This window comes from Medicago truncatula, chromosome 3 (assembly GCF_003473485.1).
Source record: "Medicago truncatula cultivar Jemalong A17 chromosome 3, MtrunA17r5.0-ANR, whole genome shotgun sequence".
Lineage (NCBI taxonomy): Eukaryota > Viridiplantae > Streptophyta > Magnoliopsida > Fabales > Fabaceae > Medicago > Medicago truncatula.
Window position 1 is genome coordinate 46,016,243 of NC_053044.1, and position 69,970 is coordinate 46,086,212.

The following is a 69,970-nucleotide window of genomic DNA, read 5'->3' on the forward strand; positions in this document are numbered from 1 at the left end:
ATATACTGGAGGTACTGATTGCCGGTGTTTATAGCTTGGGGGTAACCATTGGTCGACGGTTACGGATTTATGATGATTGGAGCGGTTATTATTCAGTGTTTGAATCGTTGCTCCGTACCACTGCGACCAAACCTCCTGCGCGATGAGAGGGTGTGAAGTGGGCCCTGGACTGCGAGCAAAGGCTTTTGAACCGTCCTAGGAGTCCTAAACATTGCAATTATTTAGAGGCTTCAGATTTCAGATTAGCTTTACTTACTTTTTAATATTCTTTGTTTGCAACATCCGAGGAAAAGATGATGGTGAAAAAGCTCCCAGTGTTTATATTTTGATCAATAGTGTCACTTTAAAGGGTCTAAGAGAATCAAACTTTAACAATAATAATAATGCTCTTTAGTAAAGGTAAGTAAAGCATGGATTGTAGGATTGACTGGTGAAGCTTATTGTCACAAATTTGTGGGCGGAAGATAATCAAATATCCCCTAACCTCTTTTACTTGAGAATGAATAGCCCGACATATTCAAACACCTGGCTTGCTTTATAACTTTATTATTATTTGTTTAATATTCCATTTGATGCTTATCTTCATGCTAGATATATTTAGGAGTTGATTTTCAATACAGTCATAAATTATCATATTATACAAAAACTAACAGATTTATGTTGGGCTATTCATTACAGTACTTGAATTGCAAAAAATTATTGGAAAAAACTCAAGTCTCACGTTTGGTAGATATGTGTCATACAAATTTTAAGTTTCACTTAAGTTGATTTTGTAAAGCTGGTGATTATATCCAAAATGGCACCAATGACTTGCAATTCTTAGAATTTTCTTGATCTTAAAAATGTTTGAGATTAGTAGTCATTGCTCTTAGCCAAGAGTCCGTTAAAATCGACAGTTAGACTAACCCACAATTTGATCAAAAAGTTTCAATTTCACAAGAAAATGAAACAAACTTTTGTAACTGTTGGCTTTATGTTAATTTTAATGACAGTCTAGTGCTGCGCAGGTATAGTTTTCGTTACTCCGAAGTATAGCTACATTAAGATTAACGAGAATACATGACAGTGTCAAGTACTTTTAACCTTAATGTGATAAATGTATAATATTTACCATGTTTAATTTATATTTCTTGTGATTTTTTTTATTTTTTTTTGAAGTTCTGTTTTCTGTTTTTGGACCTTAAGACAGAATATGATTTCATTGCATAACATAGCTATCACTTAGCATTATCTATGAGAAACTATTTAACTTTATACAATTTGAATTTGCATACTCTATCAAGAGCAAATATGTTACAAGATATACAATGTGTCTGAACACTGATCTATTCAAAGAAGCTCTATCTAGAGGTGCATCTTACCCTGCTACAAAAAGGATTGATGCCTAAGAAACCTATAACAACAAAACAACTATATATACAAATCTTTTCTTTTTTGAGCCAGAGTGTTGCTCATATGCCATCAACAACTTAATTCAGTGATCGCAGGGTGTTTAAAATCTCCCAAGAAAAGAACTCTTGTAGTGTATCTTTCCTGACTCATTCCACTGTTTCACCCTTTCATGTGATGTGATATCTATGTACACAAGTTATGATTCTAATTAACTCCTAAGCTAGAGCACCAAAAAGCATTGTGTCAGCAAATCATCTGGGAGCACGGCATTCTTATCGGTGAAAACACAACAGTAAGTCGAGCATGATCAGAAAGGGAGTAGTCTTCCGGCCATCTACCTTTCTCCACCTCAGGAGGGAACAAAACTGCATTTTTTACACTAAAACCAATTGTTTGTTCTTGAACATCATTTGAACCATCGTCCTGCTCCTTATTCTTGTTGTCGTCTCTTTGATCTAAACCACTTGAAATCCATATTTGCTGCTGCAACCACATAATTTCAAGACCATGATTTAACAAACAAGCTATGAATAATAGCAGACAAGCTTGTCTTGCAGGCCATTGCTCAGAAGAAACAAAAAATCCACTATATACAAATTTTACACCACTGAATGACAATTTTTAAGCCATGCATAGACATATTAAATTGTTCTTGTTAGACCACTCATGATTAAATGGCAAATGCCAGTAGCAAATTCTATAAATTAGAAATGATAGAATTTTTTTATTCACATGCAGTTTATGTCTAGTTAAATGGAAACTATAATAATGATGATCATGTAGACCAATTACATGTGACGTGTTTTGTTTAGTGCACTACATATGCCTTGTAGAGATAAGCACTACGATTTCATAGTTACACCAAGCCTCCAGTCATTGGTTGCATAATTTTTCCGAGGAAGTATATAATTCAAAATTCAGAGTCTTTTCTTGTATTATAGATTGTTGTTTATATAATTTCAAGTGAAATACTTTACCAGAAATTCTTTATAGTCAAGAACACCATTTCCATCTATGTCAGCTTGGACCCACAACTCCTTTATCTCTTCCTCATTCAACTCATGAGAATGACCAATTAAATTGAGCTGTAAAGAATTGAAAAAAAAAACCTTATAAACACGTGGATTTTTCAGATCAGCATGTGCGTTAAATGGTCTTTTAGCGTGCTAATCGCACAGTTAATACTGCAACAAACCTGTCGAAGTGCTTCACAGAAACCAGAATACGTAATACAATCTTCATTATCGGCCCTTAGAAATGCGAATGCATCACTTTCTGTCAGTGAAGCTCGCCTCAATAGATCCTGAAAAAATAGAGAAAATTTTGTCAACGTCGATTTAGTTCCACGAAACTAAAGATTGCACCATAGTGGATATCATTGTAGACGGTTCACATTAGTATAGGAAACACATGTGGCCTAACCTTATATACATGTAAAAGTCATAATGAAGATGGTATAAATGAGTCTTTGAACAAATGTTATATGATTTTACCTTGAACATGCCAAATACTGCTTCACTCCAACTGGCTTTTAGTAATTTTCGATATTTGTCAGGATTTAGAAGCCAAATAAAATCAACAGCACATATATTTCCCCGATGGTTGCGATGACTAACCCACTGCATCGACATTATATAGAATAAGTATAAATGATTGGATTGACTCATTGTCCAGATGAAAAATTCTAAAGACAATGCTAAATAATGACCTTGTCAGCATCTGCATCAGTGTATTGATGTGCAGTATCGTAAGACGATACAAAACCCTGGGACCTCAAGAACTTGTAAACATGTCCACGCTTGCTTCCATTCCAGTCACTGAGAAATAAACTGTTATAAATAAATCATTGTTCAATAGTTTTAAGAAAAAGAAGTACACGGGAGTCCATATCGAGTTGAATTACCCGCATAGCATGATTGGCATTGGCTTGAGTTGGAAATCATTTTGATAAGATTCTACATATTGAAGTATCTTATAGACCTGCAACAAAAGGAAAATTTTAAGGTAAGCCTAGTCATTGAAAAATGCTTGAATAACACATTTAAATGTTTTGATACCTGTTTCAATCGTACAAGAGATAGTGTTGCATCATGAGGAAATAGAAGGTGGGTGTTAACAATAAGAATTTCCTGCCTAATTTCACCGTTTCGCCATTTTGAAAATGGAAAGACTAGTTCAACATGTAACAGTTGAGCTACACGATCACCAATATCGTTGAAGTGCAACTCCTTATAATTGAAAATGTTAAAGTATTCCGTTTGCACTGCTATTAAAAGACCTGTTATATAACCCAAGGATAACACTATCAGAATTTGAATTTTATAGATACATAACTTTTCAACAAGCAATTCCTAAACAAAAGTATGCTTTTGGAAAATGTAATTCTGGTTGTTATATGTCAAGGGTTACATTGGCTACCTAAAGTCAAAAAAACATTTTTCCTCAGTAAAAACAATTCTAAATGGCTTCCCTCAGTAAATATTTTTTAAACATGTTATATGGTGTCCCCCTTTGCCCAAATCAATACATTGTTACAAATCCATAATGTCCGGCGGGGAAAAGGCAATATATGTTCTCCGAGTCTTGAGGTTTTCCCTGACCCTGCTAAGTCCCGAAACCCCAAAATGATGACAAAATATGATGAAATTGTGACAACCAAAAGGGATATTTTAGCAAAATTGAGGAAGAACGCGCATACCATCTCCACGGTTGTTAGTCCTTCCAAGTTTGAAACTGACATAACCGGCATCTCCAAGTCTCTTTTCATACAAATTAACAAGCTCTTCGTTTCCTACCCAAAACTCCTTCAAAAATTCAACACATTAGCCTTCACCCTTGGCCAATAATAGAAATGTATAACACAACATGAAAAACCTTAATCAAAACAAATAGGCAGACACAAACCTGAAGACAAATAATAGAAGACTTTTCATTCAAAAGCCAATCCAATATCCTATGATTCCTTGCCAACCAATATGCTCTATAGTCACTCTCTCGACAAGTTGGGTCCTGTTTTCAATCATCAACACATATTTGAGGTTACCTTTAAAAAAAAAAAAAAAAACAACGAAACAAAGGAAAGAAGAAAAACCTCATCATTGATTCGTTTGTAAATAGGAGCAAGAATGTTAAAAGTGGTGCAAGTAATGCAAGGTTGTGGCGGATTAGTATCGTTTAAGGAAGAAGCAATTGCAAAACTTCCAATCCTTGAAATCCTTCCCATGCTTTTTGCCCACTTACCCGTTCTCATTCTACGTATAAAACCCACCAATGATAACGTCCCTCTATATATGATACAACAATAATCAATGATGATCATAAACATAAACAATATTGTTATTATATATTTGCGTAATTCCTCCAAAAGCGAAAACCCTCTTGAAAAACGTGTCCCTTTTTTATAGTGGTGCTTATAATTATTATTTCATCATGTTTGTATTAATTTAATCTTGCTTTATGCAAAGTAGGAGAAAGAAATTCAACAGGGTTCTGGTGATGAATTAAGAAAAGAAGAAGAGATGGAGGGAGGAGTTGAACGTTGCCTCCCTCGGTGATTGTTGATTATTGATTGGAGAGACAAAAAGAACGATAATAGGAAACGTTGTCCCCTTTCAGAATTGGAATTGGAAACACGTCATTGCTTTTTTCGATTTTATAAATAGCTTTTCATCGCCGCACTTAACTGCTCAACGGATTCTTCATGCGATTATTTCGCATAACTAACATATTTGACTCTTTACTCCTTCAATTTAATTTTATCCTATGTGTAAATTTGATAAAACTTTTTTTAAAAAGTGATGTAATCAAGTCTACTCTTAGAATTCGTAAAAAAAAATGTCTACTCTTAGAGTTAGATTTTTTTTAAGGGAACAATCTTGCATTTCATTAGACCATGTACAATGTTTCCACAAATTCAACAACCTTCAACACCCACTTTTTCAATTCCCAACATTCCACATCATTTTCTCTCTCTTAATTCAACACCCTTTCAATTTTTAACTCTCCAATAGTTTTTTCATTCAACACCCTACCCCACCACCTTTTATTTCTTATTCTTATTTAATTTTATATTTTTGTTTTTATAATTACATAAAATTACAATTAACGATTATAATTAAATTAAAATAAAGAAACACTTAACAATTTTTTTTTGTAAAAACAAAATTTATTTAAATAATTTATTTTTATTTTCTTAACTTAAATAAAATGCAATAGAACAAACTAAGTACGGGTTACACAAATAGCTTAAAATGCAAGACAACAAACAAGCACACAACACAGAAGTAATTTATTTAGTACGATACAAATCATCTTCAATCACGAAACATTTCAAACTTTGTCCATATGTGCTTCACTAGATCTGCTTGCAATTCGTGATGAACATTTGGATCACGCAACTCGGATATAGCACACACATGATTTGCAAAAGTGGGTAACACCTCAGTCGAGTATGGTTGCGGTGTACTAGATCCACTTCCATCAGATTGCTCAAAATCGGTCCAACGTTGAGCATATGTATCTCGTTCATCCTCAACAATCATATTATGTAATATGATGCATGACCTCATGATGATACCTAAATCAGCTATGTCCCACAAGCGAGCTGGTTCACGAATGATTTTAAATCGAGCTTGAAGCACTCCAAAAGCACGTTCGATGTCCTTCCGACAGCTCTCCTGATGTTTTGCGAATAACTTATCAGGTTCACTTTGAGGAAGTCTAATTGATTTGACGAAAGTTGGATAAGAAGGGTAGATACCATCAGCTAGATAGTATGTCATATTATAGGGACGTTGATTCACAAAGTAATTCACCCTTGAAGCCTTTCCCTGTTCCACATCATCAAACACCGGTGATCGGACTAGAACGTTTATATCGTTCAACGTTCCCGGACATCCAAAAAAGGCATGTCAGATCCATAGATCATAAGATGCAACTGCTTCAAGAATAACTGTGGTGGTTCCCTTATCCCCCCTGGTGAATTGACCTTCCCATGCTTTAGGACAATTTTTCCACTCCCAGTGCATGCAGTCAATGCTCCCGATCATCCCTGGGAACCCCCGCATTTCACTAACATGTAGTATTCTTTGAAGGTCATCTTGGTTTGGTGCTCTCAGGTACACTTCCTCATACAATCGTATGATTCCTTTACAGAATCTACGTAAGCACTCCAATGTTGTCGTACCTCCTATTTTGATGTATTCATCGACCGCATCTGCTGCCACACCATATGCTAACATTCGCATTGTTGTGGTACATTTTGCTAACGGTGATATACCTTCTTTGTTGGCGGCATCAACTCGTTGGGTGAAGTAGTTATCAGTAATTGAAAGGTCTCCAACGATTCGAAGGAAAAGATGCTTTTACATCCGGTACCGACGACGAAACATTGCATCGTCGTATGTAGGCTCATTGGCAAAGTAGTCATCAACGAGTCTTTGGTTTGCCGCTGCATGATCTCTATTTAAATATTTTCTACTATGAGATCCACTACCTTCCTCTAATTTTTTTCGACGCTGAATAAATCGGTTGACGATATAAGTGTCTTCAATATCACGTTTTTGTTTGTAGGCTTCGATATCAAAAGGATCCATTGATAGTCTTTGGTGATATTGGAAGTAGATAGGAATGAGATTTGTGATATTGGAAATAGATAGGAATGAAATTTGTGATATTGGAAGTAGATATGAGGCCCTATATATAAGTACATTGTGTGGTGGACACTAACGGATTCGAAATAAGTTATTGTATTGTATTAAAGCAAACACTGATAATTATTAAAGCAAACAGTGTGGACTAGACAACACTGATAATTATTAAAGCAAACAGTGAGGACTAGACAACACTGATAATTATTAAAGCAAACAATGAGGGCTAGACAAATGGAGGAACAGTCGGGATAATTATTAAAGTCACGGATAGTATCATTTTATTAAATAGTAGGCACACATTCCAACAAATGCAGGAACACTTTCAAATAGTGTTTGAAATAAAAGTCACGGATAATTGGTAAAGCAAACACTAGGGACCAGACAACACTGACAAATATTAAAGCAAACAGACGGGACTAGACAACACTAATAATGTTGACTGAATACAAACAAATATTTGATTAAAATTAATTTTCAAACAGCTCACGCTCCAACTTCCCCAACAGCTCCTTCTTCCGGTCATCGAGATGCTCTTCGAAACTTAACTTTAGATACATTTTCATTTTCTTAGCTTGAGTCTTTTCTTGCAGCAACTTGTTTTTCTGTTGTTTCACCAAAGTTAACTCTTTCAATTGTTCAATCTCTTGCTCCTTTAATTCTTTGAATTGAACCCATTCCTTTTCCACATTCTCCAATGTCTCGTCCTTGCTTTTCTTTTTACCTTTTTTTTTAGCTGACTCCCTACCCATTGGACGAGCACTAGATCCTACAGAGTCCTCGTAAGATCTCTTAGATCCACTACTTCCTGAGTCAACATTTCCTCCCATTTGACTACCATACCGTGGTTGATCTCGAAGAGCGCGTCATTCTTTCATTAAAGTAAATTAAACATTCTTCCCACATCCATATAATTCTTGAGCTTTTTTCAAAACATCATCTTCCGACCAACCGCTTCCTTGCATACGCTTAGCGCTATCATAAGCACCAACCCATTTATTTATTAATTTGTTCATATAATTAAAACGGTTTCGGCATGCAACTACATCGCGCGGAGAATCGAATGAGCAATGCTCGTTACAATACTCAGCAATTTTACCCCAATATGCTTCACTTGTCTGGTTTCTCCCGACAACACTGCATGTTCCATATTTTATCCACCCACTAATTAACACCAAATTTTGTTCAGTGTTCCATGATGGTTGCTGGTTTCTCTTGCTCTTAGGAGTTGTATCCTCTGGAGTTGGAGCAACTTCATTATCTCGTGTCATTCCACCACGATTTATTTGTGATGAAAATTCAGGATATTCACCAACACTCTGAAAATTTTCATTCACCATTGGCATATAACCATTAAATGGGGGTGTTTGATATGGATATCCCATCATAGATCTAAAATATAGATTAAAGTTGTTTGGAACAGAGGATGGGTGATTGAAATTTGAGGAAAAACAAAAATTAGACATGTTTTGAGGATTTTGGTTGGGGAATTGATTTGGGTTTTGAGGATGTTGGTTGGGAAATTGATTTGGGTGTTGATAATTGTTGGGATTTTGGTAGCTAAAATGGTAATCAGAAGAATTTTGGGTGTTGAATTGATTGTTAGTGGGATCCATTTCACTAAATAAACACTAAAACTTCAAAAGAAAGGCTAATACAAAGCTAATAATAAGATTAAGAGAGTGAAAAACTTGATTTTTTTTCTGTGTCCAAATCAAATGATCTAAGTCTCTATTTATAGAGAAAAAAAAATTAAGAATTTTGATAAAAAAATAAAAAATAAAAAATTATTTGCAATGAAATAATTGGGTCCAAATTATTAAGAAGATAAAAATCCAAGCAGCCAATCAAAACATGCCATGTGTCCACTACATTATCCATTGCTGTTTTCTCTCTCCGCGGACCAAACCCACACGCGCCCTGTCGGCGCTTGTAACGCACGTGCCATTTTTGGCCAAATCCGAGCGCGCCACGTGTCTTCTGGGCCAGGCTTTCAACTAGTTGAATCCATTCAACACTTCCCTCCTCCAACTCAGATTTTTCCTTCTTTCAACACCCCTCATTGCATGGCTTCAACATGTTGAATGTAGGATTCAATAACCCATTGTACATGGTCTTAGAAATCAAGGACAAATACACAATGGTACATCAATAAATAGGTGAGAGCTAACATAAAACAAGGCCACCTTCGCTAAAACGTGAGCGACACTATTGACTTACCTCTAGTTAGATTTGACATGCGAGTTTTAAAAGTTAGATTGAAACAATTGTTACAAGCATTCATAATATAGTCAAATCCATCGATGTCATTGTTGCATATCCTAAAATAGTCAACACCTTCTTGAAATCAAGAACAAAATCAATATTCTCAAGATAAAAATCTTTGAGCTAATGTAATGCATTATGTAATCACATGGCTTCCCCCACCTCCATAAAGCAACAAGAAGAGAACCGGTTAGTCTTTGTAAGCACAGAGCATCCTCCATCATCTCTTGTGTGCATACAAATCTCTTCCTTGTTAATATATGAAGAAAAAGGCTCGTTAATATTACACTTGTACCTGTCTAGCATCAGTCTCGACCACCTTTGACCCCTAACACTGCTCAGCTTTGGCTGATCATCTGTAGCCACACATGTGCCACTTGATTGTAACACTTGAGCTAACTTCCATTCTTCGAGAAGAGTTAGGATTCTAAAATGTGGCGAATCATTGTTCAAATAGAGATGTAAGAGATATCTATTTTTTTTATAAAGTTAGAAGGTATATCAACATTTACTATTTTATGTGTGACATGTCTTGAATAAAATTAATGACATGTCTGTTTCTGCAGCACATCACCACATAGAAGCACACTTGACTAAAGCCACTATTTGGAGCTTCTTAAAAATCAAGACGATATTGAGCTCCCACCATCAAACCAAACAACTATTACCTCTGTAAGAAGTTTAACACCTCCTCTAGTAAGGATTCAAATCTTGATTCGTCACATTGTAAAAATTTAGTTCTTCCGCTATAGTCAATTTCGTTGGTACCATGATCCTAAATAAATAGATTACATTATCAGTCAATTTTTTTCCTCCATCTCCAGCAATATATAAAGGGGATATCTCCTTTTTGAGTTGACTTTTTTTTAATTCCAAATTTACCTTTCACTGAACTATTTTGTATACTATCTAACTTTTATAATTGGAACCACAACATTACATCAAGAATAACATTAAACACTATTAAAAGAGCTTATTTTCATATTATTTGCAAAAAGTATTTGATCATAGCATATGTCAAATTTGATCTTCACAACTGGTGTCATGACATGTACTAACGTGTTAGACTTTTCATTTCTTTTCTAACACGTTAATATTTTTTTCACTTTTCACTTCACTTTTTATTGTACTTTCTATGTTTATTTTATCGTATTTTGTTGTAATTTTTTCCTTCGGAATATACCACTATTAAACAAAGATTTAACTTATATATTACTACATATAAATTTAAAAATTATATTTCAAAAGAAAAATATCACTTGGTTTTCAGACCAAATGAAGGTAGCTCAAAACCAAGATACTTATAAGGCCAAAGTAAATTGCCAAAACTACTCGAAAGAATTCAAAAATACTAGTATAACTTTAGAAAATTGACAGAAGAAGGAGCGTGTCAAAGAAGCCTAAAGTCATAAGTTATTCCTTCAAGAACGTTACAGATTCCAATTTAAAAGAATAAACTTACAAAAGAAGTTTATATAAGTTTTTTTTTTTATACTGATCGTGTATATAAATTAAACTCAAAAACACCATCAATATACAAAACTTGTACACATGCATCCACTGATGTGTCATGCCTTATTAATTGATGTGACAACATATATTAAATGCATGTGTAAAAAATTTATACAATGATCATATAAATTAAACTCAAAAGGGAAATGGGCACTATAGATAGCAATTAATTATAAATATATAATTCATAAGGAAAAGGCAGAAAACTGATTATTGGGCCAAACCTACTACAACATTTGAAGCCCAAAACCCGAACAAGACCTACTGAACAAAACGACACTATATATTCATCTAGGGTTTTGGCATTTCATTCCGGAGAGTGCTGCAAACACAGAAACGCCGTAGAGTGTGTGAGATTTCCACAGTATCAAAAAATGAAGACCATCCTCTCCTCCGAAACCATGAACATCCCTGACGGCGTTAGCATCAAGGTTAACGCTAAGGTCATCGAAGTCGAAGGACCTCGCGGGAAACTTGTTCGTGATTTCAAGCATCTCAATCTCGATTTTGATCTCATCACCGATGAAGAAGGGAAGAAGAAGCTGAAGATCGATGCCTGGTTTGGTTCCAGGAAAACCTCCGCCGCCATCAGGACAGCTCTCAGCCACGTTGAGAATCTCATCACTGGTGTCACCAAGGGATTCCGCTACAAGATGAGGTTTGTGTATGCTCATTTCCCCATCAACGCTAGCATCACCAATGACAGCAAGTCGATTGAGATCCGTAACTTTCTTGGCGAGAAGAAGGTATTAAATTTTATTTTTCGTAATCATATTTTTATATCTTAAATCTTCAATTTTTGGTTAGATAACCCTAGTTTCACTCTAATTTGTGATCTGTTGGTTTCTGCAATTTTAGGTTTGATAACCCTAGTTTTAATCTAATTTATAATCTGTAATTCGATCATTTCGATATAATTTTCGTTTATTATTCATAAAACATTAATGTTATTAGTTAAACTGTTTTTTTTTTGGTTAATACACAACATTAATGTTTTTTATTGATGTTTATTTTTACTTTTATTTTGTTGATTAAAAATGAGTTAATTCTTTTATTTTGGTGATTAAAAATGAGTTAATTTCTTTTACTTTGGTAATTAAAAATGAGATAATGTCGTATTTATTTGGTTATCTGGTTTAGTTATGTGTGATTTACTGGTTTGAAAATGTGTGGTATTGAATTGAATTATGTTTTATAATTAGGTGAGGAAAGTGGATTTGCTTGATGGAGTTTCAATTGTTCGATCTGAGAAGGTGAAGGATGAGGTTGTTTTGGATGGAAATGACATTGAACTTGTTTCTCGGTCTTGTGCCCTTATTAATCAGGTACACCCCTTAACATGGTCCATGAACATGCTTTATTGTTGTACATTTTGCTCTTTTTTAAAGGTTTCTGAATGTTATTGTTGTGTTTTTGGAACAGAAATGCCATGTTAAGAAGAAGGATATCAGGAAGTTTCTTGATGGTATTTATGTTAGTGAGAAGGGGTCGGTGGTAACTGAAGAATAGATGGTGATGCTCAAATTAAGCATATCGTTTTGTAGTTTAATTCAAGTTTCTGTTTATCTTGGACTGGTTACTGTTTTGTGGCGATTACTTAGACATCTTTTACATTTGTTTGTTGAGTTTGGAATTTTTGGTTATCTTGGTTTTCTCCATTGGAATATCTTGCTTAAAATTATTTAAGGTTCTTAGTTAAATTACTGCTTGTATGTGTTTTATGCTCGTTAAAATTATTGGTTGATGTGCTTTATGCTTCTTGGTTACTCTGTATTTCACTTCTTATTACCCATCTTAATCTGATTGTTTAACACGAGGAACATGTTTATGATTGAATTGAATTATTCAGGGGTTAAACAATGTACTGAATGTGATGAAAAATTTCCAGGGAGATTTTGGAATTTGAATATAAATATTCTGTATGTTTGAAATGATAGGAAATCTCAAATTCTGCGACAATGTGTCTGATTATTTATTTTGGAGGTATTCAATCGGCAATTTATTTTGTGTGACACCACCTTGGTATTTCAACTATGTTTCCTGAAATGCCTGAAATTAGGAGGCTTTCAAATGACGGTTGTTGGCGAATTTAGAGATTTGCCCATTTAGCCATCTATTTGGAGATCTGTCTCTATTCTTGACTTAGGTTGCTACACTGAAGCTCAACTATGTAATCTCTAATATAGCCCTCAAATATCCTAATGTTACCTTTGATAATCAAATTCTTCCGGAGTAACCAAAAACCTCAGTGTACGCATGAACAAGGTAGAAATTTGAAAGCAACATTTGAATCCTCCAATCATGCAATGAAAGTTTTGCAATTGAATCCCCCAATTATGCAATGAAACGGATTGATTACGAAGAACCCACGATAAGCTTTCATGCTATAAGCTTGTATTGTTCATTTGTTCGTAATCTAGGATCATCTAGAAATTGATGTTGGAAATCATTATTCGTATTATGGTCCAACAACGACGTCTTTGGTGTGACATATTGGAATGTGCGCTTTGTATATGTCTACGTAGAGGCTAAGATGGTTGCGGATTGGACGGTTAATGTTGCTCATTCTTAACCTCTTGGAGTTCGTTCCATTACATTCCTTCGGAGAGAGCTCAACTGTTGCATGATGCTACGGGGCCTCATACCCTGCGTAGTGTTATAGCTTAGTTTCTTGCTTTAGGTTTAAATATAAAAAAATGTATAAATTTTTACATAAATTTGTAAAATAGAGCGACATGAAATGGTTAATTTACGTCTCTATAAAACACATTCTTTGAAGGAATGTTGTGACATTAGCACCCAAGTAAATATTGGTTTCACATGCGTTCGAAGTATTTATTTATTTGTACGAATACTCTGTAGAGCTATTGAACTGTCAATATTTATTTATTTATTTATTTTTTTTATAAATTAAAAGTTAATGTGAGTTTGGTCTTAGGAGCTCACTAATATTATGGCATGCATAAGGCTCAGAGAGGTACTTACAAATTGTTGACCAACAAGATTTTTACGCCAGCAACTTGCGTTGAACTCGTGTTCTTACGACGGATGAGTCAAATTCTTAACAATCGAACCTATGTATATTGGTAGGGTCAAAGTACTTATTTACGGTGGTCTCATGAAAGAACATATGATAAATTTATCAATTTGGGTGGCCTAATTTAACTTCTTAAAAAAACATGATAAATGTAGAGAGTAAGATTGGTCAAAATCTACTACTAAAACAAAAAAAAAAAAAAAATCAAAATCCAAAATATATGATGAATAAAAAATTGATGGTCTCAAAAAAAATATATAAAAGAAAAAAATTGATGGAAGAGGTTTTAGCAGGGCTTTAGAAAAAGCAACCGAGAATTGAGAACAAAAAACTTGAACACGAAAGAAGATAAAGAAAAAAGGGTTTCCGTTGTAGAGAAGGTCTCAGAATACCAAATCACTACGAAAATGACGAACATTTGGAAATGTAATTCAGCGAGAACCGCACTTCATTCTATGCATCAACTACAACTGCTATCCACACTTTTTCCGTTCCCTCTCGACTCTCCTCGGTCCGTCATCTTCGCAGTTACCGAGATCATATCTCCAGGTTAGTTAACTTTCTTCTCATTAAAGATACATGTTTTGGTCCCTTAACTTATTTTTGAATTTCAATTTGGTCCCCTAACTTTAAACTGTCTCAATTGGTCGAGACCAAAGCATGTATTAAGCCTAATAATAATCATAAAACAATTATTTAAATTTTCTTGATTGAATTTTTTATCAGGGAATATGAAGAATCTCCGATGAACTTTGGAATTCACTTTGTGCCGGATCAGACAGTATATATCATCGAGAGATATGGAAAATACTTTAAATCTCTTCCTACCGGCATCCATTTTTTGAACCCTTTTGTTGATAAAATTGCTCGCGTCCATGATCTATAGAAAAAAACCCTCTATCTTGATCGCCTGCCTGCTTTCACCAAGGATAACATCAGCATGTTCGTGGGTGGTTGCATTGATGTTAAGGTGTATCGAATTTTTTATCTCTAATTCCAGTTAATACTTTTTAGGTGCTTGTTGATTTGTTTTGTAACTGTTTTTGTTGGAGTGCAGATTGTGGATCCTAGGCTTGCTTCTTATGGAACTGAGGATAATCCCATTTATGCTGCCCATGAGCTGGCTCTATCCACAATCCGAAGTGAAATCCGTAAAATTACTTTAGATGATTTCAACAAGGAAAAGAACGATACACTGCCTAAGAAAATTATGGTGAGTTTAGTACCTTTAACTGGTTGTTTATGCTATGTTACTCATTTAGCATTGGTTCATTATTTTAATAGGAGCATTTCGATAGTTCTGTTTTAGGCATGCATTAAAATCTTGGATAAGTAGCACAAAACTAAGTTCTGAAAAGAATGTGCCTGTTTCAAGGAAGATAACCGGTGCAACTTATAATTTGATAGTTCTGTTTGAGTCCAATTATAAGAAAGGAAAGAGATGAGCTAAAGATGCAAAGGTCGCCTTAAATAATCCATGATCCAGTTGGTGCTTTGGATAGGATCAAGCTAACTTTGTTCATCAACTTGACTTTAGTACATTTTTTAAGGATGTCAGATCACTGATAGAAAAAGAGGCACAAATGGCAAGAAACCGCTAGGTATTATTAGTCTCAACTAGATATCAACAAGTCTGCTGAATTATGCAGCAGTGGCTAGCTAAAATTAAACTAGAGAAGAGATGACGACGCATGATAGTTGTCGGAACTGCAACCGCCCTCACAACACTAACCCCTTACAAAGTGCATTTTCTTGGGTTATTCTTCCTCCCGTAAGTACTCCTCTTAGGAAAACTGCTCCTGCTACTCATATATCAGATACTCTGAATGAAGAGAACACTATTTATTAATCAAAAGCATCTCAAATATTACAAAGCCAAACACCCAACCAACCTATCATTGCTCCAATAACTCCTGAAATAGCAAATAACAATACTAGATAATGTCATAACCCTATTGATGACATTGTAAACCTAAATAACTTACACATAAACTCAACGTCCTTAGATGTTACTCCCTCCGTTTCAAAATGAGTGCCGTTTTAGGTCTTTACACACATATTAAGAAATGCAATGATTAAAAGATAGAGAATGGTTATTTTATCAAATTATCCTTATTAGCTATTGGTTAGTTTTAAAAGTAATACTTTGGAAGTAGTGTGCAGAGTATTAATTGGAGGGTACAATTGAAAAGAAAAAGTTATTATTGCATTGGAAACTGCAAGTGACATTCATTTTGAAACAATTTTTTTTGGCTAAAGCGACACTCATTTTGAAACGGAGCGAGTTGAACATAGCAATAATAGTAGATAACAAACATGATCCAAAAGCTATGAGCTTGCTCTTCCAAAGGAGTCAACCTTGTATTTTTGTTTTAATCTACCAAATGTAAATATGAAGTTGAGAGTTTTAAAATTTTCCATGAAGTATATAAAGAACAACTCTGTCATCATCTGCAGTCATATTTCATAATGGTTAATTTAATTGTTACATAATTGTTGCAGGAGTCCATTAATGCGGCTGCAAAAAGATGGGGTCTAGAGTGCCTTAAATGCTGGATACATGACTCTGGCGCAAGATTGATGTCAAGAATAGAAAAAATGATGAGTAATATCTTGTCTTTTCCTACCTCCTGTATTAAAGCGAACAAGTGCAACATGAGATTTGTTTATGCTTGCTGTATAAATATTTGCTTTATTCATATGTCTATTACAGCTGAATATTACAGTTTAAATAGAAGTAATGCAGGGACACAAATTTCTTAACTAATGGAATCATAATCCTAATAAATAAATAAATAAGGGGAGAAGCAAAATCCCTTGATTAAGTATTTGACTAATCCTTACATTAATTATAGCTTCTTTTGTTCATGGATTGCTTACTGTTTCCTTCCTGGCAAGTACTTGGACACAGACACAGTTTACGTTGCTTGAGTATGGATTTTTTGTCATTTGGAAATTATTTAAAAATATTGCTCGTTGATTCCTCATAGCCACTCAGTATGGATTTTTTGTCATTTGGAAATTATTTAAAAATTATATGTAACATCACGGTTTAATTTTCAATTAATTTCTGATCAGGTATCATGACATTGAACCTCCGATGAACTTTGGAATACACTTTGTGCCGAAGAATACAGCATATATCATTGAGCGATATGGAAAATACTTTAAAACTCTTCCCGCCAGCTCTCTTTTTTTGAATCCTTTTCTCGATAAAATTGCTTACGTGCATAAGATACGGACAGAATTACTCCTTAACATCCCTAGCCATCCTATTAGGACCAAGGATAACGTCATTATGTTCATCAAGGGTTGGGTTAATTTTGAGGTAAGTAAGGCGTATCGATTTTTCTGTCTCCAATCCCGATTATTTTTTTTCTTCCGTACTTGTTGGTTTGTTTAGTAACTGTTTTTACTGGAGTGCAGATTGTGGATCCTAAGCTTGCTTCTTATGGAGTTGAAGGGAGTCCCCTTTATGCTGTCAGTCAGGTGGCTAAAACCACAATCCGTAGTGAACTCCGCGAGATTACTTTGAAGGATATTTGGAACACTAAGATATCGTGGGAATTGAATAATAAGATTATGGTGAGTTTAGTTCCTTGAACTGGTTGTTTGTGCTATGCTACTCATTTTAGCATTGATTTATTCTTTTTCTAAAGATGCAATGTGGTCTTGAGTCCTTAAACAATACATGATCCAGTTGGTGCTTTGGATATGTTCAAGCTAATTCTTGTCATAAACTTAAATACATTAAATACATAGAAAAGAGGCACAAATGGAAGGAAACTAAAAGAGAATCACATCATTTTAGCAGATTCTGATTTAGTATGTTTAAGAGATAGAAGATCAGAGTTTGACTTCATATTATTAGTGAAGTCGGGCTACTTGGAGCAAAGCCTATGCCGACTCCACTCGAGCAGAACCATAATCTCAGTCTTGCTCAAGGGGAGTTTCTTGAAAATCCTGAAAGGTACCGTAGGCTTGTTGGACGCCTTATCTATCTTTGTTTTACTCGACCCGAGTTGTCGTATAGTGTCCATATTCTCTCTCAGTTTATGCAGCAACCACGAGAAGACCATTGGACTGCTGCGCTAAGGGTGGTGCGGTATCTTAAAGGGAATCCAGGCCAAGGTATATTTCTTGACAGTACAAGTGATATGAAGCTGCACGGGTGGTGTGATGCTGACTGGGCAGCTTGCCCTATCACTCGCAGATCACTCACAGGTTGGGTCATCTTGGGGAACTCACCTATCTCTTGGAAGACCAAGAAGCAGCAAGTTGTGTCTCGGTCATCTGCTGAATCCGAATACCGTTCGATGGCTAATACAACTTGCGAGTTAAAGTGGGTGAAGAGTATTCTTTGCAGTCTAGGTATCTCTCATTCCATGCCTATGCAACTCTATTGTGATAGTCAGTCTGCGCTTCACATTGCAAAGAATCCCGTCTTCCATGAACGTACCAAACACATTGAATTGGACTGTCATTTCGTTCGTAATGAAATACTTCACGGTCAGCTTCAACCTTCTTATGTTTCCACTCATGCTCAACTCGCAGACATACTTACTAAAGCATTGGGTCGTGCTCCATTTCAATTCCTACTTGGCAAGTTGGGCATTCGAAATCTTCATGCTCCTACTTGAGGGGGGGTAAAAGAGAATCACATCATTTTAGCAGATTCTGATTTAGTATGTTTAAGAGATAGAAGATCAGAGTTTGACTTCATATAACCCTCTTTCTGTACATATTGCCTTATATAGTTTATTGTATTTAAGTCCTAGTTTATTGTCATTAATTCTCCTTTGTTGTTTGGGATCAGCTAGGCTTGACTTTAGGGATTTTGATAGGAAAACTCTGTATATATGTAACACTGATTTACAATGAAAGATATGACAGTGAAACACTTTGGTTCCTGTTTTTGTAGAAACCACTAGGTATTATTAATACCAACAATTTCTACCGCATAATGATTATGTAGCAGCAAGATGACGATGAAGGCAGGATAGTCCTCCCCCCCCCCCCCCCCCCCCACATTACAAAGAGACATGACCTCTCAACTTCTGCAAAACAACTTCCAACATAATATCTTTTTCCCCTCTAATCCAGTAGCCCTTCTCCTGCAACAACCTTAATTCCACTCTTGTAAATTTCAAAACTATTGGGCAGTTCACTGATTCAGAGTTCAGACCAATATCCAATTTCACATGTTGGGACCATTGCTTTCTCAAAGCTTTTCTCATAATTACAGAATGCAACCCACTGTTTTGCAGCTTAACTCATCCTACTTTAAACCATTTAGTCAACTTCCTGACTTTAAGTTCCTCAAAATATTTGAGTTTGCATGCTATCCCTTTTTGCAGCTTAAGACTGTCTTGTGTTTCCAAGAACTAGAAGTGCATTTTCTTGGGTTGTTCATCCTCCCATAAGTACTCCTCTTGGGAAAATTGCTCCTGCTACTCATATATCAGATACTCTATGAAAGAAGAAAACACTATTTATTAATCAAAAGCATCTCAAATAAGTTTTGAGTTGGAGTATGATAATATAAGCATAAAATACTAGATAATATCAAAAGCCAATAATCTAGTTTTTATGACATCAAATTCAATTGTAATCCTAAATAACTTAAACAGAAGCTCAACCTGCTTAGATGTTAGAATATAGCAATAACAATTGATAACAAACATGAACCAAAAGATACGAGCTTGCTCTTCCATATGTGTCAACCTTGTATTTTGGTTTTAACCTATGAGATATAAATATGCTGTTAAGAATTTTTTTTCTTTTCTTGAAGGATATAAAGAACAACTCTTTCATCATCTGCAGCCATATTTCATACTGGTTATTTAATTGTGACAAAATTGTTGCAGGAGTCCATTAATGTGGCTGGAAAAAGTTGGGGTCTAGAGTGCATTTCGTGTCGAGTAAAAGAGGATGTCTCAATAACATGGAAGGATAGTTTGCCTCGTCTCAATAACATAGAGCATAGTTTCATTAGTTTGCCTTGGCGAAGTTGGTTCTTGGTATAGCAACTGAAGAATAGAAGGTGATATTTAAAAAGGGTTAAACATGTTCCTTATAAATATGTCAACTTTTCTTTTTAGTCTCTCTAAAAAATTTCTTCAACTTTTAGTCTCCCAAAAATTTTCATTTTCACTTTTGATCCTTCCTTTAAATTAAGTATATATTTTGTAATTTAATCTGAGCTTCTCTTGTTCTTGGATAGTTTACTGTTTTGTGGCAATTACATGGACATTTTTACGTTTGGAATTTTTTTTCCCTTTCTTTTTGACGGAAGTTCGGATTTTTTTGTTATCTTGGCTTTTTTTTTTTTTCTTTCTCTTTTGAATGGCTAACATTATATATATAAACAAAACAGGTACAAAGTCAGAATCTCAAACCAAAAACAAGACCACCCAACACCAGAATACACGACACAAGAAAAACAAAACACCTAACCAATCTAACACAGACAAAAAACCACCCAAGGAACTAGAGACACTCCAACGAAAAGCTGCAACTCCACCCTGCAATAAAGAAAGAAAAGTAGAACCCATAGGATGGGCAAGATGGACAACCGCCCCACACCCCCCACCGAATAGCAACAGAACTCACACCACCACAAGACTTTAGGAATTACTTTCAGGCTAAAAACTTCACCCTGTTCACTAAATGCAAGACGAGGCCGCGTCCCAAGAAAAGATCGAACTTGAAAATAAATGAGTACAATGATGCATTTGATAACATATTCATATATTGGGAAAAACTTGATATGCATTTTGCAATTTAATAGATCCATTTTAAAATACTGATAATGCAAGGACTAACTAATGCAACCTGTTATTGGCCAACACTTGGTGGGATTTAGTCCCACATCGGATTGATAAGATTCTCAAGAAGAGTTTATAAAGAGATTTATAAACTAATGCAACCTCGAGCGTTACAGATTTATCATTTATTTTAGGGGCTCACCAAGATTATGGCAGTGCATAAGGCTCAAAGAGGTACTTCTACCAACAAGATTTTAACGCTAACAATGAAAGTTAAACTCACGTTCTTACAACGTAGCATTCAAATCCTTAACAATCAAATTAATATGTATTTTTATTGAAAGAAACAAAGTTAATATGTATTGGTACTTAATTACGTGGTTTCCTAAAAAATAGTACATATGATAAATTTAGGGAGTAAAACTGGGTTTGGTTAAGTCATGTATAAAATAAATTTGTTTTTCGTTTACTTAATTATTTGTGTCTAGAAAATGTCAATTTATTTTTTTGATAATACAAATGTCAAAAAAGTCAAAATCTAAACAAAATGATAGAAGATGTTTTAGTAGGGGTTTAGAAAAAGCAACCGGGAATTGAGAACAAAAAAACTTGTTTAACACGAAAGAAGATGAAGAAAAAGGGGTTTCCGTTGCAGAGAAGGTCTCAGAATGCCAAATCACGAAAATGGCAAGCATTTGGAAATCTAATTCAGCGAGAGTTGCACTTCGTTCTATTACCCGGTCCTTGGCGGCGGCGGAATCAGCTACATCTGCTAACCACCTCACTTCTTCCATTCCCTCTCGACTCTCTTCCATCTGTCATCTCCGCAGTTGCCGAGATCTTATTTCCAGGTTAATTACTTATTAGTTTCATTCTCACTACTAATCACGTTTCTCTTCCATTAAACCATTATTTAACAGTTATTATTCTGCTATAATTACATTGCTCTGTTTCAGCCACTCCTTAGCGTCTGCGTTAACTTCAACTACTAACCACACCTCATATCGATTCTCCTCCGTTCGTTATGTTCACTTTCGTCGCCGTTACTATGATCATATCTCCAAGTTAGTTAAATTTATTATCCTTAATGTGGTTTCGCAATAATAATAATACTGTTATTTAAATTTATTGAAATTGAATTTCTGATCAGGCAATATGCAGAACCTCCGATGAACTTTGGAATTAACTTTGTGCCGGAGCAGACAGTGTATATCATTGAGCGATATGGAAAGTACTTTAAAACTCTTCCTACCGGCGTCCATTTTTTGATCCCTTTTGTTGATAAAATTGCTTGCGTCCATAAGCTATGGATAGAAACTCTTAAACTTAATAGCCAGAGTGCTTTCACCAACGATAACATTGGCATGTTCGTAGATGGTCGGATTGATGTTAAGGTCTATCGATTTTTGTCTCTGATTTCGGTTAATACTTTTTAGGTGCTTCTTGATTTGTTTTGTAACTGTTTTTGTTGGAGTGCAGATTGTGGATCCTAAGCTTGCTTCCTATGGAACTGAGGATAATCCCCTTTATGCTATCCATGAGCTGGCTCAAGCCACAATCCGTGTTGAAATCCGTAAAATTACTTTAGATGATTTCAACAAGGAAAAGAACGATACACTGCCTAAAAAGATTATGGTGAGTTTAGTTCATTTAACTGGTTGTTTATGTTATGCTACTCATTTTAGCATTTGTTCATTATTTTTACCGGAGCATTTCGATAGTTCTTTTTGATGCATGCATTAAAATCTTGTGGTGCAAATAGTGGATAAGCAGCACTAAACTAAGTTATGAAAAGAATGTGCCTGTTTAGTTGGAGCTTAGAGACTTGTTAGAAGGATAATTGGTCCAGCTTATAAGTTGATAGTTCTGTTTGAGTCCAATTATATTAAGATTAGGGAGAAATAAAGAAAGGAAAGAGATGAGCTTAATATACAATGTGATAGGATAAGCAGATTTTCTTCATCAACTCGACTTTAATACATTTATCAAGACTGTTAGGTTACCAATAGAAAAAGATGGAAGGAACCACCAGGTATTATTAGTCTCAACTAGATATCATCAAGTCTGCTGAGCTTGTCCTCGGAACTAGTCATCGGAACTACAACTACCCTCACAACACTAACCCCTTACAACTACCCTCACAACACTAACCCCTTTCTCAAACAGAATTCAACCCACTCTTTTGCAGCTTAATTCATCCCACTCTAAACCATATAGTAACTTCCTGACTTTAATTTCCTCAAAATATCTGGGTTTGCATGCTATCCCTTTCTTACACCCTATAAATCCATAAGATTGTTTCACGACTCTTAGAAGTTCATTTTCTTGGGTTATTCAAATAAGTACTCCTCTTAGAAAAATTGCTCCTGTTACTCCTATATCAGATACTTTATGAATGAAGAAAACACTATTTATTAATCAACAAAAGCATCTCAAATTTGTTCAAAAAAAAACAAAAGCATCTCAAATAGTAAAAAGCCAAACACCCAAACAGTCTGTTATTATTCCGAGTTGGAGTATGATAATATAAAATAGAATAAAATCCTGAATTAGCAAATAACAATACTAGATAATGTCAACGACCAATAACCCTATTTATGACATTGTAAACCCAAATGACTTACACAGAAACTAAACCTGCTTAGATGTTAGAGCATAGAAATGATAGTAGTTAACGAACATGAACCAAAAGCTATGAGCTTGCTCTTTCAAAGGAGTCAACCTTGTATTTTTGTTTTAATCTACCAGACGTAAACATGAAGGTAAAAGCTTTAAAATTTTCCACGAAGAAGTATATAAAGAACAACTCTTTCATCATTTGCAGCTATATTTCATAATGGTTATAATTGTTACAAATTTGTTGCAGGAGTCCATTAATGTGGCTGCAAAAAGGTGGGGTCTAGAGTGCCTTGGATGTCGGATAAATGACTCTGGCACGAGATTGATGCCACAGAATGGTGCAGACGACGAGTAATATTTTGTCTTTCCTTACCTACTGTATTTAAGAGAACAAGTGCAAAATGAGATTTCTTTATGCTCGTTGTAGAAATATTTGCTTTATTCATGTGTTTATTACAGCTGAATAGTACAGTTTAAATAGACGTTTACATAGGGATACAAGTTCCTTAATTAACGGAATCATAACCCTACGAAATGAATAAGGATGGTTAATGATTTTACTAATCCTTACGATAATTCTGGACATAGACACAATTTACATTTTCTTGAGTATGGGATTTTTTGTCATTTGGGAATATCATATTCTGGCTCCAATATTTAGCCCTTAAACTTTTTTTTAGTGTTAACAATATATAAAAGCTTTGGAATTGTGGTGAAGCCTCACGAACAAGGATACCATTTATCTTTACTCTTGACCTAGGTTGCTTCTTCTAAGCTCATTCGCATAGTCCCAAATATGGCCATTTTGCAACACATGATTCTTTTCCACCATTTCCATTGTTTCCTTTATAGCCATGAATATTGAGTAAATACTCAAATAGGTCTTTAAAATCGTAGGATTGTATTTGTATCAATATAGTCATTCACATTGCAATATGGTAATGAATTTGAAACTAAAATAGTAATGTCAAGGATGCATTTGATAATAGATTCAGATAGAAGGAAAAATTGATTTGCATTTGCAATTTGAGAGACCATTTAAAAATATTATGAGGACAAATTGATGCAACCTTAAAATTTTAAGGATTAACTTGAGTACTCCCTGAATATCTCTTAAAATTGATGTAACTAACAGCGATCACTTCCTTAATGTTTGCAATCTTTGAACACACTACTGTGCAAATTAAAGTATTGATTTGGAAGCTTATGCACAATAATTCACTCAAACCACACTACTGATCATTTTTTCTTTCTCAAGTCTCCATTACGTTGGACTTCTAGGATCGGGAAAAAATAAATCCTTAGCACAAGTATTCTTTATCCTTTACTTCTTCTCTGTTGTGTATGTATGTGTACAAGTACAATCTCTTAAAATAACAAAATAAAGACTTAACAACGTGTTTTGGATGGCTCAGTATGTAATGGCAATGGCATAGAACTTAGCTTATTACTGGAGAGAGTTCAACTTCGTATAACCTATAATATGATCATAATTGGAATAGCATCATCTACATGTCACATTACTAGATAGCTAGTCTTGCACTTCATCACATGAAATGAAATCAGGTTGTAAGGGAATGCATACAATATTGGATTAACCAAAGGTTCAATTCATTACTTTTCAAGTAATAATTATTACAATGAGAAGTTAAAGTCTCAATGCTTTGCTTAACAAATTAAGCAACACGAGTCCGTCACCATCAAAACCTAGATGATCCATCCTTTATCCTTTATTATAAACGCTCAACTTGATGAGCTGGCACCTTTGCCCTAATCTCTCCCTAATTTCCCTCCTAATCCCATATTAATTGCTAGCCTAAACTGCCAACCACCCAAGTAAATCTCAACCGTTGTTTGTAGACGTTTCATGTACCTCCATCATCCAATCAGATGCTTTTCTTTTACTCTTCTCCCTCTATATAAACTCCTGCATGCCAATCAATTCCGACCTTAACACTCTTCTTCTTTTTCAAATTGTTATGTTCTGATTCAGATATGTTATTCATGGTGCAGCTTTGTTTACACACATAATCATGCATCAATCTTCACATATCCCTCTATAAAAACCATGCTGTTCATGCACTCATTCCACATTTCAGAATTCTGTACTTAAAGAAAAATTATACTTAAACCAATGAACGTCATTCTCTAAAGTATGACAGAACTCACCCTTTACATGCAGAGGTAAATTTTTCTGAAGATGGGGAGTTTAATTTCGTTTTCAGGGAAGATGATTTTCACTTCTTTTGTTTATGCTGCCACATTATATCAAAATCATGTGGTTTGAATGATTTGATCAAATTGTTTATATTTTGATGCTCACTGTCATCATTGTTCATATCTTTGATTTATTCAGTAACCTTCTTTTCATTTTGGAGTAACATTTATTTACACAAATTCATAATTTGGTTGCTCATTTGAAATCAGAACATGTTTTAGAGCAAGCTACACAAATTTAAAACAAAACTAGAATGAATATGTTATAAGGAAATAGCATAACAGAATGCTTTTTGAAGCAAAGTACTGTTGATTCCGTAGCAGTCAATTTCATGACCAAACATGTAAATAAATTTAAAAGGTCAAAATAAAAAAAATCTTAACATCAAACAACAATAACCATGACTAATCCCATGTGATCAAAATAAACCAACATTTATGAGCTTAAAAGTAAAAGTAATGTCTTAGCAATACCTGCACACTGCATCAATATTATACAAGTGAAAATATCACCGACACAACCGATGGCTCTCTAATATACACATAACTCATGGAGATAGAATATGCTGCTGTTTGATGTAATTTGAACTTGGTATATCGATTTCAAGGTATTCTAGCATATGGGATCAGCCAAAAAACGCACCAAAGTTTCCAGCACATCAATTGATCAAAGTCACAAACGCTTAAATGCAAATACAAGAAATCCCTTAGCTGACATCACAATTGGTATGTCGAACTATGCTTTTGCTCCACCGTATGTTTACATAATTCATTGTTTGTATAGTGTTCTTATCATAATTTATATGCTATGTAGTTGCGATTCCTTTAATTGATAGTCATGGTACCAACAACAAGTCTACCCATCTTGGTCCTGGAAGGCAAGTCATTAAGAACGCTATATTGCAACAGAATAATAAGTGCGGCAAAAGACGGATTGAAGATACTAATAACTTATGAAGATGGCGACAATACAACTATGACCTCAAATGTTGTTTATCATGAAGTAGTAATGTATGATTATTAACGTTAAAATATGTTTCATTTGTTGTTCCATATGATAAAATATGAAGTATTTCATATGTTTATCATTGTTGTGTACTATTCATGTTTAAATTTTATCAGACTTCTTCCATTGGATATTATATATTCATTATGCTGTGACTTTTTCGTGTATATTTTGCTCCGTAGGACCCGTGCCATAATGTTCTATTCAACCTTGACATCAATCGTCACACCTTGCAGAACAACGTTGAGCATATCCTCTTCATTATTCATTTTAGGCACAACAACCTCGAGCATACTGTTTTCCATCTTAGCTGTAATCGGATGTTTGCAATATTGCTCAGTTAACTCAAGTGTGTAAGTGAATCGACTACCATCGCCAAATATGCCAAAGATACTACCACCATGAGCATCTTTAATGGTAATAGTCTTGTGATCCACATAGATCTTCACATCTTCCCTATCGAGTTGTAACAAATGCAGACGGAGAAGCAGATTATCCTCCGTCACTCTCATATCAATGTGTTGGAATAGTTGCTGGAAAAAAAGACGTTCCTTTGTCTGGAATACTCTATATAACATTTGCCAAGGAAATAACACACCTAAAAGCAACAGAATAAAGAAAAAGTTAAGTGTGAATCAATTAATCAAATCAACATAACAGGAAAATTGAAGATATGGTACTGAATTGGGGGTGATCGTTCTTGAGCACACGGTGACGTAGGTGTTGTTCTTGACACAGAGGTAAGCAGTGGAAGAGACCGCGAGAGCAGCAAGAGACTTTGGGAGGAGACGGGATGAGAGGAAGCGGGAAGCCATTGGCATATAGATTGAAAAGGTAGGGATTGCTTGTTGGAGAAGAAGAGATATTGGAGGTGAAAAAGTAGAGTTTACATGAGGAAGAAAGATTATTGGTTGTTTTGGAGCAGAGAAATTTGAGGGAGTGAATGAGAGAGACTTGGTAGCAACTAGCAAGCAAATTAGTTGCCTTTTTTCTCGAATTAATGGTTGAGGTGTTAGAATTTAGGAGAAAAACACGTCCACCACATATACCATACTCTGCATACATTTGATAACTAAGGTTTGTTTGGGAGTTTAGAGGGGAAGGGAAGGGAGGGGAGGGCTTCGGAGGTTGAAAACATATGGACAAAAAATTCATATTTTTTGAAAGAACAGTTTTTTTTAGAGAATGATAAACTAGTACTTATGATTAATATACTTTTAACTTTAAGAATATTATAACACATAGATTGAATTTGAAAAATTCATATAAACTATCCATAACCCCCAATACAATTTTTGAGTTCCCCCAAATGAGGGGATGTAAAAAATTAACCTCCAAAACCCTCTCATTTCAATGTCTTCTATTTCTTCCACTTGCTCATTCCTTTTTTCCAAAACCCTCCCCTCCCCTCCAAACTCCCAAACAAAGCCTAAGAGGTCGTTTGTTACACATTAAAATAAAAGTGATTTTGATATGAAATAGTTTAGAGGTTTAGAGATTTTATAAAAAATCAGAATCTATTTACTGGGATAAAAATCACCTTTTTTTTAACAAATAATTTAGTTTGTTTGAATACAACTATATAAAAGAGATTTTTTGTTATAAAAATTAGTTCAATCTTTTAAATCATGTTTTTTCTCTCCTCTAAAAAAAAATCTATTTTTCTGATTTCTTTAAAAAGTTGTAATAAACAGATACAACACTCTAAACAGTGATTATTTTTTATAAAAAAAAATATTTTTTTTCTTAAAAAGCTATAACAAACGGCTCTAAATCGCACAAAATCTATACTATATATAAACAAACAAAACAACTCTTTCAACTCTTTTGTACCGATTTTTTCATTTTTAAGTTACAGACATTATAAAATATTTTATATCATCTTTAACTTCAAAATAAAAAGTAAGTTCTCCCCTCTCTTCTTCCCCTGCTAAATTATTCTCAATTCAAACACACATGTGTAGCAATTATGACTTAGAAGTTCTACATTGCTTATAAAATTGGTTTAACTTATATATGAGAAGACCTATAAAATCATTGTTTTAAGGTTTTGGGTTAAAGTGTGGTGCTAAACCACTTGTTTAGTTACCTTTGACACAATATGATGGACAATCTCCCAAGCTTCCATCGTAATCCAACAATAACTTACATAGAAGTCAAATATTATATATAGGTTTAATCTCAATAAAACTAGGCTGACCAAGAAGTCAAATATATTCATAATTGAATATCTGCTAAATAGACTAACAATTTCTTTTTTAAGATAGACAAATAGGCTATTTGCATTTGACTATCGATAATTTTTATTGCTAAAAATGCTTTATCTATGGTTTTTGTGAAGATCGAATTGTCAAAATAAGACAAATAAGTTTATTAATCAAGTAATAATTTTTATCCTTTTATGATAATTTTTTACAAATGAGTTTGTTAGAGGTAGCTAAAAATATATTATTGGGGTAGTTAGCTATATTAATTTAATCAGCAGTTCAACAGAAATAAAAATTTTGGGTAACTTGACCAAAAAAAAATCGGTCAAAAGGATTCAACCCTGCATAGAAACTAAACCTTCTAAGAATTAATTAAAAATAGCAATGACAGTAGATAACAAATATGAACCAAAAGATATGAGCTTCCTCTTACATTAACGTGCGTGCAAAATGATGGGGAGTAGAGTGTGTTGGATGTTGGATAGATAACTCCTACAAAATGGTTGCAAAATTCCTTTAATGTATGTGCAAAAAAGTGGGGTGTAGAGTGTTGGGTCATTGAGGAGAGTCGGGGGAGCCGTCCACATTGAAACTAGAACAACCGCATAAGTAAGAGACACCACACTCTTTCTCAAAATCTTAAGACAATTGGTTTATGGATCCTCTTACTTATAAGGTGTTCAATCTTTACTCTTCTATCCGATGTGGGACATATAACTTGTGAAGATGTAAAGTCACCTTTAAGTTATTGAAATTGTCAACACCATAAAAGCTTTTTACTAAATAAATGGTGATAGAGTTTTTACCGTAAGAATTGTATGGAAGAGAATAAGTTTCTCTTTGAAGTTATAAATAGAATAGCAATCACTGCTATATAAACAGAGTCTATACTATGTATTTATTATGCAATCTGCATAGAGAGAAATATAAACAATAATACATTAAACAGTTTCAACTTTATTTTAGTTGCGATTATTATTATTCTGATACCCAACAGTGGTATCAGAGCACTTGGTTCGTTATCACTAATCCGCTGCGATTATTGTTCACGGTTACTATTCTCACGTGTGGTTGTATACTTTTGTAATGATTGTTAACGTGTACTAAATTTGTTCAAGTATACGATAATACATACAATATTGCTTACGTATATTGTACTATTCACGGTGAAATAGTGTTTTCTTGTTCAAAACCATGGCAACAAAATTTAAGATTGAGAAGTTTAATGGGAGTAATTTCTCACTGTGGAAATTAAAGATAAGGGCAGTTCTAAGAAAAGACAATTGCCTAGATGCAATTGATGGCAGACCTGCAGATATCACTGATCAAAAGTGGAAAGAGATGGATGACAACGTTGTTGCCAATTTGCACTTAGCAATGGCAGATTCGGTATTATCAAGTATTGCAGAGAAAAAGTCTGCAAAGGAGATCTGGGATGCTCTTATTAAATTGTACGAGGTCAAGTCACTTCACACAAGAATTTTCTTAAAAAGGAGGCTCTACACTCTCCGAATGAATGAATCCATATCAATAACAAATCACATAAATACCATGAATACACTATTTGCTCAGCTCACAGCCTCAGATTTCACAATAGCTGAAAATGAACGTGCAGAACTTCTACTTCAGAGTTTACCTGATTCATATGATCAACTCATCATCAATATTACAAATAACAATATTGTTGACTCTCTTCATTTTGATGATGTTGCTGGTGCAATTATTGAAGAAGAATCTAGACGCAAGAATAAGGAAGAAAGGTTAGAAAAGCAAGCAGAGGCTTTAGTGATGGCGAGAGGCAGATCAACAGAGCGAGGATCTAGTGGGAGTCAAGATCGTGGTAGATCAAAACCTCAGAGAAGGAAGAATTTCAAATGCTACGGTTGTCGTATGAGCGGGCATTTGAAAAGGGAGTGTTGGAACAACAAAAGGAATGAAGAGAAGACATCAGAAGCGTCAACCTCTCAAGGTTGTGTAGCAAGTACCTGAGATGATGGAGAAATCTTGTATAGCGGAGCAGCAATTAGTTCTAAAGGTGGAAATGCGCTCAATGATGGCTGGATAGTGGACTCAGGTGCCACATGGCATATGACTCCACGCAAGGATTGGTTTTGCACCTATGAACCTATCTCGGAAGAATCTGTATTCATGGGCAATGATCACACTTTAGAAGTTGTTGGGATTGGTACTGTCAAAATAAAGACACATGATGATACTATTCGCAAAATACAAGGGGTACGTCACGTAAAGGACTTGAAGAATAATTTATTGTCTATTGGGCAATTGGATGACCTCGGGTGCAAGATCCACACTGAAGGTGGAAACTTAAAAGTAGTAAAGGGAAACCTCGTGGTGATGAAAGCAGAAAAGCTCACTAACAATCTATACATGCTTGTGGGGGATACATTGCAAGACGCTAATGCATTGACTGCTGTAGCGAGCCAAGAAGAAACGACAATGGTGTGGCATCATAAACTAGGCCATATGTCGGAACGTGGTTTGAAAGCTCTTGCGGAACAAAATCTTCTACCTGGGCTCAAGACAATGAATTTGTCTTTCTGTGAGCACTGTGTGACAAGCAAGCAACATAGATTGAAGTTTTCCAGAGTAACTACTAGAAGCAAATACATACTTGACTTGATACATTCTGATGTGTGGGAGTCACCACAAATATCCATGGGAGGAGCAAAATATTTTGTGTCATTTATTGATGATCACTCTAGGAGATTATGGGTGTACCCAATCAAGAAGAAGTCAAATGTGTTTACCGTATTCAAGGAATTCAAACCACAAGTGGAACTTGAAACTGGTAAAAGAATAAAGTGCTTAAGAACAGACAATGGAGGAGAATATGTAGATGGTGATTTTTTGACATTCTGCAAACATGAGGGTATTACAAGACAATTCACAGTTCCACATACGCCTCAACAGAATGGTGTAGCAGAGCGGATGAATAGAACTCTCTTAGATAAAACAAGAGCCATGTTGAGAACAGCAGTAGTGGCTAAGTCTTTCTGGGCAGAAGCTGTGAAAACCGCCTGTTACGTGATCAATCGATCTCCATCAACCGCAATTGGTTTGTAAACACCAATGGAGATTTGGAACGGAAAGCCACCTGATTATTCTTCCTTACATGTGTTCGGATGTACTGTGTACGCAATGTACAACTCCCAAGAAAGAACAAAGCTAGATCCAAAGTCTAGAAAATGTATATTCTTGGGTTATGCTGACAACGTGAAAGGGTATCGCTTGTGGGATCCCACTGCTCACAAGCTTGTTGTTAGCAGAGATGTAGTCTTTGCAGAAAATGAACTGCAAAGTGAGCAGAAACATGACAACACTGCCAAAGAAACTACTGCAGTGGAGATAGAAATGAAGTCTAAAGAAGATGATTCTTCTGAAGTAGAACCAGATGAACAAGTACCGGATGAGTCCAATAATACAAACGTTCGACGATCATCACGTCAGATTATAACACCAACCTGGCATTCAGACTATGTAATGACAACTCATGATGCATATTGTCTTTTAACAGAAGATGGGGAGCCATCAACCTTTCAGGAGGCTGAAAGAAGCTAAGATGTTTCTCTGTGGATGGCAGCAATGCATGAAGAAATGGAAGCCTTACATAGAAACAAAACTTGGGAACTTGTTCAACTTCCCAAGGGTCGGAAAGCCATCGGGAACAAATAGGTATACAAGATCAAACGAGATAGTAATGATCAAGTAGAACGATATCGTGCAAGACTGGTGGTTAAAGGGTATGCTCAAAAAGAAGGTATAGATTTCAATAAAATATTCTCCCCAGTTGTTAGACTCACAACTATCAGAATAGTTTTAGCTATGTGTGTTGCGTTTGATTTACATCTTGAACAATTAGATGTAAAAACTTCTTTTCTTCATGGAGAGCTTGAAGAAGAAATATATATGCTCCAACCAGAAGGTTTTGAAGAACAAGGAAAGGAAAACTTGGTTTGCAGGTTGACCAAATCTCTATACGGTCTAAAACAGGCGCCTAGATGTTGGTACAAGAGATTTGATTCTTTCATAGTTAGCCTTGGATACAACAGACTTAATTCAGACCATTGTACATACTACAATAGGTTTGGTAATAATGATTTTATCATTTTGTTGTTGTATGTGGATGACATGTTGGTGGTAGGACCCAACAAAGATCAAGTCCAAGAATTAAATGCACAATTGGCTAGGGAGTTCGATATGAAGGACTTGGGGCCAGCAAACAAGATTTTAGGGATGCAAATTCATCGAGATAGAAAAGATAGGAATATTTGGCTTTCTCAAAGAAATTATTTACGAAAAGTTTTGCGGCGCTTCAACATGCAAGATTGTAAGCCAATATCTACCCCACTTCCTATCAATTATAAATTATCCTCCAGTATGAATCCTAGCAATGAATCAGAGAGGATAGAAATGTCTCGAGTACCCTATGCATCAGTGGTGGGAAGCCTTATGTATGCCATGATATGTACAAGGCCAGACATTGCACAAGCAGTGGGAGCGGTTAGTCGATTTATGGCGGATCCTGGTAAAGAACATTGGGATGCTGTTAAGAGAATCCTGAGATATATAAAAGGAACCTTAGATGTTGCATTATGTGTCAGAGGATTGGAATTTATTGTCAAAGGTTATGTTGATTCAGATTTTGCAGGTGATCTTGATAAAAGAAGATCTACTGCTGGTTATGTGTTCACACTTGCAGGAGGAGCGGTAAGTTGGTTGTCAAAATTACAATCTGTCGTAGCTCTATCTACTACAGAAGCTGAATATATGGCAGCTACGCAAGCTTGCAAGGAAGCTATTTGGATACAAAGACTAATGGAAGAACTCGGGCACAGTCAACAACAAATTGTTGTGTATTGTGACAGTCATAGTGCATTGCACATTGCAAGGAATCCAGTCTTTCATTCGAGAACAAAACACATAGGTGTTCAATACCATTTTGTTCGAGAAGTGGTAGAGAAAGGGAGTGTTGATATGCAGAAAATTCACACCAAAGACAATTTAGCAGATATTATGACAAAGTCAATCAATGCTGACAAATTTACATGGTGTAGATCCTCCTACGGCATGATCGAAAGTTCACAAAAGTGACTTTAAGTGGGAGATTGTGAAGATGTAAAGTTACCTTTAAGTTATTGAAATTGTCAACACCATAAAAGCTTTTTACTAAATAAATGGTGATAGAGTTTTTACCGTAAGAATTGTATGGAAGAGAATAAGTTTCTCTTTGAAATTATAAATAAAATAGCAATCACTGCTATATAAACAGAGTCTATACTATGTATTTATTATGCAATCTGCATAGAGAGAAATATAAACAATAATACATTAAACAGTTTCAACTTTATTTTGGTTGCGATTATTATTATTCTGATACCCAACATAACTCACACTTGTACACAAGAGTGTCTTTAATGTTGCATAGATAACTCTTGCAAATAAACGTTAGACACTACAAAAAAATGTGCTTGATTGCGGCGTTTTTTTTAGGAGGTTTTAAACAACTCCCACAATTTAGTATAAAAGTGACGCCTGTGTAACAAATGCTTATTATTTGGTTTTTTCTAAATTACCTTTGAAGAATGGTGGGTAATTTACCCACCAACCAATGAAAATGAGCAATTTATTTGTGGGGTCAAGATAGTTCATGAATATGTGCTTATGTGGCTAATGTGTATTGGTTGGGGTAAATTACCCATCATTCTTTCATGGGTAGCCTAGTTGCCACCTTATTATTTTGTGGTGGTTTAAAACTTCCATAAAATTGAAGAGATTTTTTCCCTTAATTTTTTATTCAGGAAACGACGAAACCCTTTTGTGTCTCTTCAGCGCAATAGTAATGTGCACGTGGAGTCCACACATGCGGAGACATGCTCCCTTTCACCACACGCGAACCACATTTGCTTCCATCTGCCTAAAGTCGGACCCACGTTACGAACTCATAGCTCACGTAACGTACTAGCGACCCAAATCTCACAAGATGGTGTGAAGGCTTGAGAATTAGAACTATGTTGAACCCCTTTAATAGGTTGGGCCTCGTACTCTTAAAACTACAAGGGCAAGCCATCACTTGGTTCTCTCGATTAATAGGCTTGGAGGATAACTGTTTTAGTCTGAACTAAGTCCCAATCTGTGACGGATCTGGATATCCTCTCTTACGGGTCGAGAATGACCGTCGTCATATAGACACCCCTCTAAACCACACTAGAATAATGACCTCTTGGGTCAAACTGGGAATACATACAATAGTGGATTAACAAAAAACTCAATTCATTACTTTTCAAGTAATAATTATTACCATGAGAAGTTAATGTCTCAATACTTGCTTAACAAAGAAGTTAGTCACCATCAAAACCTAGATGATCCATTTGCACTAGAGAGAGAAGAACTTTTATTTTGCATCAAAGACCTTATTGTTCTATTCAACCTTGACATTAAGCGTCATACCTTCGTGCAGAAAAACCTTGAGCATACCCTTTTCCATCTTAGCTGTAATTGGATGTTTGCTATCAGTGGCGGATCTTTTCTATGACCGGCGGGGGCCACGGCATCCCCCATATTTCCCTTATATAAAATATTAGTAGTATATTATTGTTAGATTTCCACTGTTGCAGTGGTAAGGGGGTTGCCATAGAATTCTTAAGGTCGCAGGTTCGAACCTATCCCTACCTTGTTTTTTTACATTTTATCTTCTAATTTTAAATATTGTGTTAAAAAAATTGCAATTGTGGGTAGAGGTGTCAAAAATGGGCCGGCCCATTGGCCCATATTGTTGGGTCGGGCCGGACCTAAAAAAACTAACCAAAACGCACTCGGGCTTTTTCGGCCCGAGCCCATTTGGGCCATACAAAAGTTGGGCCGGGCTCTAGAATTCACGAACCAGTCATAAACGGACCGGGTTGGCCTATTTCTATAGTCAGACCCGGGCCGGCCCTTTTGACACCTCTAATTGTGGGGATTCAAACCCCAATCTTAGATACTTTCAAAGATTATATACCACTAAGCTGGTTATTAAACACTATTAATATCTGATATCATTTAATATATATTCCATAGAAGTTTAACATCCCAACAAATTAACTCAAGATCCGCCACTGTTTGCTATATTGCTCAGTTAACTGTCATTTTAACCTATATTGGAATCTAGGGTAATTCATAATTTGTTCATATGTGAATTGTGGTGATTGTTCGTTACATGAGTTATGTGAGTTATTAATTGTTGATGTTTTTTTTTTTTGAAAGATTTAATTGTTGATGTTATTAATTATATGATGCCATCTTTTCTTCAATTGTAATTGCAATTGTATGATGCTATCTGATGTTAAACCTTGTTCGAATGTATTTGTGGTATGGAGAATATATATATATATATATATATAAACACACACACTAGCGGAAAGATGGGCACTATCGTGCTCTACTGCGCTAATGCATGTGATTATTTTATTATGTTTGTTGGTATAATTTTGATTAAATTTTAAAATATTAATGGAAATTATTGATATATTGATGGCTAAATTACCTTTTTGGTCCTCTAACTATTTAATCGGTATCGGATTTGTCCTCTAACTAAAAATTGATTTATTTCGGTCTTCTAAGTTTCTCACTGTTACTACATTTAGTCCTTTCTGTTAGTTTTATTCAAATAAACGTTAGGGTTTGTGTTATGTGGGTCCTCTAACTTTATTTATTAGTATCATTTTGGTCATATTCCTTGTTAAGGTATTATGATTAAATAGTGACTGATATTATTGGTAACTGTTATGGTTCATATGTATGTGTGAAAGAGGAGGTCAGATATCCACATAAAACAAACCCTAACGTTTATTTGAATAAAACTAACAGAAAGGACTAAATGTAGTAACGGTGAGAAACTTAGAGGATCGAAATAAATCAATTTTTAGTTAGAGGACCAATTTGATACCAACTAAATAGTTAGAGGACCAAAAATGTAATTAAGCCTATATTGATTTATAACAAAATATTGTCAAGACATGTAACAAAGTTATTTATGAACTCAACATATTTTAGTTTGTCTGCATATAAAATAATGATTTTTCCTTGTTTATTCTAATAGTAATTAGTAACATTATAACAAAACAAAAAAAAACATAAATGTATAAATGAGGCTTAATTACTCATTTGGTCCCTTAACTTATTTTTTGGTTTCATTTTGGTCCCTTAACTATTAAAAGTTTCGTTTCGGTCTCTTAACTTATTTTTGGGTTTCATTTTGGTCCCTTAACTATTAAAAGTTTCGTTTTGGTTCCTTAACTTATTTTTTTGTTTCGTTTTGGTCCCTTAACTTATTTTTTGGTTTCGTTTTGGTCCCTTAACTTATTTTTTGGTTTCGTTTTGGTCCCTTAACTCTAATACATTCATCCTAGCATAAAGGACCAAAGTGGTTGACGGAGGAAGAGTTAAAAGTGGTCTATTCTAGACCTTATTAATTTTGTTAATTTTAACCATTCGATCTATTTATCATAAAATGGACCATTAGATCTTCACCTTCTTATTCATGATCTTCATAAAATAATGGTAAATAAGTGAAATACCTAAAATACCCATAATGCCAAATTAAAAATTCCAATTTCTTTTCCTGTTCTTCTCCAACGAGCAACAACAAAGAAAAATTTGGGCAAAGAATAGCAACAACAATCAACACAGGTTCAACAACAAACAACAAGAAATCCAAACAAATTCAGGTTAATCTCTTCTCATATCAAATAATTCATACAACATCAACAAACACAAAATCAAACCAAAATCTATCCATTCTCATCATCATCTCCATCTGTTCTCAAACTAAAAAAACGTAATCCAAGAACCACATGAAAAGCATGTGATTCATGAAGCAGGAAGGGGAAAAAGTGTCACCGCGGCTAAAAAACCATCACCGCCGTTCATGTCACCGCCGTTAAACCCATCGCCGCCGTTAAACCCATTGTTCCCACCGCGTGCGACCTTGAACCACCACAGATCCATCACTGTCAGCTGCCAGTTCCTTCTGCACAGATCTGTGTTTATGGGTTTGGGAAGAGAAGGAAAGAGGAAAATAGATGTTGATCTTGTTCTGTTGATGCAAAGAGGAAAATAGAGAATTAGATTTGTTTTTAAACATTGTTGTTGTTGATGTTGTTCTGGGCAACTTTTTTTTTTTTTTTAGAGAGAAAGGATGATTATAGTGTTGATGATGATATTTTTCTTTTTTCTGGTTTCTTGTTTTAATTTATTTTTCTGGGTTATTTTTTACACATTATTTTTCTGAGTTGGTAATCCTCGTGAACTTAGCTCAATTGGTAGGGACAATGCATAAAATATAAAATATGCAAGGTTCGAACCCCGGCCAAAAAAAAAAAAACGTTGGTAAATAACCAAAAATAAAGGGAAGAGGTTTTAGTAGGGTGTTTAGTAAAAGCAACCGGGAAGTGAGAACAACAAAACTTGATAAACACGAAAGAAGGGATAGAAATAGGGTTTCGCTTGCACAGAATTCCCAGGTCACGAAAATGGCTAACATTTTGAAACCTAATTCAGCTAGAATCGCACTGCGTGCTATCCCCCGCCCGTTCGCGGCAGCGGCGGCATCAGCTACACCAGCATCCATCCCCTCCCGATTCTCCTCAGTTCGCTGTATTTGTTGTTTTAACAGCCGACACCGCTATGATCATAAGCCTGTGTTAGTTAAATTTATTCTCCTTAAAGAGGTTTTGCAATAATAATAGTAATATCATTATTTAAATCTATTGTTTGATTTTTTGATCAGGTATTATTGGCAACCACCGATAAACTTCGGAATTCACTTTGTGCCGGAGCAGACAGTATATATTGTTGAGAGATTCGGAAAATACTTCAAGACTCTACCTACAGGCGTCCATTTTTTGAATCCTTTTGTCGATGAAGTTGTTCGCGTCCATAAGATATGGATAGAAACCCTCAAATTTCATCACGATTTTCTTTTGACCAAGGATCAACACACCTTGTCCATAGATGCTTGGGTTGATTTTAAGGTCTATCAATTTTCCCCGATTATTACTTTTTTTGGTTCTTGTTGATTTGTTTAGCAACCTTTTTATTATCATTATTCTTTTGCGTGCAGATTGTGGATCCTAAGCTTGCTTCTTATGTAGCTCAGAAAGTCCCCTTAGTGCTGTCCATGAACTGGCTGAAATCAGTATCTGTAGTGAAATCCGCAAAATTACTTTGGAAAACTTCAATAATGAAAAGGAGAATATTCTGCCTAAAAACGTTGTGGTGAGTTTAGTTCCTTGAATTGGTTGTTTATACTATGCTAGTCATTGTTCATTCTTTTTATGGAAGCATTTAGATACTTCTGTTTTAAGGCGTACATTAAAATACTTTTTAAAAAGAATATACCTGTTTAGATGGAACTTAGACTTAATTTGTATAGAGAATATGAATTACCAGTTCAACTTATAATTTGATATTTATCTGAGTCTGAGGAGAGATCTATGTGAATGATATCAACGAATCTATATCTGAAATAGCAAGCAATTGCTTAAACTTGCTTCCATTTCTGACAGTGTACGGTTTAGGATTTTAGTTAGATGCTATTGTAATTTGTAACTATCTATGTGAGTTCAAATTTGAAAAGTTATATTTGGTATTAGTTCATAATGCCTAGATTTCCGTAAACGGTGATGCTGTTATGTTATGAAATTGAACACATCTATGTTGGATAGTTAGTGCTGAAGCTTATACTGAATAATAGTAAACCCAAGTATGTGTAATGTTAAGTAAATTTGTTGGACTATCAAAGTTGAATCGTTGTGGTATCATGTACTTTTTTCCTAAGAATCAATGGCTTATTTTGGAATTGAAGTATAATGTAGTAAGCATTTGTGGATGCTCCATCAAACACTACTGCTATATATGTAATGAATCTATAAAACTTGTGTTTGTTTGTGCATTCCTACATTATTTTGGTTTGCTGGTTTGACATTGCTTTCATTAATGTTTTTCGTAGAGGTTTTTTGTAGTCTAAAGTATTGTATTCAAGTTTCAGTAAAGTTTTGTTAAACAGTCTAAAACTAAATTATCTGCAAAGCAGTGGTTATGTTCAAACTTAATTGCAACATATTATTGTAACTTATTGTTGTTTGTTATATATTCGGCCATGGTATTTTTATTTATTTTTTTAATTTAATTTTTGTGTGAATTATGGGTTACTTTATTTATTCATATTGTATACATGGTTATGATAACTTTTTTTTTCTTTTTAGGAAATCATGATAACTTTTTTTTTATTTTTTATTTTATGTTTTTTTAGAGGAAAATACTTGTAGCATTTCGTTACTTAAAATGTCTTCAATACATTCCGGTATTTTAACAAAAATCTGAAAACTAACTGATAATGTGGCCGCCTTAGTTAATTTATGAGGAGCTTCATTTGCTTGTCTCCTCACAAACTCTACACTTGAGTTTCCATAGTACTCCCTCCGTTTTAAAATATAAACAAATTTTACTTTTTAGGTTCATTCAATTAATTATATTAATGATGTATGTGGTTTATAATATGGACCACATACATCATTAATTGAATGAATCTAAAAAGTAAAATTTGCTTATATTTTAAAACGGAGGAGTAAGACCTAAACAAAGTTCTACAAGCCTGAATCATAACCAAATTAAATAGCATCATGTTTAGTGGATAAAAAGCTATCGACTACCCTTTTTTCATCAAGCTCAAAATTAATTGTACCAAGATTAAGAACGTGGACCCATTCCAAAGCAGATAAAAAACCAAAAGCTTCTCCTAACTTTTTTTTTATGTTGTATGGTAGTAATGTGTTTAATGTGTTGGGAGTATGAAATCAAAACCTTTTTTTTTAATGATTGGCATTATTTTGTTTGAGTTGAACAAATTGTTATCAATTTTGTTTGAATTGTGGTTTATCTTTATACTCTTTTGCTTATTTTTTGTTAGTTATGTTAAAAAAAATATTTGATTGGTGTAATGTATTTAATTTTCTGAGTTTGGGTTAAAATTAAGGACATGAAAATGTGATTTGTTTTTTCTGACCCTCTTGTAAAAAGAAATTCCATGTCTAACCCCCTATAAATATTATTCATCAAAATGATCCACTTTTTTTTTTTTTTTATCCATTTTTTTTGTCCTTTTCCCATTCCCGTCATTTGAAACGGAGGGAATGAGCCGCTCTCTAACACATGTCAAATCTTGACTGGCCATGTAGGTTTGACTGTTTTTTTTTCTTTCTACCGCCATTTGAAATGGCGGGACAGAATTTTAATTTATTTTTTTTCGTTTTTTGTTTTTTTGGGCAACATTTGTTTATTTAAAACACAAATAATAATGATAAAAAAAACAAATGTTGCCCAAAAAACAAAAAACATAATTATTATTTAAAACACAAATAATAATGATAAACAAAAAACAAAAAACATAATTATTATTTGTGTTTTAAATAAACAAATGTTGCCCAAAATAACAAAAAACGAAAAAAAAAAATTAAAATTCAGTCCCGCCATTTCAAATGGCGGTAATGGAAAAAAAAACAGTCAAACCTGTATGGCCAGTCAGGATTTGACATGTGTCAGAGAGCGGCTCATTCCCGCCGTTTCAAATGGCGGGAATAGGGAAAAGGACAAAAAATGAAAGTGGATTATTTTGGTGAATAATATTCATAGGGGGTCAAACATGGATTTTTTTTTTTTGACAAGAGGGTCAGAAAAAAAAAAATTCTGAAAATGTTGATGGTGCGTGGGTTTTAGACTAGTATAATATCTACGACCAATAATCCTATTCTACAACGCTAAATAATTTTCGTGTAGCAAGTTGAATACTTTATAAGGGAGAAGACCCATAAAATCTACAAGTAGTGTTTAAATTCACTTGCGTAATTGTCTTAGATCCAATATAGTGGACAATCCAGCGAACTTCTATTGTGACCCAACAATAACTTACACAGAAACTAAACCTTAACAAATATGAACCAAAAGCTATGAGTTTGTTCTTCCATAGGAGTCAACTCTTGAATCATCTGCATTGGTATTTTATAATGGTGAACTTAATCATCACAAAATTGTTGCAGGATTCCATTAATGTGCGTGCAAAAAGGTGGGGAATAGAGTGTGTTGGATGTTGGATAGATAACTCCTGCAAAATTGTTGCAGGATTCCGTTAATGTGCGTGCAAAAAGGTGAGGTGTAGAGTGTCTTGAATAAGGAAGGTAAATCCCTCGGTTAAGGATTTGACTAATCCTTACATGAATTCTAGCTTCTCTTTTTCATGGATTGCTTAATGTTTCCTGCCAAATACTTGGACACAACACAATCTACATTTGCTTGAGTATGGAATTTTTTGTCATTTGAATATTATTTAAAAATAATGTTTTTTTTATGCTTTTTGCCTCTCAGTCACTCAATTTTTCACTCTTAGACCATCTCCAATGGCCAATTTAATGAGACATTCAACACCAATTTCCCCTCCAATGGTGTGTTTAAAGTGTGTTGAATGGTGGAAGAGAAGAGAGAGAAGGTGAACCGATTCAACACAATTGAACCCTGCCAGGCCGGACACGTGGCGACGCGGAATTGGCCCAAAACGGGCGCGTGCGTTACACGCGCAGACAAGGCGCGTGACGCGTCAGACGTGCGGAGAGAGAATGACTTTTTTGGATAGATAATGACACGTGGCGCGTTTTAATTGGCTGTCCGGATTCTTATCATTTTAATAATTTGACCTCAATTATTTCGTTGTAAATTAATTTTAAAAAAAAAAAAATTACCAAAATTCATGATTTTTTTTCCTCTATAAATAGAGACTTGGATCATTTGATTTGGACACAGAAAAAAAAACCAAGTTTTTCACTATCTTCATCTTATTATTATCTTTCTATTAGCAAACTAAGTGAAGTTTTAATCTTATTTTTTGTGAAATGGATCCCAATAATAACCATTTCAACACCCAAAATTTTTCTAATTACCCATATAACTACGAAAATCCCAACATTTATCCAAATCCAAATCAATTTTATAACCAACGTCCTCAAAACATACATCAAAACGTACCTAATTTTGGTTTTTCACCAAATTTCAACCAGTCATCCTCTGTTCCAAACTTTCATCCATATTATGGATCTATGATGAGATATCCATCTCAAACACCCCCGTTTAATGGTTATATGCCAATGGGGAATGAAAATTTTCCTAGTGTTGATGCAAACCAATATCCTGAATTTTCAACACAAATAACTTCTGGTGGCATGGCAGTTGCTGATGAAGTCACTCCAGAAGATTCAACTCCTAAGAGCAAGAGAAGTAAGGAACCAGCATGGAACACTCAACAAAATTTGGTTCTAATTAGTGCATGGATTAAATATGGAACAAGCAGTGTTGTCGGGAGAAACCAGAGAGGAGAAACATATTGGGGTAAAATTGCTGAGTATTGTAATGAGTATTGCTCATTCGATTCTCCCCGCGATCTAGTTGCCTGCTGAAACCGTTTTAATTATATGAGCAAAATAATAAATAAATGGATTGGTGCTTATGAAAGCGCTAAGCGTATGCAAGGAAGCGGTTGGTCGGAAGATGATGTTTTGACAAAAGCGCAGGAATTATTTGCAGGTGGGAAGAATATTCAATTTACTTTGAATGAAGAATGGCACGCTCTCCGTGATCAACCACGTTATGGTAGTCAGATGGGAGGAAATGTTGGGTCAGGGAGTAGTGGATCTAAGAGATCTCACGAGGACTCTGTAGGATCTAGTGCTCGTCCAATGGGTAGGGAGGCAGCTAAAAAAAAAGGTAAAATGAAAAGCAAGGGCGAGACATTGGAGAAGGTGGAAAAGGAATGGGTTCAATTCAAAGAATTAAAAGAGCAAGAGATTGAACAATTGAAAGAGTTAAATTTGGTGAAACAACAGAAAAACAAGTTGCTGCAAGAAAAGACTCAAGCTAAAAAAATGAAAATGTATCTAAAGTTAAGGGACGAAGAGCATCTCGATGACCGGAAGAAGGAGCTGTTGGAGAAGTTGGAGCGTGAGCTGTTTGAAAATTAATTTTAATCAAATATTTGTTTGTATTCAGTCAACATTATCAGTGTTGTCTAGTCCCGACTGTTTGCTTTAATATTTGTCAGTGTTGTCTAGTCCGTAGTGTTTGCTTTAATAATTATCAGAGTGTTGTCTAGTCCTCACTGTTTGCTTTAATAATTATCAGTGTTGTCTAGTCCCGACTGTTTGCTTTAATATTTGTCAGTGTTGTCTAGTCCGTAGTGTTTGCTTTAATAATTATCAGAGTGTTGTCTAGTCCTCACTGTTTGCTTTAATAATTATCGGTGTTGTCTAGTCCCGACTGTTTGCTTTAATATTTGTCAGTGTTGTCTAGTCCGTAGTGTTTGCTTTAATAATTATCAGAGTGTTGTCTAGTCCCCGTGACTTATTTGCTTTAATAATTATGTCCACTGTGTGCCCATTATTTCACCTACTATAACTTATTTCAAATCCGTCAGTGTCCACCACACAATGTACTTATATATAGGGACTCATATCTACTTTCAATTTCACAAGTCTCATTAAAATCTACTTCCAATTTCACAAATCTCATTCATATCTACTTTCAATTTCACAAATCTCATTCATATCTTCTTCCAAAAAACCTATCAATGGATCCTTTTGATTTGGAAGCCTACTTCCAAAAACGTGATGCTGAAGACACGTATATGGTCAACCGATTTATTCAGCGTCGAAAACAAATAGAGGAAGGTAGTGGATCTCGTAGTAGAAAATATTTCAATAGAGATCATGCAGCTGCAAACCAAAGACTAATTGATGACTACTTTGCCGATGCACCTACATACGACGATGCAATGTTTCGTCGTCGGTATCGGATGCAAAAACATGTTTTCCTTCGAATCGTTGGAGATCTTTCAAGTAGTGATAACTACTTCACCCAACGAATTGATGCAGCCAATAAAGAAGGTATATCACCGTTAGCAAAATGTACCACAACAATGCGAATGTTAGCATATGGTGTGGCAGCAGATGCGGTCGATGAATACATCAAAATAGGAAGTAGTACAGCATTGGAATGCTTACTTAGATTCTGCAAAGGAATCATACGACTCTATGAGGAAGTGTATTTGAGAGCACCAACCCAAGATGACCTGCAAAGAATATTGCATGTTAGTGAAATGCGGGGGTTCCCAGGGATGATCGGCAGTATTGACTGCATGCACTGGGAGTGGAAAAATTGTCCTAAAGCATGGGAAGGTCAATTTACCAGGGGGGATAAGGGAACCACCACAGTTATTCTAGAAGCAGTTGCATCTCATGATCTATGGATCTGGCATGCCTTTTTTGGATGTCCGGGAACGTTGAACGATATAAACGTTCTAGACCGGTCACCAGTGTTTGATGATGTGGAACAGGGAAAGGCTCCGAGGGTGAATTACTTTGTGAATCAACGTCCCTATAATATGACATACTATCTAGCTGATGGTATCTACCCTTCGTATCCAACTTTCGTCAAATCAATTAGACTTCCTCAAAGTGAACCTGATAAGTTATTTGCAAAACATCAAGAGGGATGTCGGAAAGACATCGAACGTGCTTTTGGAGTGCTTCAAGCTCGATTTAAAATCATCCGTGAACCAGCTCGCTTGTGGGACATAGGCGATTTGGGTATCATCATGAGGTCATGCATCATATTACATAATATGATTGTTGAGGATGAACGAGATACATATGCTCAACGTTGGACTGATTTTGAGCAACCTGGGGGAAGTGGATCAAGTACATCGCAACCATACTCGACCGAGGTGTTACCAGCTTTTGCAAATCATGTGCGTGGTAGATCCGAGTTGCGTGATCCAGATGTTCATCACGAATTGCAAGCAGATCTAGTGAAACACATATGGACAAAGTTTGGAATGTATCGTGATTGAAGATGATTTGTATCGTACTAAATAAATTACTTGTGTGTTTTATGCTTAGTTTGTTGTATTGCATTTTAAGTTATTTGTGTGCCGCGTGCTTAGTTTGTTGTACTTGAATTTGAAATTAAGAAAATAAAAATAAATTATTTTACAAAATTTTTTCTTCCAAAAATACTAAAAAATAAATAGTTAATTGTATTATTTTAATTTAATTATAATCGATAATTTTATGTAATTATAAAAACAAAAATTAAATAAGAATAAAAAATAAAAAATGGTGGGGTAGAGTGTTGAATGAAAAACCATTGGAGAGGGTAAAAGTTGAATGAGTGTTGAATAAGAGAGAGAAAATGATGTGGAGTGTTGGGAATTGAAAAAGTGGTGTTGAATGGTGAAAACCATTGGGGATGGTCTTATAAGAAATTAAGTTACGAAAGGAATTGTATTATTTTGTCATTATTTAACCACCAAATCATCCAATTATTGACATGTTTTCCGTGTTAAACACTCAACACAGGACAGGTTGACCATAAGACCATCTCCAATGGTTTTTCCTTTCAACACCATTCAACACCCACTTTTTCAATTCCCAACACTCCACATCATTTTCTCTCTCTTATTCAACACTCATTCAACTTTTACCTTCTCCAATGGTTTTTCATTCAACACTCTACCCTACCACTTTTTATTTCTTATTCTTATTTAATTTTTGTTTTTATAATTACATAAAATTATCGATTATAATTAAATTAAAATAATACAATTAACTATTTATTTTTTAGTATTTTCGGAATTAAAATTATCAATTAGTGAAATTTGGTGTAAAACCAAAATTAGGTACGTTTTGAGGTATGCTTTGAGGATGTTGATTGAAAAATTGATTTGGATTTGGATAATTGTTAGGATTTTCATAGTTAAATGGGTAATTAGAATAATTTTGGGTGTTAAAATGGTTATTATTGGGATCTATTTCACTAAAAATAAGATTAAAACTTCACTTAGTTTGCTAATATAAAGATAATAATAAAATGAAGATAGTGAAAACTTGGTTTTTTTTTTCTGTGTCCAAATCAAATGAACCAAGTCTCTATTTATAGAGAAAAAAAAATCATGAATTTTGATATTTTTATTTTATTTTTAAATTAATTTACAACGAAATAATTGATGTCTAATTATTAAAATGATAAGAATTCGGACAGCCAATCCAAACGCACCACGTGTTATTATCCATCCAAAATTCATTTTCTCTATCCAGCCCCTGCACACTCACGCGCCTTGTCGGCGCCAAATTTCAACCAATTTCGCCGCATCACGTGGCATTTTGGACAGGTTTCAATTGTGTTAAATCCTTTCATCTCTCTCATCCATCCATGTCACAATTCAACACACATTAAACACACCATTGAAGAGAAAAGGAGTGTTGAATCCCACTTTCAACACACCATTGGACTTGGTCTAACGATTCAATCATTTTACTTTTTTCTTCTTCTATTTCTATCCTTTACGTTCAAAAAAGTTAACATTGTTTTCCTTTTCTTTACAAAAATAAAATAAAATCTAAAAACCCAGAAAAGACCTCACTAAATGCATATTTTCATAAAAATAAAAAAATAAAAAAAACTCACCAGTTCATTAAAAAAAAACCAGAAACTCATATAGTTCATCTTAAAAAAAATCAAATTTTTAATTCAACGGTCCATACTTTCGAAATAACTCAAATCTTCCAAACCCAGAATAAAATAAAATAAACTTGGATTTTTGCAAAATTTATTCATCATTACCAACTTTGTTCTTTTGAGAAATGGAAATTTTCTTCATCATACTAACTTGTTCTTCCTACCACACACCCTCGTCTACATGCAATGAAAGTATTGATTTGAAAGCTGCACAATAATTCATTCAACCCACGGTACAAACAAAAACCAAAGCCTCGTCACAATTTTACATATTTAGCATGTGATTATAAAAATCTGTGTTCTACTCCATTTGATATGGTTGTCACTGGGTGGATAACGTGAAGCTTTCTTCTTTTAGATGGTTGCAAGCAAATATTAGTAAATTAAATTTTGATTTTCATTACTGGTTGACAAATCTCATTGAGTGTTTTACCATGCTTCTTAGTTAGTGTTTTTTCTTTATTTAGCTTGATGTGGTATTGGTCCTTTGTTTGTGGTATGTAACACTCTTTGAATCCTAGCCTAGCACATCGTGTGCCGGTGCACAACTATGTTAGTTAATATATTCCATTTCTTCAACAACAAAAAAACTAAGTTTTATTCCATTAAGAAGGGTTGGTTTTTTATTCAAATCATATAAATTATAAATTGGAGAAAATTTTACATTTAATGCCCAAGCTTAACACAACTATGCACAACCAAGCTAAACATAGACTGGACTATTCAACCCACAATATACATCTTAATTACACAATCTTTCTGTTTGCCTCTGATGCTTGACATCATCCTTCTTAAACAACTCGATTTCCTACCACGTTAAATGACATGATCCTAAACTTGAACCTATATGGCCAACGAACTTAGGCTCCGTTTTGTAAAAAATAAATAGTGAATAGTTGATAAACTAGTTTATAATAGATGACGAATTTATTGCGGAATATTTATAAAATAGCTTAAAGCTTATAGCATATAAGTTAATTGATTGAATTTGTAGTGTTTAATAAAATTAGCGGTTGAAGTAGATTAAAAATATGAATTTTTTTATGTAAGAGGTAAAATTGAGATAAAAATTGATAAAGTTTTAAGTTATAAGTTACTTGAAATGGCTTATCAAAAAAGATTATAAACTTATTTATATATAATAAGATATAAACTCGTGAGAAAATGACGGACAAGTCTATTTTAGTCATACAAATTTATAAACAATATGTTTTTATTGCAAAGTTTATTCTCAAACCCCCAGCTCTTGAAGAAAGAAGAAAGCAAAATCTTGAATTTTTGGCATTAAAAACGATCTATCCGTATTTGTCTTTCAGCCCCACCAACCTTGCCATCTATCCTTTCATAATGGCATTTCTATTTATATTTTAAAAACTAAGAGAAAGAAGAGAAATAGATTGAATATCACACTGAAACAATCAATTTCAAAAGTTTGGTCGATAAAAACAGAACAACCTCAATACCTTGGAAGAGCAGTAATCTTCAAGCAAATCAAGCTTAACTCTATGTCCTTGCTTGCTCTTTAAGCTTCACCATCATCTTGTCCAGCAAGTGTAACTTCCCTGATGATTCCAGCAATTGTTTGTCACATAGAAAAAGGAAGTGTTGATAAAAAAAAAACAGACCACAATTATAGTTGTCAAAATAGTGAATCATTTTAAGAAATTGGCTGAGTTTATGAGTCCAACCGAACAAAACTGCACCTGGACTTGTAAACTAAGCCGATTTCATAGTGGCCATGCACTCAGGCGGCTATGCACTGTGCCACTGTCCCACTAAAACGTTTTTGGGTTCAGCCACTATCTGGGATTGATAACTAAACTATGTTTGTTTTAATTTGAACTTTGAGATTGTTATTTGCTGCTATTGAGTGTGTCTCACATAATGTGAGAGGATGGTGAAAATTTGAGGGAACCAGCTCTTGTTTCTTGAAATGTTTTCGCTTTAGGAAATTGGGTTTTCATGGAGATATGTATGTTTGGTTTGGTGATCATTCGCGTTAGGGTGACTATATTCTAGATATATGCAATTATTGTTGGAAAAATCCAAGTCTCACATCGGATAGATGAGACTCTTGATGGAAGTTTATAAAGAAGGGGCACTCCTCACTTCACAAACTGATTTTGTGATGATGAGTTAGGCCTCAAATTTCAACAATTATAGGTTTTTAAATATTTTTTACATGGAGAATGCTTATTATAGCAAAAACCTTAATCACAAGAGGCTTGCGAATGATGTGGCAATTTTCTGTTGGGGTAATGCTACTTATCGTGAGCTTTTTTCTTGCAAATCATCTCACGCAATATTAGTCATATCTACGAGTTGTTGTAGCAAATGTCATATTTTCTATCCCACCACTCATTTATACCGCCAAATGAGAATCCTACGTTAGACACTATTCGTGATAGATTTGTGATGTCGTACCTTGCAAGAAATAGCAGTACTCTTTCTATTGGTACCTATTTAGTTTTTTTTTTTTGTCAAGTTTATTTACATTATTATTTTAGCCAAACATCGTTTCGCTATAAATAGGATTTCTCTTTTTACATTAGGTAACTCTTACTAATTTATGGGTCAAAGCGCATAGCTCAACAAGTTTACCTGAACCGTTGACTTTGACAACCATAACCACAAGTCCAACAATATAGCATTATGATAGGAATAGTTGTTTAAGGGTATAATTGAAATAATAAAAAAAGACAGTCCAAAATTTCCTATTATTTTGATATATAGTATAGATACATATATACACAACGAAATACAATAAAAAAAGGAAATGCTAAAAAGTGTTAGGGTCTTGTTAATTAGTGTCCCCGGAGCACTAGTTAATGAATCTAAAAAAGAAATATTTGCATAAAAAATATTATTTTTTACACTTTTTAAACTTTAACTACACAAGCTTCAAAATACTTATATTGTATTTGGTTTCCTTAATTTGTGCCCCAGGGCATTAATTAATACTCCCTCCAGTCCTATTTACAAGATAAAGTTGATTTTTTAGATACATTGAATAATGTATGTATCTAGTCAAGAACTTAAACTAAATACATAAATTATTTTATGTATCTAAAAAGTAAATTGTCTCTTGTAAGTAGGACCGGAGGGAGTATTGTCCTATTATGCACTCCCTCCGTTTCGAAATATAAGCAAAATTCACATTTTAGGTTCATTCATTTAATGGTGTATGTGATTTATAATATGAATCACATATATCATTAAATATGAATGAACGTAAAAAATCAATTTTTCATATTTGAAAACAGATAGAGTACATGCACAATTATACTACAAATGCATTAAATGACATTTTGTCATGTTATTTAATGAATATGCAACTCTTGTATTTTCATATTCATTATTTGGCGTGAAACACATCATTATGCGTAAAATAATTGTAGATATTAATTAGAAGGGTTAAATTTGTTTTTGGTCCCTACATTTTACGCGATTTTGAGAATAGTCCCTACATTTCAATAAATGTTTTTAAAATCCCTACATTTTTTCTCCGTTAGCGTAAATAGTCCCTGTTGTCAAATTTCTAACGTGATGCCAATGTTGGCGGTTCAATCTCGCCGGAAAACGGCGGGGAACTTCACCACGATCTTTCTCCGCAGCGTCGTAGATGCGGATCGCCACTGTTCGTCACATTTCCAGTGAAATATGTTGGTTTAGAGGGGAAGATTTGGAGGCCGAAAGCGATGATGTTATCGTTGAAAGTTTTTGCCGTTGCAGGTATGGAAGGTGTTGTGGTGGAGATTTGGTGGGGTGAGGTTGAACTTGTTAGGATGGTTTGTGTTTCATCAACATGGCAGTGATGGCAGAGACCAATTGCACTAACGAAGGAAAAATGTAGGGATTTTAAAAATATTTATTGAAATGTAGGGACTATTCTCAAAATTGCATAAAATGTAGGGACCAAAAACATATTTAACCCTAATTAGAATTAGATTCTAATTTTAATAAGAAGATATAGTAATTGTGTAAAAATAAAATAAAAAATAATAGAGGTAAGAGGTTTTACTAGGGCTTTAGTAAAAAGAAACGGAGATTGGGGAACACGAAAGAAGGTGAAGAAAATTGATGAACACGTTAATTAGGTGAACAAAACAAAAAGGGGTTTGTTGAAGTTGCAGAGAAGTTCAAAGCACACGACAATGGCGAACATTTTGAAATCCAATGCAGGAAGAATCGCACTTCGTTCTATCACTCAATCCTTGACGGCGGCGTCCACCGCAACTACCAACCACTCCTCTTCACTCCCCTCTCGACTCTCCTCCGTTCGATTTCTTCGCAGCGGTCGAGATCCTGTCTCAAGGTAGGTCAATTTCATTCTCACTTATCAGTAATTACGAAATCGAATTCATATTTTATTTTTATTGAATTTAATTGGATTGAATTTTTTTATTAGGAATTATGAAATTACTCCTCCGTTGAATTGGGGGGTTCGTATTGTGCCGGAGAAGAAAGCGTTTGTTATTGAGCGATTTGGAAAATACGTTAAGACTCTTCCTTCTGGAATCCATTTTTTGGTCCCTCTTGTTGATAGAATTGCTTATGTTCATTCGCTAAAGGAAGAAGCTATCAGTATTCCTGATCAGTCTGCTATCACCAAGGATAATGTCACCATTCTAATTGATGGTGTGCTTTATGTTAAGGTGTGTCTATATTTTTGTCTATAATTCCGTTATTTAGACCTATGAAGCACTGACGCGGACACATTGACACATGTAGTAATCTATGAAACTGACATAATTGAATATACACTTGTAGTAATCTATGAAACTGACATAATTGAATATAATCACATGTGTCGGTATTGGACACGGACACGGACATGTGTCAGACACTGGACACGCCTTCGACCAAACGTGTACATGGGACACACCTTCGACCAGACGTGTCGTCCTACTCTAGGCTCGGTTTACTTTTTGAAATTATTTTTTTTTTTCCATTTGGTAAAATTTGTGTTAATTTTAGTTGTTGTGAATGATATACTAGATTTTTTAAGTCAACAATCGTGTATATTTTTGGAAATAATGAAAATGTCGAAAAACTGGTTTTCGAATCAGTCTAGTTTAATTGTGTGCGTTTTTAAATGTTTTTTCTTTTTTGAATGCAGATTGTGGATCCTAAACTTGCTTCTTATGGGGTTGAGAATCCCCTTTATGCCGTCATTCAGCTGGCTCAAACCACAATGCGTAGTGAACTTGGTAAGATTACTCTCGACAAGACCTTTGCGGAAAGGGACACGCTTAATGAAAAGATTGTGGTGAGTTTAGTTTATGAGCTGGTTGTTTGTACTATGCTGGTTGTGATTTACCATCCATTCATCTTTTTCATGGAAGCATTTAGTTACTTCAGTTTTAAATCATACTTAAAAATCTCGTGGGTGCAAATCTAGCTCGGATAGCCGAACATCATTTAGTTCTGAAACAATTGTGCCTTTTCAGATGTGGAGCTTTAGGGATTTTGTTGAAGGATAACCTGTCTGACTTATAACTTGATAGTTCTGTTTGAATCTAGTTATATTAAGATAAGGAAGGGAAAAAAATAGTCCTGTTTGATAAGGAAGGGATTTTGTTGAAGGATAACCTGTCTGACTTATAACTTGATAGTTCTGTTTGAATCTAGTTATATTAAGATGAGGGAAAAAATTAAAGGAATGAGACAAGAGCTAAAATTAAGATGAGGGGAAAAAAAATAGTCCTGTTTGAATCTAGTTATATTAAGATAGGGAGGGAAAAGAATTAAAGGAATGAGACAAGAGCTAAAGACTGAAATATTTTGCTGGTTATGGGGTATTGGCTACTTTCCTCTTATTATCAGATGCAGTGTGGCCTTGAGTCCTTAATTGATGATAATACATGATCCAGTCGGTGCTTTGGATTGGATAAAGCTAATTCATTTCAGCAACCTGACTTCAATACATTAAATACATTAAGTCTGTTAGATCACATATAAAGAAAGGCACAAAGGGCATGAAACAACCAGGTATAACTAGATATTTATTAAGTCTGCTAAATTATGCAGCAGTAGTAATTACTAGATATTAGAGCATTGGCTAGCTACAACAATTGAACCAGAAAAGAAATTACCACCAAAAATAGTCCTTGGAACTACCTTACAAAGCCCCTTCAAAGAGAGATGAACTGTCAGAATATCTTATTTCCCCTCGAACATCCATCAGCACAGTACGTGATTTGCTAACTAGTTCTTCTCCTTTTCCTGCTGCACCCTTATTTCTACTCTTGTAAACTTGAAAACTATTGGGCCACTTCGAAATTCAGTGATTTTGAAAGAAACTGGTACAAGTGTAGTAAATAATAGGATATTATTGATATAATCTCTGGAGCTAACTCGTTCTACTATAAACCGTTTAATCAACTTCCTGACTACAAGTTCCTCAAAATGTTTGGGTTTGCAAGCTTTCCCTTTGTTAGACCCTTTCATTCCGTAAGATTGTATAGTAACTGTAAGAAGTTCATTTTCTTGGGCTATTCGTCCTACTCTGAATGAAGAAAACGTTATTTATTAATCAAAAGCACCTCACATATTACACTCAACATCTATTTATAGACCTAACAAGGACAAACACCCTAACAAGCTATTCTTTTTCCAAGTTGGAGCATGATAATCTAAAATTGAATGAAATCTTGAAAAAGCAAGGACAAATTAATAATATTGAAAACCATATTTATGACATTGAAACTCTAAATAACTTACAGAAACTAACAGCCCAATTTACAACAGATTTTTGTTTGCACATCCCTACTCGTTTGGACATGGTTTCTAATCCTGCTCAGATGTTAGTTCATAGCAATGACAACAGTGTTATCAACAGCGGATTATGGTGGCCAGCCATAAACCTGCCATATAAACGTGGTGTTGTGGCCTATGTCGGAAACATGGCGTATATAGTTGATGTTGCGGCTTATGGTGGCTGTCACAAATTCGCCAGGCTAAAATGCCATGGCGGAATTTTGACAACACTGAATGACAGTAGATAACAAACACAAAGCAACAACTACGGACTTGCTCTTCCACATAGTGTAGCTGTCTTTTTTAATATATAAAGAATAACTCTTCCGTTATCTGCCGCCAAATTTAATAATGGTTAATTTAATTGTGAAAAAATTGTTGCAGGAGTCCATTAATGTGGCTGCCCAAAGTTGGGGTCTTGAGTGCCTTCGATATGAAATAAGTGAGTTTTTGGCAATGTATGAACAATTATCTTTTACCTTTTACTCGACAATTTCTGTGTAATTTATTTCGTGGTTGTCTTTCTGCAGGGGATATCTCTCCTCCACGTGGAGTGAAAGCAGCTATGGAGATGCAAGCAGAAGCAGAACGGAAAAAGAGAGCTCAAATTCTTGAGTCTGAAGGTAATCAATTTGATATTCCGACTCTTCAGATGTCCAAGGATGACATTACATTATTATCCATCCTGAAATTTGTTTTAATACCCATGTCATTCAAATCTGTAGTCTTTGTTTATGGCTTTGACGACCTGTAGTGTTAAACAGGAGAAAGGCAGGCTCATGTAAACAGAGCTGAAGGAAAGAAGATGTCAGTGATCTTGGCATCAGAAGCAGCTATGGAGGATCAAGTTAACAGAGCTAGAGGTTAATTACATGTTTATATATTGGTTCCAACTTCCATTTCTATGACAATATTATTCTCTAAGATAGCTTTGACATCTGCTAGATTTGATGTGCTAACTCTTATATTTAACTTGAAACTTTTATTTATATTAGTGTGCTCATATGTAGAGTATAAGTATCTTTTGAGATGAATGATTTTCTGCATGCAAAGATGATTAATTTTTTTTTTTTTTGAAGAGGTGCAAAGATGATTAATTAGATTGTAACATTCTTACTAGAGTATTGACATGTGTTACACTGTAACATGCCACCATAAAATTTGATGTTCAATTTAGGGTGCTGTTATCGTCTGTTTTCCTTATCCTATCAATTTAAGCTTGTTTGATATTCCCTTTCTACATTGTCAGTTCTGCTTGATATCTTCAAAACCTTATAATAATTAACACCATTCTTTTTCAGGTGAGGCTGATGCCATCATTGCCAAAGCAAGAGCTACAGCTGAAGGACTTAATCTTGTGTCACTAGCCCTAAAAGAAAATGGAGGACCAGAGGTGAGGTTATGCAGTTCTTTCTGTTACAATTTTGTCATTATAAACATTTTAGTAATTTTGTAGCTTTTCATCTAAGTTTTACAATGTGTTGGCCGAAAGTTATGTATAGATTGCAAACTCCTCACGCCTAGAATTCCGTTTTTTGTATATCAATGATGCTTGGAAATTTTAATCTTTAGATATCCTAGCATTCCACTCAGATAGGCTAAACATGTGAGTGACTGACTACGTTTGTATAGACCAGGTCATTACAGTCACAGTTTTCAGGGCAGAACCTAGTTGACCGTTTCTTGTGTAATGCTCATAAACACTTGTCTGATTAAAAGTGTAGCTTTTTTGCAGTAAAAGATTTGCACTAAGGGATGTTTGTTTCATTATTGTGAAAATGGTTTCTGAGAATAATTTTTCAGGAAATTAATGGAGTCTTATTCTTGGGTATTTTGTAGAAAGTGTTTTGTTAAAAGTTATTATAATCTTGGCGATTATTTGTCAGAGTGGGGTATGTGCTATAAGGGTAGTTACACAAATTTTATTCACACGTTAATGGAAACCTTTTTTTCCCACCTCCTTTTTTGGGAATAAAAACATGGGAAAGTATAAATTATTTTACTCGTGAATATTTTCTACGTGAGAATAAGTTTTGTACTCTTTAACAAACATGAGAATCTATATTTCCAACTTCCAGATTCTTGGGAATAATTTTTACTGTCAGGAAACAAACTCACCCTTAGTTTTACTTCAAACTTACGCTTGAGATGGCAGTTTCCAAGCATAAATTACTTCTCTTCCATTTCATTTTGGCCAAAATTCATTTTTCAAAATCAATGTAATTAATTTTGCAAATACTTGTCAAAACACACGTTAAACAGGGTTATTTATGTTTAAGTTTGTGTTATTTGTGAAGCTCAGAAAAAACTTGTGAATCTAGTGTTAGAATAAGGGAAATATATATCTTGATATTATGTTTGTGATTGAAGTATCTCATAGGATCGGTTTCTCACGTTAGAGTATCTCAGAAGATCAGTTTTCATATTATTTAGTTATTATCATGGTTTGTTTCCCTATTCAATTAGGATTAGGTTCTGTATCCCTATAAATTGGGGTTATTTCTTCTCTTATATAAATCCCCAATCCCCATAACTTCAGCATCTGGAATATAAAATTTCCTCTTGATAAACATGTTTGTTTTATCATTGTTGAGTCTCATGGACCAACAGGGAATGAATCATTATTGTCATTTGGTTTGCAGGCAGCAAGTTTAAGGATAGCCGAGCAATATATTCATGCTTTCGGTAAAATAGCCAAGGAGGTAATAGCCTACAAACTGATTGACATGCAAGTTTATGCACTGCACAGTTTTCCCACTTTGAAATTTGTTTTATATTTGTTCTGTTCTTTTCTTTTTTTCAGGGCACCACAATGTTGCTTCCTAGCTCTGCATCGAATCCTGCTAACATGATGGCTCAAGCCCTTACCATGTATAAAAGCCTGCTTGGTAATGTTCCCAGTAATACGCACAGTGGGACCGCACCCCTTCCACTAGAAGGGAAAAAAGAAGGAAATCATTCATCTGGCGAGGTTAATGAGAACTCAACAACCCTTTCTACAACTAGAGGAACCCCAGCTCATCCTGGAACATCTGGGTTTTCACTTCAGAGCCCGCCCTCCAAATAGGGAGTAGTATTTGATTATACTGAACTTGCCATTCTGATGAATTCATTTGTTTTTTAGCGTATGAATGTTATTGTGAAATTGAGTTCAGAGTTCGGAGAGAGAGAGAGAGGTAGAAGAGTTTGACGGGACTTTATTTTGTATTGCTAGTGGTTACATTGATTCCAGGATACACATAGTTTATAATTAGACAGTAGACATTAAATATATCTTTCTTCCTAACTGGAAAATTTGTGGAGTAAGAAATGATTCTAGTATTTTCTTCCATAAATAATTTTTGTCTGCACGCTCAGTAGTAAATGGTTGTTAAATTTGGGGTCAATATCCTCTCCATTTATAAATTTCTCCATTTGTTCTATTTAGAGAGATAAAGACACATAAAAAGTAAAAAATAATTAATGATGGTGGGACCCACTTAGTGATAGGACCCACCACTTATTTTTTTTGTCTATCTCTCTTCAAATTGCAACAAATGAAAAAATTTATAAATGGAGAGGATCTTGACCCTTAAATTTGTGGCTTTGTGCAGAGCATGTACTGTACACACGGGCAGTGCTTTCCAACTTCGCAACTAGGTTATGTTAAATGTCAAAAGTAGACAGTATTTGCAAGTATTTACCAAGGTATAAACAATATTGTTTTCGTTGGTAATTTACCTTGGGTGAAGTTTTTTGTTTAATTGTGAAAAAAGAAATACAATGATTTGATATTCCTTTTGTATACTGTTATCCTGGTCGAGCATTAGGTACTCTATCTTGAAGGACACTAAGTTCTATTAAAACTGCAATTGTTTGCCAGCGTTTTAATCGAATGCAAATAGTACATGCTAGAGTAACGATTTAGCTGACAGTTTATTTCACTTGGAACGTTTTCTTGTAGTGAATCGTATCACATTAGTCATCATACCTTGTATTATAATGACTGAAAACACAATCATTCTGGCTAGATGATTTTGATACTCCCTTCTTTCGTATTCTCCCTACAGAAAGGAGTGGTTAAAAGCCTAAAACACGATACCACATTAAGCGAAGGTTGAAACTTGAAGGATACAGGGGGAGTTGAAAGACAATAAACAACAAATCTTCAAATATGTTACATCATTGACAATTATGCAAGATGTAAGCATGAAACATGTAAGAAATATAAAATTAGTTTAACACTTGTATCCTCCTCGTCCATGGTTATGAAACAGATTAATAATCGTAGTTACTACCTCGATCTTTTATAGTAATTTTTTTCGGCAATTATGTGTATTAAAAATATATTTATTGTGATTATTATTGATTCGTTTTTCAAATACACAAGAAAAATGGTTATTATTGGCGGCCGGATTTCACCGGCGACTGGTCAAAGCCATTACTACCTGCCTGATTCCGTCATTTTACAAGGTCAATATAAGTGCTACTGATGGAAATATTTCCGGTATAAACTACCTTTTTTTAAGATTAAGTTTAAGGTTACTGTGGCCTAGAGTCCTAGACATCTAGAAATCTTATGAGGCTTTGATTACCATTACTAGTGGTTAGGGATAGTTTTTAAATCTATATTAGTTACAAACCCGTGCTTCGCACGGGTTGAATTACATATTTTTTTAAAAATTTACTTTAAAGAAGAGATGTTCAAATTACGAAACATTGTTATTCTTCGAAAATTTGAGAACGAAGGTCGCGTGTTTCACTCTGGTTGAATAATGTATTTTTCAAAAATTTGGCTGTGAAGCAGAAATGTTCAAATTACAGTAAATTGTTGTCCTTCATAAATGTGAATATCGCGTTTTTGAAATATTTTATTATGCACGAAAATGAAAAAATTAAGGGAAAGATATGCATTGTTCAAAGAAATTGATTGCCTTTCAACATTTTAGCAAATTAAAGGAAAGAGTAGAATAGAAATATTGCACACGGAAGTTTAGGGAAAATGCAAACTTCATAAATACGAAAAACAAGCAAGCATAATTCTTAATCTGCAATGTTCTTGCACCTGTTCTCATATTTCAAATTTTTAATCCACAATAATTCTTCTCCCTGAGCATGTTCATTCATCTGGGTTAAACAAATGTTTGATTCTAAAAAATATACTTAATTTCTATTTTAGTATTCATAAAAAAAGTAAAACAATTCTTACCCTAAATTTTTTATTTCAACAAGCAGTTTTAGTCCATACTGAAGTAAATATGTTTAATTGTGAATAAACTTTTAAGCCTTTTAATAATTTGTTACACAATTGTTTAAAATATTATAAAAATTTCCTCAGCATTAAGTTAATTTAAAATTTCGTTTGCAGTCCATTATTTTATGGAATTAGGCCTTGTTTGAATTAAGTTTATTTTAAGTTTATGAAAAATAGTTTATGTAAATAAATAAGTTTTCATTTTAATTTATAAACTCTCACTTATTGCGAATAAAAGGAAAATAAAATAAAATGTTCATAATAGTAGGATGCCTAGATGATTTAGTAGACATTGAAATTTTTATGCAAGCGAGTACTCTTTTTTTTAAGGGATTCACTAATCAAAACTTTCAAGAATAAACCTATAATCCACAAAATATATACTACATAATGCAAAATAATAAAATAGAATTAACTTGAATCAATTAGTATTAAACCCTTATTTTCCGCATATGCTAGAATGTATCAAATCCCATAATTGCAATGTATTTTATAATCATAAGTTTCATGGCCATGACAAATTATTATGCCACAATTGCCAAAAGAATATAAGCTACCAAAAGAATATAAGTTTCATGGCCATGACAAACTCTATGAAGAGAAACAGATAAAGGTAGTGAGGCATTCATATTGCAATTTGCAAGTGTAAATTCAAAAGCAGTGAGGCATTCAGATTGCCAAAAGAAGGAACTTATCGCACGGGTTGAACACTATTATTTTGAAATTCTTTGTTATATGTTTGAATAAGTTAATATGTTGTCAACCGATTAATTCAACTGTATGTTTACTAATGTGTATTTTTTTAGACGCAATGCGCTATATCTTATAAACGCATAATTGCTTGAATTCTAAACTTTCGATTTTGCCAAAGACATGTCCTGAAACTTCCCTCGACGACAATGTAGCACCTTTTTATTCTACTCTTTGAAAGTTTTGCTGCATAAAAAGTGCCTCTTTCATTCTGATCAAGAGAAACCGGTGCAACTATATAGTAAACATTCTCGTGCTTTTCAATGATTAAGATTATTTGTCATTGCATGAAAGTTATATTCTGTAGTTTATAAGATCATTGTTTCTACATATGTGTTTTCATGGAATGCTATAAACATTTTTATATTTAAATGTATGCATCTTGTTTCAACGACTTTTTACATAGATGTTAATTTTCATTTGTTTTAACAATGCTGATGCATTTTTCTAAGAATATAGGTTAAGATCATAAGCGAATCAATTGGGTGACATAATGCACTGATAAAGTTAATATTATCGGTCCTATGCAACCAAGTATAAGAGTTTAACTTTTCTTATTAATTGGTGACCATATTCAACCAATTTTAATTTATTTTTTTGAAAGAGGCAAACATAGAAATGTTGTTCAACTTACATACATAATTAATTTCTTTATCATATTAGATTTTAGAAACAGCCATTATTTTTTAGTTAGAGATCTTGACTGACATCTCAGAACCTAATTACACATGCAACTTTCCTGTATCCTATCCTTAGAGCTCCCCTTTGCGTTGATTATAGGCCTTTTCTTTGCCCTTTGGAAGAAGATGATCGTTTAACCGTAGCAAGAGCACAAAAAATTGAACATTTCTTATCCCAACCTTTTTTCGAAGCAGAAGTATTTACAAGCCCTATGTAGAAATACAACAATACATCATTTAATTTTATTCCCTTTGTTCATTCTGATATCGAAAGAAGCTAACATATTTATGTGTGATCAATTTTTGTATCATCAAGTCAATCTGATCTTAAATGCACAAATTTATGTATCATAAACTTTATGGACCTCAATGATATGAGCAAAACAAATTTACACCAATCAACTTTCGTACGGCTTAATGATATAAGAAAGAATAAACCAAATATGAAAATTGTTACACCTTTAAGATTACTCACAAAATCAAACAGCTAATCACGATTCTTTATCATCAATTTGGAAATTTAATGCCACATGTTAAAATATTAGTTGTATTAGACCTTTAGCACCACCCAAAATTGAATCACCAAAATAATGACATCAATCATGATATACCAATATCATAACCCACATGTATCAATCTTTTTCAACTATAGTACCAGAAGCTAAAATAACAATTGTGTCAAAATCTTACCATGAACTAAAATTCAATCATCATGACCTCTACTATAATCCACATGCATGCATTTATTTAGACCATGAAAAAAAAATGCATCAAATGCAAAAACAGGATCGACAGAAGGTAAAATAACAATTGCGTCACAACTTTACAATCACCTAAAATTCAATCATCGTGACATCTACTATAATCCACAAGCATGCATTTATCTAGACTATGAAAAAAATGCATCCAATGCAAAAATAGGATCGCAACAACAAACATACAAACATGACAACCTCAACTAAAGAAAATATCTTTCTTGAAAACAAACCTAAAATGATGAACAAAACACCTGAGATCAAAGGAAGATTTTTCTACAGTCATGCAACATAACAATCTCTGGTACATAATCCACTAACAATCGGAAGAAAAAAAACAGCTAAAAATAAAACTCTTAAAATGCATAATCATGAAAAAAGGAAAAAAAAAAACCATCTATGATGAAGCACAAACTAAAACAGTGTCAAAAAATGAATCCCTTGAAATGAAATTAAAATACAAAACAAAAGAAACAACAAAAAATTGCAAAAAAATTAGTCAACGCAAGCCATGCATGGCCTCAGAACCATGAAAAAAGGAAGAAAATAACCTCTTATGAAGAAGAAAGTGAAATTGTGTTCCCAACTGAACTTAGGTACCGTTTGGCCAAGCTTTTTTACGCTCTAAAGCTACTTCAAAACAAAGTTAAAATAAAGTCCTTTAAGAGAGAAGTTAAAGTTGTTTGGTTTCTTTGTGTTTTTTTTTTTTAGTTTTAAAGTTAAAGTTGTTTGATAAAATATTGTACAAAAATTTAAATTTATTATTTTTTGATGGCGTCTGGGTTTCGAATCCCAGACCATGCATATATTTATGCATTGTCCCTATAAACTGAGCTAAGCTCACGAGGACAAAACTTTGAATTTATTATGAATTAACATAATAAATAAAAAATGTTTAAAATATAAAAGATATTTTTTTTACAAATACTATATTTACTCAATGACGTTTATTTTGTGGAACATGAATACAAATTTGTATCATCATATAAAGGACTTGTTAAATATTTGAATAGGAGAAATATTTTAAGGAGACTCAGATAATAACATAAATAATATCAAAATAGTTGGTTTTTTCTTTTTCAATTATACTCTATAACAAAAAGATAAGAATTTATATTATATTTGTTACATTGTTGGTGTCATTGAAACATATATGTTTAATTTTTTAGAAGAAGAAAAATATATGCATAGTTTGTTACAATATAAAGGTGCAAAATATATATAAGTATAATTTCTTTTAGGCATCTATACTTGTATTTTTAATTAAAATTTTATAAAAATAATTATACGCATTATGCAACGCCAAAAAAAATTATACACATTAGCGTAACAAAAAAACAGACAGACGGACATAAAATATTACTCTAAATACTAAAGAGTGTGTGTGTATATTTGCGAGGTTGAAGAAAGGAAATAAAAATATTTGATATCGTTAAGTGACAACGTGAATAAAAATATTTGTGAGGTTGTGATGATTAAACAATATTGAAATTAAATATATAAGTGATAAAAAGATAATAAAAATCCTTTGAGAAAAAGATAATAAAATTAAGTGGACCTCCTTAAAAAAATTTAATGGAAAGGTTGAATAAAATAAAATGGAATAAAAAAAAATATTGAAAAAAATAAAAGAAAAGGTTCCTAACGTGAGTTGAAGAGATGTGCTTGTGAAATAAATGCTCGAGAAGTAGTTTTTTGAATCAACATTCAACAACTTTTGGCCAAAGCTCATTTCATTCAATTTTATGCATTAAAAAAAACATTATTTTTTAGTAAGTATTTAATTGATGTTGTGTTTGACCTAACTTCTCCTTAAAAATGTAGATAAATTGAAAAAAAAATCGGATCAAACAATACCTTAAATACACCAACCGGTGAGGTGGCACTAAAAAATTGGAAACATCACATATAAATAGGTCAAATTCTAGTGAGGTAGCACTAATTTTTTTTGGAGAGATGGCACTCCCAAAACTTAAACATTTATTAAAAGACTAAATTACCCCTCTTGGGGGTAAATATGGAAATTCATTCATGGGACATTATTTTTTATATATATATAGAGTTATAGTTAGTAAGTAGATTAAACCGTAATGTATTTTACAAATATAATAATCTATAATATTTAAATTATGTATTCAATATTTGACCTAAAAAAATAAAAAATTATGTATTCAATATTTTTGTTTTTTTTAAGGAATCATTCAATAATTGTCATTCAAAGCATGATAATATATTACTATAATAAATTACTGCACTACTCACATTTTAAACTGTTAATTTTTTATTTTTTTTGGTAATATTAAACTGTTAATTTATAACAAATATGGAAACTATTTTAACTTACGGTAGAGAGAAGGTAGAATCAATAAGAGAGAAATGGAGAGAATAAGAGTATATTATGATGAAAAAGTAAAGAGAAGGTGCGAGATATCAGATATGTGTATATATAGGAGGGAGACATGAGCTGCCAGTAATCTTTTAATATTTGGTTCGTAATTTGTTTTTCTCATGTAGTCATATGGTTACAGCTAACTAGTTCTCAATATATTCATCAAATTTGTTTTTCTCATTGTTCTCAATATATTCAACTAATGCATTCAAGAAATCAGATTGCATACAATCATTAATTTAACGCAATTTCACATTCGGTACATCTGTAATCATTTGATCAAGATCAGATAATGTAGATTTTAATTTAAATAAAAAAGGCAAAATTATATTTGGTAGTCAATTAACTTAATTTCAGATAATAATTTGGTCATTTATCTTCTTCTTTTTTCATTTTAATTTGTCTCTTTAGTCCGTCCATTTGCATATGAATTTTCAAGCTCCAAACCTAATATTCATATGCAAACATAGATAAAAGTCATAAGTTTAAAGATCGAGAGGTCAGAAGAAAAATAAAACTATGGATTTAATGTTTAAAATTCATATGCAAATGAACCAAAAGATAAAGAATTAAATCGTTACATGAAATTAAGTCATAGGACCACTAATGTAATTTTACCAATAAAAAAATATCAAAATTTGAAATTTGGATAGTGCGAACTAGATTTAATGATCACATATGTATTTAATGCGACAAATTAATGACTCCATCGAACCTAGGTTCATGCTTCCAATAACAATGGACTTATATCGCATGTAGTAACAGGATACAGTTCTATCGTGTAAGTGATCTAGGTTGTTGATTTGAGATCGTACGATTTATATATAACAATCAATAAATTACGCAGAGAATCCTATACAAGAGGCTAGCGTGCACTTTAAACAATCTCGATCATTAATATACGATCAGATGATCGAGATCTATTACTTAATCACGCAATTACAAGAGTGAATCCAACAAGAACACAAGCAAGATAACCCCTATTTGTAAAGGCCATTGATTGAATAATTTTACAAACTTGAGATAAATATAGATAAAGAATAACGGTTGAAGTAATATGGACAATGGACATGTTTGATGAATATCACACATGCCATTTTAAAGAAAAGAGATCGAATAGTAATATGCAAATGAAAGATACATTGGTTCGACATAATTCGAGTTCAATTTCTGGTAAAAATGATTTTTTCGTCGGACTCTATTGATCATCCGACTGAAAAACATGTCGGAAAGTTCTTCAAAGAGTTGATGCAAAATTGAAGTTGACAAACTCATAGACTACATTAGCATTAACAATTCACTATTTCACTGAGTTATAATCATATTCTAATCTAGTATTCTACAAGAAGACAAGAGATCCTCATAGATAGTACTAAAAAATTAAAAAAGACCAAAGAAAACTGAAAACGCAAGAACTATAAGCCATACAATATGTAAGAGAAGAAACGCTTGAGCAGAGAGAGGAGCCGAACCGCCACTTCCCACTTCACAAAACCCCATTTTCCCAACTTTTACACCGGCACACGCCGCTTCTGCACAACCACACCAATACGTCACGCCGTCGACCCCACAAACAGGGTCCGTCCGGAAACACTTCACAGGGCACCATGACGACGCCACCGCACCAGCGCACACGTTCTTCCCTTCTGCGGTTACTTTCGACGGTAAACGTATCACCGACGACGACGACGATGACAACGATGACGACGACATGTCATCTGCCACCACCAACACCATCAAGAAAATGGAAATGACGATTATTACGGCTGAAATTCCGGCCATGTCTTATTGATCGGAGAGGATAGAATTTTCGTAATGCTTGCCGGGTGAATTGGAGAAGAAAATGGGATATATTTTCGCGATTGAAAAGATGAATTTTCTTGATTGAAATCGAAAAGACTAAATTTTTGTGAAAAGGAGAGATTATTTGTGAATTGGGGTTAAGTTGATAATAAATGTTGAATACAAATAGAGATGATTTTTTTATTTTTTTTTTTTGCAGTTTTAGAACAATATTTTTTTCCTTTTTTTTTTATTTCTTGTTTAGGGAAGAACAATCCTTTCTTAACAACTAAGATATCAGTAAAAAAGAAAATTAATGAGATTTGATTAATATACTTTGTTCTGTAAAATTTATATCATCGATTAGTTACTTTCCCTCAAAAAAATTTTTAACTAGTTACTTCTTAACAATTTTTTTTTTTGAAGAATTAACAAAAAAAAAAATTAACTTGTTACGTTTAATTTTAAATGTAATCTGTTCTAAAATACATTTATGATTGATTTTGGTTTGCTGTTTACAACATTATACGCGTACAATTAAAAAACTCTTCATACTACTTACAAGTAGAAAAAATAAATAATTTCTAGATTGTGACCCCTAATTTGGTACTATTTTTGTAGTTCTTTTTTGGGAACTTCTACGGTACACTCACAAAATGAGGTGTACCAGTACTCTTGCTTCATAATTTTATAAATTAACGACCATTTTTTATGTAATAAATAGTTATTTGTCAATATTTATATTTTATAGAACATCATTTCATAAGAAAAAACATCATTTCATTGTTTACAAGAATTATAGTAATTTTTTTTTACATATTATCATAAAAAATAACGAATGTTCCCGATTATGAGTGATAAAAATTCAAAAAATAATAATTTTATTTTGTTGACATTTTTGATGAATAAGATTTAATCATTATAATTATAAATGATAAAAAATAATATTTTTCCTCAAAAAATAACTTATTTAACTATTAATTTAAAGAGTGGGTGTACCGGTACACTCAAATATATTGGGTGTACCATAAAATTTGCCTTCTCTTTTTGGTTTCGAATTTCGATTCTCTTTGTAATAAAAATATAAATAAGTAAATATGTTCACATTGGAAAAATATGAATATAATGTATTTATAGAATCCCTAAAAAATGTATTTATAGAAATAATTAAAATAGAGAATTAAATTGACTAACCAATCTATTTTATGGTATAATAACATATATATTTTATGGTGTATTAACCAATATATTTTTATGGTATAATAACATATATCAGTTCTTTTAATTTAAAAGTTTCAAAAACTTTACATAAATTGAAAAATTACATATAAAAATATAAGTTTTCATGTATAATGTTCTTTTTCTTAAAAAAAAATGTATAATGTTTTTTAGGCAAATTCTATGGTACACCCAAAAAAATTGAGTGTACCAGTACACCAAATCGTTAAATTAATAAATTAAATGAGTTGTTTTTCTGAAGAAAATTAATTATTTTCTAGCATTGACAATTATAATATTTAAATCTTATTTATCAAAAGCTTCGACGAAATAAAATTTACTTTTTTTGAATTTTTATTACTCATAATAAAGAATATTGATTATTTTTTATGTGAAAATGTTAAAAATTTAATATGATTCTTGTAAACAATGAAATTATGTTTTTTCTTATGCAATGATGTTTTCTAAAATACAAATACTGACAAATAGCTTCTTATTTCATAAAAGATCGTTAATTTATAAATTTATGAAAAAAGAGTACCGGTACACCTCAATTTGTGAAGTGTACCGTAAAATTTCCCATATGTTTAATGGATTTTTTAATGTGGATTCATGAATTTAATATTTAATAGTTTTTTAATGATGTGGAGTATATGTTTAATTGATTTTTGCTCATGGATTCATGAATTTAATGTTACTCGGGGATATGTGATATATTGAAATGTAGGTTTGAATTCGAAATTTACCATTTCTCAACACTTAGCGTACTTGTGAGTTTCGTTGCTAATAATTTTTTAAAAACAGTTAAATAAAAGCTAAACTATTTTTATAAAAATAAAATAAAAAACACTTAATGATTTTTGCTGGAAAACCATTTAGTGTTTGAAAACTAAGAACAATTGATATTTCATTCCATTTATCAAAAAATTGATATTTTATTCCATTAATTTTTTTTATTTATTCATTTAAAAAAAAAAAGAAATTATAAAATTACTAATGAGATGATTCTGTTCCTGGTTATATAATATTAGGAATTATAAGATTATAAAAAATCAATTCCTTATTATATAGTAGTATACTTTTTTCTCTCAAAAAAAAAAAAAAGTAGTATACTTTTTGTAGAACAACTCCTTATTAGTATATAAAAAGATGAATTTCGTAATAATTAGTAATATAAAAAGATGAATTTCGTCATAATTTAAGATTTAAATATCCTTTTAGGCTATGTAAATATGTACTTCTCGTTTGAAATTTATGCTAAGAGAAGAAGAAAGAAGGGAAATTCATCATTCAGTCGATTCATTGAACATTTTTTAGGCATTCTCTTTAAATACACAGCTGTAATGACAATTACAATCTTAAAAATCACCGCTGTAATGACATATATATGAAGGATCAATACAATATTACTTTCCTATAAAAATATGCTATATCTTCTCTTTTCAAAAATAAAAAGGTCCCTTTAAGATATCTGTTCCATTCAAGAAAAGAAAGTACTATCAGTTATTATTCATTGCTCCATAAGTAAAATTTAAATAAACATTTAAAGAGGAGCTTGTCGAAAAACAAAATATAGGGAGGAAAGCGAGGAAATATATTATTCAAAGAGTGCCCCAATAAGAATTAGGGAGAAAAACAAAATAATTGGATTTTATTTAAACAAGTTAATCCACATAAAAAATTGAGTAAGGTCATACTAGTCTATTAAGCTTCAAGAGTGCCCAACACCAATATATCCATATAATAATTGTAAAAATCTAACAATGATTGCCTAATTTATAAATTACTAACACGATATATAAATAAATATAATTTGGTTCAACTGAAAAAATAAAATCCTCCTTCAAAAAAAAAAAACTGAAAGAATAAAATATCAGTTTAATTGAATTTTTTTTTAAGAAATATCAGTTTAATGATATTCACGGTTAATGTAAAAAAATTGTACATATATTCAATCATATTTCATTAAATAGATAATATTTTTCTTTTGAAAAGATTAAATAGATAATATATGAAAGTGACATAAAAAATAAAATTATTGAATAAACTAAAAAAAATGGATCATGCCTATTAGCTTTGCACAGCTTATAGTGCTCGGTTTGACTTAATAATATTTAGTTCAACGACACATAGGTCCAGGGTCGTTCTTTGGAGAGTGCAAAGAGCTCAACTAAGTTGGGCCTCCTCAAGTGATGGATCTCAAGAAAAAAATTATTGTTCAATATCTCCATCCCACTCAAAAAGAAAAATAAACATGTTTCATGTTTCAATTTTTAAGTAAAAAATTAGGTTCCATGTTTCTATTTCTAAATTGAAATAGCACGTCTTTAATAAAAATAATTGCTAATTTTAATTTCGGTGGCTAATAACCATTATACGAGTGTTAATATCAATTTAAATAGAAGATTAATCTTTTAAAAAATTATGCATTTTTTTATTAAAAACCTATTTTAACTACGAGAGCCAAGCCTCTAATTTTATAAGGACGGTCCTAGGTCAGTCAGTATGACTAACTCGTTTCTGTAATAATGATAAAAAGGTAGGTTTGATCTACAACCGATTTATTGACGGCTCTAGCTCTTACATATGGAAAATGATTAAAAAAAAAATATTAAAAAAAAAATAACTAAGGTGTAAAGATGTACTATAAGGACAGCGAATGAATATGAGAAAAAAGAGAAAGACGGTGAGAAATAAATACTAAAAAATAACTAAGGTAGTTGGCAGAATATTTGGCGTTTAAATGTCCCGTCGAAGGTTAAAAATCTTTTATGGCGTATGTGTCGGGAATGTTTACCGACTAGAGTTCGCTTGCAAGATAAAGGGGTCTCGTGTCCGACAAATTGTGAGAGTTGCGGTGTTGATCATGAGGACTTAGATCATTTACTGTTTGAATGTCCTTTTGCGATTCAAGTTTGGAATTCAGCCGGAATTTGGTATGAGATTCAACATGCTTCCATGCAATCCGATTCAGATGTAACTCCATTTTCTATTTGTTACAGAATCTGCCTATGAATATTAAACAACGAGTTGCTGCTATTTTTTAGAGTTTATGGAAGCATCGGAACCTAAAAATTTGAGATAATGTTGATGAAAATAGTGCGCAGGTTGTTGACAGG

The 69,970-nt window shown here is 33.5% G+C and overlaps 12 protein-coding genes across 15 annotated transcripts; 6 read left to right on the forward strand and 6 right to left on the reverse strand.

Annotated features, from left to right (window-relative positions):
• Positions 1-1,243: 1,243 nt before the first annotated feature.
• On the reverse strand, positions 1,244-4,995 carry LOC11421676 (uncharacterized calcium-binding protein At1g02270). Of its 4 annotated transcripts, none has more exons than XM_024778134.2 (10): positions 4,484-4,995; positions 4,297-4,401; positions 4,091-4,196; positions 3,450-3,670; positions 3,296-3,372; positions 3,101-3,209; positions 2,886-3,011; positions 2,588-2,695; positions 2,370-2,477; positions 1,244-1,872 (listed from the first exon to the last, which is right to left on the reverse strand). In XM_024778134.2, the coding sequence occupies exons 1-10, from the start codon at positions 4,715-4,717 to the stop codon at positions 1,636-1,638; spliced, it is 1,431 nt and encodes a 476-aa protein (XP_024633902.1). In that variant the 5' UTR covers positions 4,718-4,995; the 3' UTR covers positions 1,244-1,635. The 4 variants fall into 4 exon arrangements, with proteins under 4 accessions (XP_024633902.1, XP_003602415.3, XP_024633901.1 ...); XM_003602367.4 differs by having other exon boundaries at positions 1,244-1,875; XM_024778133.2 differs by having other exon boundaries at positions 3,101-3,221.
• Positions 4,996-5,624: 629 nt separating this feature from the next.
• Positions 5,625-6,173, reverse strand: LOC120579617 (uncharacterized). The gene is made up of 2 exons (XM_039832097.1): positions 5,775-6,173; positions 5,625-5,636 (listed from the first exon to the last, which is right to left on the reverse strand). Exons 1-2 carry the CDS (start codon positions 6,171-6,173, stop codon positions 5,625-5,627), a joined length of 411 nt encoding a protein of 136 aa, XP_039688031.1.
• Positions 6,174-6,302: 129 nt separating this feature from the next.
• LOC112420252 (uncharacterized) lies at positions 6,303-6,638 on the reverse strand. Its single transcript, XM_024779006.1, has one exon. The coding sequence runs from the start codon at positions 6,636-6,638 to the stop codon at positions 6,303-6,305; it is 336 nt and encodes a 111-aa protein (XP_024634774.1).
• Positions 6,639-7,510: 872 nt separating this feature from the next.
• Positions 7,511-7,870, reverse strand: LOC120579618 (uncharacterized). The gene has a single exon (XM_039832098.1). It carries the CDS (start codon positions 7,868-7,870, stop codon positions 7,511-7,513), a length of 360 nt encoding a protein of 119 aa, XP_039688032.1.
• Positions 7,871-7,927: 57 nt separating this feature from the next.
• Positions 7,928-8,425, reverse strand: LOC112420254 (glutathione S-transferase T3-like). Its single transcript, XM_024779007.1, has one exon. The coding sequence runs from the start codon at positions 8,423-8,425 to the stop codon at positions 7,928-7,930; it is 498 nt and encodes a 165-aa protein (XP_024634775.1).
• A 2,692-nt stretch (positions 8,426-11,117) lies between these two features.
• LOC11419474 (60S ribosomal protein L9) lies at positions 11,118-12,550 on the forward strand. The gene is made up of 3 exons (XM_003602369.4): positions 11,118-11,563; positions 12,020-12,142; positions 12,240-12,550. Exons 1-3 carry the CDS (start codon positions 11,192-11,194, stop codon positions 12,324-12,326), a joined length of 582 nt encoding a protein of 193 aa, XP_003602417.1. The 5' UTR covers positions 11,118-11,191; the 3' UTR covers positions 12,327-12,550.
• Positions 12,551-14,140: 1,590 nt separating this feature from the next.
• Positions 14,141-20,125, forward strand: LOC112420255 (uncharacterized protein C16G5.07c). The gene is made up of 7 exons (XM_024779009.2): positions 14,141-14,403; positions 14,581-14,824; positions 14,912-15,067; positions 16,357-16,459; positions 16,933-17,182; positions 17,281-17,439; positions 19,722-20,125. Exons 5-7 carry the CDS (start codon positions 16,955-16,957, stop codon positions 19,878-19,880), a joined length of 546 nt encoding a protein of 181 aa, XP_024634777.2. The 5' UTR covers positions 14,141-14,403; positions 14,581-14,824; positions 14,912-15,067; positions 16,357-16,459; positions 16,933-16,954; the 3' UTR covers positions 19,881-20,125.
• A 1,037-nt stretch (positions 20,126-21,162) lies between these two features.
• On the forward strand, positions 21,163-26,808 carry LOC11443487 (uncharacterized). The gene is made up of 7 exons (XM_003602372.4): positions 21,163-21,472; positions 21,578-21,685; positions 21,772-22,015; positions 22,101-22,256; positions 23,488-23,591; positions 26,066-26,183; positions 26,272-26,808. Exons 1-6 carry the CDS (start codon positions 21,306-21,308, stop codon positions 26,142-26,144), a joined length of 858 nt encoding a protein of 285 aa, XP_003602420.2. The 5' UTR covers positions 21,163-21,305; the 3' UTR covers positions 26,145-26,183; positions 26,272-26,808.
• Positions 26,809-38,045: 11,237 nt separating this feature from the next.
• On the forward strand, positions 38,046-42,137 carry LOC11425212 (uncharacterized protein C16G5.07c). Its single transcript, XM_024777783.2, has 4 exons — positions 38,046-38,370; positions 38,458-38,701; positions 38,791-38,945; positions 41,765-42,137. The coding sequence occupies exons 1-4, from the start codon at positions 38,201-38,203 to the stop codon at positions 41,799-41,801; spliced, it is 606 nt and encodes a 201-aa protein (XP_024633551.1). The 5' UTR covers positions 38,046-38,200; the 3' UTR covers positions 41,802-42,137.
• A 2,200-nt stretch (positions 42,138-44,337) lies between these two features.
• On the forward strand, positions 44,338-51,100 carry LOC112420256 (uncharacterized). The gene is made up of 2 exons (XM_024779010.1): positions 44,338-45,280; positions 51,018-51,100. The coding sequence occupies exons 1-2, from the start codon at positions 44,338-44,340 to the stop codon at positions 51,098-51,100; spliced, it is 1,026 nt and encodes a 341-aa protein (XP_024634778.1).
• Positions 51,101-51,290: 190 nt separating this feature from the next.
• On the forward strand, positions 51,291-57,365 carry LOC11421678 (stomatin-like protein 2, mitochondrial). Its single transcript, XM_003602378.4, has 9 exons — positions 51,291-51,600; positions 51,694-51,940; positions 52,405-52,554; positions 54,429-54,486; positions 54,575-54,667; positions 54,809-54,907; positions 55,346-55,437; positions 56,687-56,746; positions 56,848-57,365. Exons 1-9 carry the CDS (start codon positions 51,440-51,442, stop codon positions 57,109-57,111), a joined length of 1,224 nt encoding a protein of 407 aa, XP_003602426.2. The 5' UTR covers positions 51,291-51,439; the 3' UTR covers positions 57,112-57,365.
• A 7,628-nt stretch (positions 57,366-64,993) lies between these two features.
• On the reverse strand, positions 64,994-65,828 carry LOC11440454 (uncharacterized). The gene has a single exon (XM_003602380.4). It carries the CDS (start codon positions 65,631-65,633, stop codon positions 65,232-65,234), a length of 402 nt encoding a protein of 133 aa, XP_003602428.1. The 5' UTR covers positions 65,634-65,828; the 3' UTR covers positions 64,994-65,231.
• Between the last annotated feature and the right edge of the window lie 4,142 nt (positions 65,829-69,970).

Bases quoted from the DNA above. Each gene is read 5' to 3' on its own strand.
- LOC11440454 (XM_003602380.4), bottom strand. From the start codon at position 65,633: ATGGCCGGAATTTCAGCCGTAATAATCGTCATTTCCATTTTCTTGATG.
- LOC112420256 (XM_024779010.1), top strand. From the start codon at position 44,338: ATGGATCCTTTTGATTTGGAAGCCTACTTCCAAAAACGTGATGCTGAA. The intron at 45,281-51,017 runs GTGCTTTTGGAG...TTGCCGTTGCAG, and splicing joins ATGTCGGAAAGACATCGAAC to GTATGGAAGGTGTTGTGGTG.
- LOC11425212 (XM_024777783.2), top strand. From the start codon at position 38,201: ATGGCTAACATTTTGAAACCTAATTCAGCTAGAATCGCACTGCGTGCT. The intron at 38,371-38,457 runs GTTAGTTAAATT...TTTTTTGATCAG, and splicing joins CGCTATGATCATAAGCCTGT to GTATTATTGGCAACCACCGA. The intron at 38,702-38,790 runs GTCTATCAATTT...TTTTGCGTGCAG, and splicing joins ATGCTTGGGTTGATTTTAAG to ATTGTGGATCCTAAGCTTGC.
- LOC112420255 (XM_024779009.2), top strand. From the start codon at position 16,955: ATGAACTTTGGAATACACTTTGTGCCGAAGAATACAGCATATATCATT. The intron at 17,183-17,280 runs GTAAGTAAGGCG...ACTGGAGTGCAG, and splicing joins AGGGTTGGGTTAATTTTGAG to ATTGTGGATCCTAAGCTTGC. The intron at 17,440-19,721 runs GTGAGTTTAGTT...AAATTGTTGCAG, and splicing joins AATTGAATAATAAGATTATG to GAGTCCATTAATGTGGCTGG.
- LOC11443487 (XM_003602372.4), top strand. From the start codon at position 21,306: ATGGCAAGCATTTGGAAATCTAATTCAGCGAGAGTTGCACTTCGTTCT. The intron at 21,686-21,771 runs GTTAGTTAAATT...ATTTCTGATCAG, and splicing joins TACTATGATCATATCTCCAA to GCAATATGCAGAACCTCCGA. The intron at 22,016-22,100 runs GTCTATCGATTT...GTTGGAGTGCAG, and splicing joins ATGGTCGGATTGATGTTAAG to ATTGTGGATCCTAAGCTTGC.
- LOC11421676 (XM_013606004.3), bottom strand. From the start codon at position 4,717: ATGTTTATGATCATCATTGATTATTGTTGTATCATATATAGAGGGACG. The intron at 3,671-4,090 runs GTATGCGCGTTC...GTTATATAACAG, and splicing joins GACTAACAACCGTGGAGATG to GTCTTTTAATAGCAGTGCAA. The intron at 3,222-3,295 runs GTAATTCAACTC...TATTTATAACAG, and splicing joins ATGCCAATCATGCTATGCGG to TTTATTTCTCAGTGACTGGA.
- LOC11419474 (XM_003602369.4), top strand. From the start codon at position 11,192: ATGAAGACCATCCTCTCCTCCGAAACCATGAACATCCCTGACGGCGTT. The intron at 11,564-12,019 runs GTATTAAATTTT...TTTTATAATTAG, and splicing joins ACTTTCTTGGCGAGAAGAAG to GTGAGGAAAGTGGATTTGCT. The intron at 12,143-12,239 runs GTACACCCCTTA...TTTTTGGAACAG, and splicing joins CTTGTGCCCTTATTAATCAG to AAATGCCATGTTAAGAAGAA.
- LOC112420252 (XM_024779006.1), bottom strand. From the start codon at position 6,638: ATGCGAATGTTAGCATATGGTGTGGCAGCAGATGCGGTCGATGAATAC.
- LOC11421678 (XM_003602378.4), top strand. From the start codon at position 51,440: ATGGCGAACATTTTGAAATCCAATGCAGGAAGAATCGCACTTCGTTCT. The intron at 52,555-54,428 runs GTGAGTTTAGTT...AAATTGTTGCAG, and splicing joins CGCTTAATGAAAAGATTGTG to GAGTCCATTAATGTGGCTGC. The intron at 54,668-54,808 runs GTAATCAATTTG...AGTGTTAAACAG, and splicing joins TCAAATTCTTGAGTCTGAAG to GAGAAAGGCAGGCTCATGTA.
- LOC120579618 (XM_039832098.1), bottom strand. From the start codon at position 7,870: ATGGGAGGAAATGTTGACTCAGGAAGTAGTGGATCTAAGAGATCTTAC.
- LOC112420254 (XM_024779007.1), bottom strand. From the start codon at position 8,425: ATGGGATATCCATATCAAACACCCCCATTTAATGGTTATATGCCAATG.
- LOC120579617 (XM_039832097.1), bottom strand. From the start codon at position 6,173: ATGACATACTATCTAGCTGATGGTATCTACCCTTCTTATCCAACTTTC.